The sequence below is a fragment of the Oryx dammah genome, unplaced genomic scaffold, assembly GCF_014754425.2.
Source record: "Oryx dammah isolate SB20612 unplaced genomic scaffold, SCBI_Odam_1.1 HiC_scaffold_17, whole genome shotgun sequence".
NCBI classification, from domain to species: domain Eukaryota; kingdom Metazoa; phylum Chordata; class Mammalia; order Artiodactyla; family Bovidae; genus Oryx; species Oryx dammah.
The window spans coordinates 16785370-16857458 of record NW_024070201.1 but is presented as its reverse complement, the minus strand read 5'-3'; the positions used below and the strand labels follow the sequence as shown (position 1 = coordinate 16857458).

At 40.5% G+C, this 72089-nt stretch overlaps 1 protein-coding gene across 1 annotated transcript; it reads right to left on the bottom strand.

Moving 5' to 3' along the window:
• Positions 1 to 29318: 29318 nt before the first annotated feature.
• On the bottom strand, positions 29319 to 66884 carry RAB39A (RAB39A, member RAS oncogene family). Its single transcript, XM_040257926.1, has 2 exons — positions 66588 to 66884; positions 29319 to 34510 (listed from the first exon to the last, which is right to left on the bottom strand). The coding sequence occupies exons 1-2, from the start codon at positions 66812 to 66814 to the stop codon at positions 34084 to 34086; spliced, it is 654 nt and encodes a 217-aa protein (XP_040113860.1). The 5' UTR covers positions 66815 to 66884; the 3' UTR covers positions 29319 to 34083.
• Between the last annotated feature and the right edge of the window lie 5205 nt (positions 66885 to 72089).

Sequence of the window (72089 nt, the reverse complement as noted above, 5' to 3'; positions counted from 1 at the left end):
GATTCCAGTTTGTGATTCATCCAGCCTGGCATATCACATGATGTACTCTGCATATAACTTAAATAAGCAGGGTGACAATATACACCCTTGTTGTACTCCTTTCCCAAGTTGGAACCAGTCTGTTGTTCCATGTCCGGTTCTGACTGTTGCTTCTTGACCTGCATACAGATTTCTCAGGAGGCAGGTTAGGTGGTCTGGTATTCCCATCTCTTTAAGAATTTTCCACAGTTTATTGTTATCCACACAGTCAAAGGCTTTGGTGTAATCAATAAAGCAGAAGTAGACGTTTTTCTGGAATTCTCTTGCTTTTTCTATGACCCAACAGATGTTGGCAATTTGATCTCTCTCTGATTCCTCTGCCTTTTCTAAATCCAGCTTGAACATCTCAGTTCAGGAAGTGCTCAGTTCAGGTACTGTTGAAGCCTGGCTTGGAGAATTTTGAGCATTACTTTACTAGCGTGTGAGATGAGTGCAATTGTGTGGTAGTTTGAACATTCTTTGGCTTTGCCTTTCTTTGCGGTTGGAGTGAAAACTTACCTTTTCCAGTCCAGTGGCCACTGCTGAGTTTTCCAAATTTGCTGGAAAATAACCTAGAGTGTTTACTAAAAAGGCAGACCTCCAGGCTTCATCCTGTGAAGATTCTGATTTCATAGGCCAGGAATTAGCCCCCAAATCTCCCTAGTCCAAGTATCCCAGGTGATTTTTATATATACTAATGACGAACATATGCTTAAGAACATGTGCTTTAGAACCCAACAGGTCTGACCATATATGAGCTGTGAGAGACTTTGGGGGCATTACTAACCTTGATGAGTCTTAGTTTCCTTATCTGTAAAATTAGGATAGAAATAGTAGCATCTGTGTCATAGTTATTGCAGAGATCAAATATGATAATATGTGTAAAGTATAATGTATTACATTGCACGTGTAAGCACTCAATAAATGTAATAAGACCTAATACATGTATAATGCTTACTATATGTCAGACACTGCTCTGCGCACTTTGCATAGATGAATACCATAGAACAGCCAAGGAATTCCCTGAAGAACAAATTTTAATGACTAGTTTGAGGCTAGTTTTCTCAAAGCAACTGGTGAATAGTCACCTATTCTTTCAAGGTGCTTCATTAACAATTGCTAACTAATGCCTAAAGCTTATGCCTCAATTATATTCATACTTAAATAATTAAATTATCTGGGATTTATCACTTTCAGCAACATTGGACACAGAGATCGTCACGATGACGGAAGTAAGTCAGACAGAGAAGGAGATATATCCTATGACATCCTTTATATGTGGAATCTAAAAAGAAATGATACAAATGAACTTGTTTACAAAACAGAAACAGACTCACAGACTTAGAACAAAATTATGGTCGCCAGGGGTGGGATAGGGTGGAGAATGAGGGGAAGGGATATTTAGGGAATCTGGGATGGAAAACATATATACACTGCTATATTTAAAAACTAACAAGGACCTACTGTATAGCTCAGGGAATTCTGTTCAATGTTATGTGGCAGCCTGGATGGGAGAGAAGTTTAGGGGAGAATGGATACATACATGTGTACGATTGAGTCCCTTTGCTGTCCACCTGAAACTATTGCAACATTATTAATTGGCTATACTCTAACATAAAATAAAAAGTTTAAAAAATAACATGGGGTTTATAATAGTCTGTTTATGTAACTGAAAATTCACTGAATGTTGAAAAATAGCAAAAGCATACAAAGGTTAAAAATATTGTTTAAAAAATACTGTAAGTCTTCACAGTTATCAATTCTTGAAAAACCAGCAGTCAGATATATGATTTCTAGAATAAACAGATATTTTAACCAACTTGTTCTGTTGACTAACTTGTTTCCTATGAACTTGCTTGGGGTCACATTCAGTTCAGTTCAGTTCAGTTCAGTCACTCAGTCATGTCTGACTCTTTGTGACCCCATGGACTGCAGGCCGCCAGGCCTCCCTGTCCATCATCAACACCCAGAGTTTACTCAAACTCATGTCCATCAAGTCAGTGATGCCATCCAAACTTCTTATCGTCTGTTGTCCCCTTCTCTTCCCACCTTCAATCTTTCCACCTTCAATCTTTCCCAGCATCAGGGTCTTTTCAAATGAGTTGGTTCTTCACAACAGGTGGCCAAAGTATTGGAGTTTCAGCTTCAACATCAGTCCTTCCAATGAATAATCAGTACTGATTTTCTTTAGGATTGACTGGTTGGATCTCCTTGCAGTCCAAGGGACTCTCAAGAGTCTTCTCCAACACCACACTTCAAAAGCATCAGTTCTTCAGCTCTCAGCTTTCTTTATAGTCCAAATCTCACATCCATACATGACTACTGGAAAAAGCATAGCTTTGACTAGATGGACCTTTGTCGGCAAAGTAATGTCTCTGCTTTTTAATATGTTGTCTAGGTTGGTCATAACTTTTCTTCGAAGGAGCAAGTGTCTTTTAATTTCATGGTTTCAGTCACTATCTGCAGTGATTTTGGAACCCCCCCAAAATAAAGTCTGTCATTGTTTCCATTGCTTCCCCATCTATTTGCCATGAAGTGGTGGGACCAGATGCCATGATCTTAGTTTTCTGAATGTTGAGTTTTAAGCCAACTTTTTCACTCTCCTCTTTCTCTTTCATCCAGAGGCTCTTTAGTTCTTTGCTTTCCATCATAAGGTTGGTGTTATCTACATGTCTAAGGTTATTGATATTTCCCCTGGCAATCTTGATTCCAGCTTGTGCTTCATCTAGCCTGGCATTTCGCATGAACCACCATATCAGCTGGTTTTGTTGATTGACAGAACTGGGACTAGATCCAAGGCTTCAGATTTGTGATTTAATGTTTTTCTTGTCTGAGGATGATTTCAGTAAAGAACAAAACAGACAAATACTCAAGGCATGTTTTGCTTGTCCTGTGAGGCTGAACTTTCACTCCTGGACCTGATTCTTAGCTCCTCTGCAGTTGCTTCACAGAAGGCTCGAACTCTAGTTCCTCTTTGCCCTCTGTCCACAGCAGTGAGTCTCCCCTGCCCTACTCTAATAATGTACCCTAACTCTCTTCACATAAGAGAGGAGGGGCTAATGCAGAGATGGCTGCAAGGTTTTGAACTGTTTTGCTGGACCTGTTTTCTTATCCTCTGGACCTCTTTATTCCAGTGCACAAGTCAAGCTTATCCATTCTCTTATCCTCCCAACAAGTAGATGCACCAGTAACTGCAAATTCTTCTCCATGAAAAGAGAAGATAAGTCAGAGATTTTAACTCTGGAATCCTTAAACTTGCCTAACCTTGCCTGCTGGAGGCCTCCAGAAACCACTGTTGGGCTTGTGGCAGCTGTGATGAAAGAGTTCCAAATAGCATCTCCTGGTGCTCCAGTGGTTAAGACTTTATGCTTTCAATACAGGGGTCATGTATTCCAACCCTGGGTGGGGAACTAAGATCCCACATGCCATGTGGTGTGGCACAAACAAACAAGCCTAAAACAAACAGCATCTCACTATCTCTCCACTAGTGGTGTGTCAGTTAGCTACAGTGGCAGGAGCTGCCATAAGAGGTCACGTTAACTTTTCATCTTAAGGGATTTGTAAAAGACTCTGGAAGAAACACTCACTGGCATCCTAGCACTTCTCATACTTGTTTCATTAGACAGTTATCATTACACAGTTATTCACTTAACCAATACCAGGAAAAAACTTTATGTTGTCTAATCACATGCTAGGTAGAACAAAAATTAGCAGATGGTGGCCAATTATAACACTTTATTAATGGTATCACTTGGAGACTTAATCTAATCTGAATTTTATTTTTTTAAGTTTTATTTTTAAAATGCCTTTGGCTATGCCATGTGGCATGCAGAATTCTAGTTCCCTGACCAGGGATTGAGCCTGTAACCCCTACACAGGAGTCTCAACTACTGGACTGCCAGGGAAGTCCCAGAATTTTATTTTTTAATTATATAATACTTTTAATTCAAGCAACCATCTTTTAAAATCCTTATTTTTAAATTCTCAGTTTAGACAATTTATAAGATAAGAATGGACTATGAAAGTAATATTTTAGTAATCAAAATTAGAAAGTCACCTTCTACATGAAACTCAAATTTTTAGTTGAATTATATATGAATTGTCAGAGTATTTTTGCTGTGCCAAAGCAACCTAGTAATTACAGTATAATAGATGGGTCCTGCTGTATTTTTTGTTAGTAACTTATTTCTTATAAAACTAAAATATTCTCAGGCATCACAAGTCTAAGCAATGGGAGCACATCAATATTAATACCTAAAAATTTTGCCATTTCTTCCACTGGCCTTCACTTCTTCCCCCTCAGTTTTGTTTGTTTATTTTGTTTTGGTTCAAAATGTTCGGAATCAATTCTGCTTGTGTTCTTCAGGTCCATTCAGGTCCATCATTTAGCTGACTACTTACAATGTATTGGTGATTTCAGAGAATATATGTACTTAGAAATGCTAATTAGGAGCCAACTGAGAACAAATATAAGGGGACAAACAGATCTTGAAATATTTAAATCATGGTGGTAAAGCTATACTGGAAAATGAGTCTTGAAAGGAAGCTAAGTACTATTTTATTTTTCTCTCTCTTCTCTCTGAATAGAACTTGCCCACTTAGTTGTAGGTGGGGCAGTTAGAGAACTCCAGACCTCCCTTAACTCGTGCAACTTAGAAGCGATGATGGCGTGGAATACATAAGAATCAGCTTGTATTAGCAGGGACGTCCTGTTACATCTATCTTTTATGTGATTTTCCACAAGTTAATTTCTATATTCAATAAAATTATAATACATAATTTTTATAGAAATTTGACAAGCCACTTAAAATGTGTTTGCGAGATAAAAATGTGAAAGAACAACAAAAAATAATTCTAAAAAGCAAAAGAGGACTTGTCCAACTATATATCATATGATGTGTTATTTTTTCAATACTGGTTTTTCTTTTTTAAAAAAGCTTTTTATTAAAGAAAATTTCAGGACACGCCCCCCCCCCCCCCCCCCCGTTTTGGCCCAGTGACGACTAAGACTCGATGGGCCCAATGGGGGGTGGGCAGATTCAACCCTTGGTGAGGTAATTAGATCCCACATGCTGCAACTGTTTGCATGCTGCAACTAAAAGGTCCTGCCTGCTGCAACTAAAGATTTTGTATGCTGCAATGAAGACAGATGATTCTGTGTGCCACAACTAAGACCTGGCGCAGCCAAATAAATAAAAAGAAAATATCATAAGATTAGGAGAAAGCACAATGAAACTCCGTGTGCATACTTTATTAGATTCCTATTGCTGTTGTAACAAATTACCATGAATTTAGTGGCTTATAGTGGCTTAAAACAATACAAATTTATTTTCTTACAGTTCTGGAGGTCAGAAGTCTAAAATCCAGGTGTTAGAAAGGCTGAGTTTCTTCTAAAGTTTTCAAGAAAGAAACAGTTCCTTATATTACTGAACACAAGTTTGTGTGCCTGACACACAGTGAGACCAGCCAAAATGTCAGAGATTGGAGCAGAGAAAGGTTCATTGCTAGGCCAAGCAAGGAGAACAGTTTGTTCATGCTCAAAAGCCCCGAACTCCCTGATGATTTTCAGGGGAAGAGTTTTTATAGGCAAAATGTAGAGTGAAGGCTTCAGAGTGTGTGACTTTCTTCTGATTGGTTGGTGGTGAGCAGTGCCCCAGGAATGTTTTGCTCAGTCTGAAGTTGCCATCTTCCACCTGGATGGGGGCCTTAGTTCCTGCAAAAGAACTCAAAGACATTGTTACGTATACAGTATTACTTGAGGAGGAACCGAGACCTTTCCCCAAAGTTGCACTATTGTTTCTTTTTTATAAATGTCTTTTATTATTTCTTTTGTAATTTAACAGATTTTATTATTATTATTTTTTGTATTTTGGCAACTATTATTTATTTATTTAATTTTTATTTTTACTCTGTTTTACTTTACAATACTGTATTGGTTTTACCATACATTGACATGAATCCGCCATGGGTGTACATGAGTTCCCAATCCTGAACCTCTCTCCCACCTCCCACCCCATATCATCTCTCTGGATCATCCCCGTGCACCAGCCCCAAGCATCCTGTATCCTGTATCGAACATAGACTGGCGATTTGTTAAAAAATATTTATTTAGCTGTGTTGAGGTTTAGTTGCAGCTTATGGGACCTTTCATTGCAGCGTTGGGCTTCTCTAGTTGTGGTGTGCAGGCTTGGTTGCCCTGTAGCATGCAGGATCTTAGTTCCCCACCCAGGGACTGAACCTGTATCCCCTGCAATGGAAGGTGGATTCCTAACCACTAGACCACCCACCACTATTGTTTTTTGACCACTCTTCCCTTGTTTCTGCATTCCCTCCCTTCCCTGATTAGCAACCGTTTGACTCTATCCTTTGGAACTCTGAGAAGGTCAAGGAAGCTGAATGAAGCCTATTTCTTACAACAAGAAATGGGGGATGCAGAAAGGATTCATACCAGGGAGGTCCTACTATTTGTACCATAGGGTCTTACTCAGCTTCTCTTGGCTTTTCCTTCTTCTAGGGGCTGTTCACCTTCCCTGGCTGGTGGCTCTGCTCCATCTTCCAAGCCAGCAACATGGCATCTTCTCCCTTTGTCTCTCCTCCTTCTGCTTCCATGACCCCATGCTCTTCTTTTTGTTTTGACCTTGACCCTCTTGCTTTCCTCTTATGACTCTTGTGATTATAATGGGGCCTTACATGGATAGTGCAGGATACTCTTTCCTTCTCAAGATCTTTAATCCTTGGCCTGAAAAATTCTGCTTGCCAAGTAAGATAGTATATTCACAGGTTCTGGAGAATGAAAACGTGCGCTTCAGATTGGGACTTGAACCTGGCCAAAATTGTGATTGGGACCTGAAGCCACAGTCTTGATTAGAATCACTCACCTAGTGTCTGGACTTACTGAGGTTCAGGTTCTTTGTGTCTCAGTACAGAAGGAATTCAGCAAGAGGCAAAGTGATAGGCAAGAATTAGATTTCTTAATATAGGACACATGTGAGAGATGGGTTTCCCCAGTGGTTCGGATGGTAAATAATCTGCCTGCAATGCAGGAGACCCAGGTTTGATCCCTTGGTCAGGAAGATCCCAATGGAGAAGGAACTGGCTACCCACTCCAGTATCTTACCTGGAGAATTCTGTGGATAGAGGAGCCTGGCAGGCTGCAGTCCATCAGGTCGCAAAGAGTTGGACACGACTGAGAGATGAACACATTTGTGAGAGATGCAAGCTAACAGGTGAAGGGGCTCAGCCCTGAGGATTAAGTGGGCTACAATTTTATAATCAAAGGAAAGAGAGGAAGGGGGAAAAGACCACCTTCTTTGGGTAGATGTCAGGCTTATATCACTAGCTCCTCCTTTGTGTCGGGCAGGAAATTGTCTAACCCTATGAGGTCAAACTAGGATGATCATAGTGCTTATAGTAGAAATATCAGTAACCTAAGATATGCAGATGACAACACCCTTATGGCAGAAAGTGAAGAGAAACTAAAAAGCCTCTTGATGAAAGTAAAAGAGGAGAGTGAAAAAGTTGGCTTAAAGCTCAACATTCTCAAAACGAAGATCATGGCATCTGGTCCCATCACTTCATGGGAAATAGATGGGGCAACAGTGGAAACAGTGTCAGACTTTATTTTTGGGGGCTCCAAAATCACTGCAGATGGTGACCGCAGCCATGAAATTAAAAGATGCTTACTCCTTGGAAGAAAAGTTATGACCAACCTAGATAGCATATTCAAAAGCAGGGACATTACTTTGCCGACTAAGGTTGTCTAGTCAAGGCTATGGTTTTTCCTGTGGTTATGTATGGATGTGAGAGTTGGACTGTGAAGAAGGTTGAGCGCCAAAGAATTGATGCTTTTGAACTGTGGTGATGGAGAAGACTCTTGAGAGTCCCTTGGACTGCAAAGAGATCCAACCAGTCCGTTCTGAAGGAGATCAGCCCTGGGATTTCTTTGGAAGGAATGATGCTAAAGCTGAAACTCCAGTACTTTGGCCACCTCATGTGAAGAGTTGACTCATTGGAAAAGACCCTGATGCTGGGAGGGATTGGGGGCAGGAGGAGAAGGGGACGACAGAGGATGAGATGGCTAGATGGCAACACTGACTCGATGAACGTGAGTCTGAGTGAATTCTAGGAGTTGGTGATGGACAGGGAGGTCTGGCGTGCTACAATTCATGAGGTCACAAAGAGTTGGACACGACTGAGCGACTGAACTGAACTGAACTGAACTATAGTAGAAGGGTGGTAACATTTTTCTTTCACCTAATGACCTGGGGCATATATTGTGCTTTTATTTATGGTTTTATAGTTAAGCAAGCCTGCTTTGTCCCACAATGTTTGGATAGCTTTCTTGAGCAATCATAACTTACAGTGGGCTTCCAAAGTTTCTTAGGTTTCCCTCTCTATCCACAGTTTCCTACGGGGACTTCTACAGTTACCTGTATCCCTATCTTATTCTATCCCTATCATTTCCCCACTCCCTGCCTGCCAGGTGTTTTTCCCCCTTTATGCTTAAAGGGGAAAATGGGGTGATGACCATTCATTAACTACTTTCTGCTGAGACTGGATGTTGGCCTGACTAGGAAAGCAGAAAAACACCTGGCTAACTGTTCCTTCTCTTGGGAGGGCCATAGGTGGCACTAGTGGTAAAAAACCTGCCTGCCAATGCAGGAGACATTAAAGACACAGGTCCAGTCCGTGGGTTAGGAAGATTCCTTGGAGGAGGGCATGGCAACCCACTCCAGTATTTTTGCCTGGAGAATCCCATGGACAAAGGAGCCTGGTGGGCTATAGTCTGTAAGGTTGCAAAGAGTCAGATATGACTGAGGCAACTTAGACACTCGCAAGGCAATGTTGCTCAGTTCAGGTCAGTTCAGTTCAGTCGCTCAGTCGTGTCCGAATTTTGAGACACCATGAATCGCAGCACGCCAGGCCTCCCGGTCCATCACCAACTCCCAGAGTTCACTCAGACTCACGTCCATCGAGTCCGTGATGCCATCCAGCCATCTCATCCTCTGTTGCCCCCTTCCCCTCCTGCCCCCAATCCCTCCCAGCATCAGAGTCTTTTCCAATGAGTCAACTCTTCGCATGAGGTGGCCAAAGTACTGGAGTTTCAGCTTTAGCATCATTCCTTCCAAAGAAATCCCAGGGCTGATTTCCTTCAGAATGGACTGGTTGGATCTCCTTGCAGTCCAAGAGACTCTCAAGAGTCTTCTCCAACACCACAGTTCAAAAGCATCAATTCTTCGGCGCTCAGCCTTCTTCGCAGTCCAACTCTCACATCCATACATGACTACTGGAAAAACCATAGCCTTGACTAGACGGACATTTGTTGGCAAAGTAATGTCCCTGCTTTTGTATATGCTATCTAGGTTGGTCATAATTTTTCTTCCATGGAGTAAGCGTCTTTTAATTTCATGGCTGCAGTCACCATCTGCAGTGATTTTGGAGCCCCCAAAAATAAAGTCTGACACTGTTTCTACTGTTTCCCCATCTATTTCCCATGAAGTGATGGGACCGGATGCCATGATCTTCATTTTCTGAATGTTGAGCTTTAAGGTAACTTTTTCACTCTCCTCTTTCACTTTCATCAAGAGGCTTTTGAGTTTCTCTTCACTTTCTGCCATAAGGGTGGTGTCATCTGCATATCTGAGGTTATTGATATTTCTCCCAGCAATCTTCATTTCAGCTTGTGTTTCTTCCAGTCCAGTATTTCTCGTGATGTACTCTGCATCGAAGTTAAATAAGCAGGGTGACCATATACAGCCTTGACATACTCCTTTTCCTATTTGGAACCAGTCTGTTGTTCCATGTCCAGTTCTAACTGTTGCTTCCTGACCTGCATACAGGTTTCTCAAGAGGCAGGTCAGGTGGTCTGGTATTCCTATCTCTTTCAGAATTTTCCACAGTGTATTGTGACCCACACAGTCAAAGGCTTTGGCATAGTCAATAAGGCAGAAGTAGATGTTTTTCTGGAACTCTCTTGCTTTTTCCATGATCCAGCGGATGTTGGCGATTTGATCTCTAGTTCCTCTGCCTTTTCTAAAACCAGCTTGAACATCAGGAAGTTCATGGTTCACGTATTGCTGAAGCCTGGCTTGGAGAATTTTGAGCATTACTTTACTAGCATGTGAGATGAATGCAATTGTGCGGTAGTTTGAGCATTCTTTGGCATTGCCTTTCTTTGGAATTGGAATGAAAACTGACCTTTTCCAGTCCTGTGGCCACTGCTGAGTTTTCCAAATTTGCTGGCATATTGAGTGTAGCACTTTCACAGCATCATCTTTCAGGATTTGAAACAGCTCAACTGGAATTCCATCACCTCCACTAGTTTTATTCGTAGTGATGTTTTCTAAGGCCCACTTGACTTCACATTCCAGGATGTCTGGCTCTAGATGAGTGATCACATCATTGTGATTATCTGGGTCGTGAAGATCTTTTTTGTACAGTTCTTCTGTGTATTTTTGCCGCCTCTTCTTAATATCTTCTGCTTCTGTTAGGTCCAGACCATTTCTGTCCTTTATCGAGCCCATCTGTGCATGAAATGTTCCCTTGGTATCTCCAATTTTCTTGAAGAGATCTCTAGTCTGTCCCATTCTGTTCTTTTCCTCAATTTCTTTGCATTAATCGCTGAAGAAGGCTTTCTTATCTCTTCTTGGTATTCTTTGGAATTCTGCATTCACATGCTTATATCTTTCCTTTTCTCCTTTGCTTTTTGCTTCTCTTCTTTTCACAGCTCTTTGTAAGGCCTCCCCAGGCAGCCATTTTGCTTTTTTGCATTTCTTTTCCATGGGGATGGTCTTGATCCCTGTCTCCTCTACAATGTCACGAACCTCATTCCATAGTTCATCAGGCACTCTATCTATCAGATCTAGGCCCTTAAATCTATTTCTCACTTCCACTGTATAATCATAAGGGATTTGATTTAGGTCATACCTGAACGGTCTAGCGGTTTTCCCTACTTTCTTCAATTTAAGTCTGAATTTAGCAATAACGAGTTCATGATCTGAGCCACAGTCAGCTCCTGGTCTTGTTTTTGTTGACTGTATAGAGCTTCTCCATCTTTGGCTGCAAAGAATATAATCAATCTGATTTCGGTGTTGACCATCTGGTGATGTCCATGTGTAGAGTCTTCTCTTGTGTTGTTGGAAGAGAGTGTTTGCTAAGAGTAGTGCATTTTCTTGGCAAAACTCTATTAGTCTTTGCCCTGCTTCATTCCGCATTCCAAGGCCAAATTTGCCTGTTATTCCAGGTGTTTCTTGACTTCCTACTTTTGCATTCCAGTCGCCTATAATGAAAAGGACACCTTTTTAAGGTGTTAGTTCTAAAAGATCTTGTAGGTCTTCATAGAACTGTTCCAACCTCAGCTTTTTCACCATTACTGGTTGGGGCATAGACTTGGGTTACCGTGATATTGAATGGTTTGCCTTGGAGATGAACAGAGATCATTCTGTCATTTTTGAGATTGCATCCAAGTACTGCATTTCAGACTCTTTTGTTGACCATGATGGCTACTCCATTTCTTCTGAGGGATTCCTGCCCACAGTAGTAGATATAATGGTCATCTGAGTTAAATTCACCCATTCCAGTCCATTTTAGTTCTCTGATTCCTAGAATGTCAACATTCACCCTTGCCATCTCTTGTTTGACCACTTCCAATTTGCCTTGATTCATGGACCTGACATTCCAGGTTCCTATGCAATATTTCTCTTCACAGCATTGGACCTTGCTTATATCCAGTCACATCCACAGCTGGGTATTGTTTTTGCTTTGGCTCCATCCCTTCATTCTTTCTGGAGTTATTTCTCCACTGATCTCCAGTAGCATATTGGGCACCTACTGACCTGGGGAGTTCCTCTTTCAGTATCCTATCATTTTGCCTTTTCATCCTGTTCATGGGGTTCTCAAGGCAAGAATACTGAAGTGGTTTGCCATTCCCTTCTCCAGTGGACCACATTCTGTCAGACCTCTCCACCATGACCCGCCCATTTTGGGTTGCCCCGTGGGCATGGGTTAGTTTCATTGAATTAGACAAGGCTGTGATCCTAGTGTGATTAGATTGACTAGTTTTCTGTGAGTATGGTTTCAGTGTGTCTGCCCTCTGATGCCCTCTTGCAACACCTACCGTCTTACTTGGGTTTCTCTTACCTTGGGCGTGGGGTATCTCTTCACGGCTGCTCCAGCAAAGCGCAGGCGCTGCTCCTTACCTTGGATGAGTGGTACCTCCTCACCGCCGCCCTTCCTGACCTTCAATGTGGGATCGCTCCTCTAGGCCCTCCTGCGCCTGCCCAGCCACTGTTCTTTGGACATGGGGTTGCTCCTCCTGGCTGCCGCCCCTGGCCTCGGGCGCCACCCCTGGCCTCCGACGCTGGGTAGCTCCTCTTGGCTGTTCCTGTGCCATCGCAGCCTGGCACCGTAGGCCAATGCCCCTGACCTCGGACGTGGGGTACCTCCTCTCGGCCGCGCTTAGTGCCCCAGCCACAGCCGTCTGCGCTTACAGCCATCATAGAGGTTAAATAGTGTAAAATAAGTCTATGAAAAACACGGGTCAAGAGAAATACAATAATGAGCATCGAAAGAGTCATTAAGAGAGATTGTAATCATGATTTGGGGACTCAAACCATTTTCCCAAAATAGTTCCTAAATTTGGGAGTAGGTCATTTAGGGCCTCTATCTGTGCATGTGACTCAGTTATTGAGATACATTAGCAGATTTGTCTGGAATAAATCATCCTGGTGGAAGCCACAGCAAGATATTTCTGCCATATATTCACTGGGTGGCACTAGGAGCTATCCAGTATATTCCTGGTCTCCTTGCTTATTGATTGTATTCCTAACCAATGTCTCTAAGGATCCTAATGTGGTGACAAGAGACCCTAGATAACCATTCCATGTCTCTAGTCCTATTTGCCCAAAGCACTCAAGAATGGTTTCTCTGTTCCAACATAAGGGAGCTCTGCTACTTGATCGACCATATCCTGGAGTGAACCAAATGAATCCATCCCAAACTTGAATCAAATTGTATTCCCACAATTTTGTGTTTTTATCCTTGACCATGGAATATGCTATCTGATGGGTTTGGGTGACCATTTTATTATGGGAGAATTTCAAAGAATGCCCATGATTTTGTACAACAGAGGATATATGCCAATTTAGGGGGGTCCTGCATAGTAATGGACCTCTCCTTCAAAGTCATGCTTGCATTTCTCTCTTCTATGATTAAATCTCTTAATCCCAGCCAATCAGCCCCCTGGAATGGGGAAATCCACCATGGCAATTCAGAGGCACTGGAGAGGGGAAGTTGACCACATAGCCAACAACTGGAATTATTAGTAAAATTCACATAAGCTTTAGCCAAAGTCAGGAAAACATTAGAACTTGCCTTGGCCCTTGCCAAAGGAACACTGTATAAACAACCGTGCAGCATAGTATAGCTTTTGATATAGAAATTCTTGCTGAACACTTATCTGTTTTGAAGGCAGTAATGTGGTCTCTTCTGGTTCTCTTCCAGCAATTGTAATAAATCAGTATATCCAGGTAAGTGAAGGGATTACAGACCAAGGAGCAGGAGAATCTTTCGCATCCATATTGGTATTCCAGAAGTAATCTGCATATCTTATCTAAGGCTGTCTTTGAACAAGAATTTAAAATCTTAGACAGGTTTACAAGAGTAAGAGGGTTCATTTCAAAAGAGTTATATGGTTTAACCCTTGAGATGTGGATTCAAGTGGGATGCCCCTCTATTTTCATTGTCGTGGGAGTTGATAATATCACTTTGTAAGAACCCTTCCTTCTTGGTTCTAACTGATCATCTAGTGACCCCCTCTTTCCAGCTTTTGATTAAAACCCAATCTCCAGGGTTCTTGCTAACAGTATTTTGTTGAGTTGCTTTACCCATAACCTATGAGTCAGTTGTACTTGTCCTAGGTTTGCAGCATAATCTCTAATAACAGCTATTTCTTTATCTAATAAAAAGTCATTCATTAAGAAGGGTTTCCGATACATTAATTCATAGGGACTGAGTCTTAGCTTTTGTTTGCGGGCATGCCCTTATTCTCATTAGGGCAGTTGGTAGTATTTGGACCCAGTTTTCCTGAGTCTCTTGGCACACTATGACTATAGTTAGTTAAGTCACTCAGTCGTATCTGACTCTTTGTGACCCCGTGGACTGTAGCCCACCAGGCTCCTCCGTCCATGGGATTCTCCAGGCAAGAATACTGCAGTGGGTTGCCATTTCCTTCTCCAGGGGATCTTCCTTACCCAGGGATCAAACCGAGGTCTCCTGCATTGCAGGCAGACGCTTTAACCTCTGAGCCACCAGGGAAGCCCCTACTATAGTTTGCTTCAAAGTATCATTCATTTTTTCCACTTTCCCTGAGGACTGGGGTCTCCATGCTGCATGAAGGGAATAGTTTATGCCCAAGGTTTTAGCTACTTGAAGGGCAATTTTAGCGGTAAAGCCTGGTCCATTATCACTTTGTATAGATTGAGATATTCTGAAATGTGGGATTATCTCCTTAATCAAGTTCTTTGTTACCTCTTCTGTCCCTGTGGGGAAAGCCTCTACCCATCCAGTGCATGTGTCTACCATTACAAATAAATATTTGTATCCTCTGGACTTGGGCATCTGTATAAAATAAATTTGCCAATTCTCCCCTGGGTAGCTTCCCTGGCATTGAACAGGTTTAATCAATAGAGGTAGTGGTGCTGTTTTAGGATTATTTTGTAAACATGTGTCCCATGATTTGGTAAACTGGGCCACCACCATTTTTATTCCTTTACCCACGAACAAACTTTGCAGTAAATTCCAAAGAGCTTTGCATTCATAGTGGATGGTTCCATGTAAAGCCTTGGATGGTTTCCATTGCTGAGCTTGTGGAATCATAATTTTTTCATTTAACATATAACATCCCCTTTGATGTATTAACCCTCTGTTTTTAGCCCAATCCTCTTTTTCCTTGGTATAGCAAGGTTGTGTCATTTCCTCTATCAAGCCTGGGATTTTAAAACTGCCTCTATTCTATCTGCTGGCATGCGAGCTGCTTTCTTTGCTTCTTGGTCAACTTGGGGATTTCCCTTTTCAATTTCAGACCCAGAATCTGAGCCTGATGTCCCCTATAGTGAAAAAAGTGAAAGTGAAAGCTGCTCAGTTGTGTCTGACTCTTTGTGACTCCATGGACTAGTCCATGGAATTCTCTAGGCGAGATACTGGAATGGGTAGACTTTCCCTTCTCCAGGGGATCTTCCCAACCCAGGGATCGAACCCAGGTCTCCCACACTGCAGGTGGATTCTTTACCAGCTGAACCATACATGGAACTACAGCTATTTCTTGAGGATCTTGTCCTACCCCAACAATTCAAGAATCTCTCTGCCATGTTTAATAGGGGAATTTTTTGAGCTCAGCATGCTTCTTTCTTTCCAGGTGGTGGCATGAGCATGGAGGATCAAGAAAGCATACTGAGAATCAGTATAAATTATGGCCCATTTTCCTTTTGCTAGTTTAAGTGCCCTGGTCAATGCTATAAGCGCAGCCCTTTGAGCTGAAGTCCCACTGGTAAAGGTCCTGAGTTGATGGTATCATAAGCACTTATTGTTGCATATCCTGCCTTTCTTTTCTTTTCTTTTTTTTCTGCTTTCTTTTTCCTTCTATGAAACTATTTCCATCTGTATTCCATTCAACATCAGGGTTTCCAAGGGGAATCTCCTTTGAGTCAGGTCTACTAGAATATACTTGTTCGATAGCCTGTATACAATCACAAAGCAAAACTTCCTCTTCCAGATCTCCTCATACATGCAAATTGGGCAGAAAAGTTGCAGGGTTTAAGGCTTGATATACATTCAAATCTACTTCTGGGTATCTAGAAGAAGGGCCTGATACTTAATGATGAATCCTCTGGTTATCCAATGGTTTCCCTTTGCTTGTAAAACAGAAACCACCTGATGGGGTGTGAGCACTGTCATCCTTTGGCCCAGCTTCAGCTTAGCAGTCTCTAATAACTAATAAGGTAGTTGCTGCCACTGCTCATAGGCAAGGTGGCCATCTTGTTGTTGTATGGTCCAGGCTCTTAGATAGATATGCAACAGGCTGATATGTGGGTCCTAAATGCTGAGTTAACACACCAAGGGCCATATCCCCTCCTTCAGTTACAAAGAGAAAATACGTTTTTTTTTTTTTTTTTTCTAAATTAGACAATCCCAGAGCAGAGGGATCTAATAATTTTCATTTTAGAGTTTGGAAGACCTGTTCTATATCTCCCCAGTTTAGTGGTCATATAGTTTAGGAGCTCATATAATGGTTTGGCAGCTAGTCCATAACCAGCAATCCAAATCCAGCAATATCCAGTTACCCCTCAAAAAGGTCCTAAGCAGTTTTACAGTTTCTGGAGACCTTAATCTCTGAATTAACACCATCCTATCAGCAGATATAGACCTCTTCCCTGGGGTAAGCATGCATTCCAGATAATGAACCCTGTGTTTAGAAATTTGCATCTTAGACACTCCATAACCCTTTTTTCCATAAATGAGTTAGAATCTTAACAGTGTTCTCATCTAATGCCTTCTTTGAAAAATTTGCTATTAAAATATCATCTACAGAACATTTATAAATGGTGAGTGAATCTTATTAAAAATAGTTTACAATAAAGGTATGCATTCTTTATAGTAAAGGATTACTATAGTACATCTTATTTATTTTAGCAAATCAGTTTATTTTCTGTATTTAATTATAAAATGTTAACTTAGTTTTTGAAGTTTATTTGCAAATATACTTTTTCCATTTGGCTTATGGTTTGTTGCCTACTTAGCTGAATATATAATGTCAGCTTATCCTAAGGCTGTCCTTAATTTACTTAAGAATTCATTGTAAGTAATGTGCTCACAGTGTACATGAATTCATATTTTGGAGGTGCTTGATATATATACAAAGAAAAATTAGGAATTACTTTGTTATAGAATGCATCTAGAGGTATTTTCCCTAGAAGCCTTAATTGTGTTTATTAAAAAAAAAATACTGTAATGTTAGACTTGTGTTCATGGAAGTAGTTAAGGTACAACATTATTATAGTTTCAAAGTTGTACATGATAAGCCATATTTTGTTTTTACTCTGTGTTTTTACTGAATGATCTATTCCCCATCCCAAGGAAAGCATGAAAAAAAAATTAGGTTAACTGTAGCATAGGGCATCACAGTCTATATTTCATCTATTTTATTTTATTGAATACTGTCTGGATCTTTGGTTATCCTGTTTGAAGACAAAGAACAAATAAAACATAGTCAGCAAAAAAAAAAAAAAAGATCATTTACATATTGCAGAATAACACCATCTGTTAATTTTAATTCTCTCAGGTCTTGTCCCAAGGCATTCCCCAAAATATGTGGGCTATCTTATTCCTAAATCCTTGGGGGAGTCAAGTCCAAGGATATTGCAAAGTTTCTTTTTATCTGGGTCTGCCCATTGCAGGGCAAAAAGAAACTAAGATTCTCTGGCTAATGGAATGCAGAAATATCCTTTAAGTCTAGTGCAGTAAAGCAGTTGGTTTCTCCTGGGATCTAAGTCAGGACAGTATAAGGACTAGGTACACCAGGATAGAGGGGTTCCACTGCTTCATTAACAACCTTAGATCTTGTACAAATAGACATTCCTCAGTAGGTCTAAGAATGGGTAATATCAATGTATTGGGGTTTCCCAGGTGGCCCATAGGTAAAGAATCTGCCTGCCAATGCAGGAGATGAAAGAAATGTGGGTTTGATCCCTGGGTCAGGAAGATCCTCTGGAGAAGCAAATGGCAACCCATTCCATAAGTATTCTTGCCTGGAAAATTCCATGGATAGAGGAGCCTGGTATGTTACAGTCCACGGGTATAGTCCACTCAGACATGATCGAGTGACTAAGTGCATACACACACACAAAATATCAATGGTGACTGACAGAGTGCCAATAAAACATGCTAAACCAGTAAACCATTCCAGGGTCTACTAAGGCTTCTATCTCAGCTTCAGATTCAATCTATTCCTTTCTTCTTTCTGTTAGAATGATTTGGTGATGAGGGTTGTTCCTTTGCTCCTTGAGAAACAGAATGGCCCCTAGCTTAGTTAATAAATCTTTTCCCATTAAAGAGATGGGACAATTAGGCACCAAACATAAAGGAATGTAAAAACAGCTAACCATTGATGTTATACAAAAGGGGCTCCAGGAAAGTGTGCCCTTGTCTCTTGCCTGACAACCCCATTAACTATTCCTTATGAGTGCTAAAGTTTCCAATCCTTTGGGCTAAGGCTGAGAAGGTCGCACCAGGGTCTATGAGAAGTTCTATTAAGTGGCCTGCCACATTGATGACCACCTGAGGCTTGACATTAGTTATGTAGATGGTATCTTTAGATAGAGCCACTCTCAACCATAGGCCCTGATTGCAAAACCATCAATGGCTGAGGGGTCCCTGTCACTCTGGCATCTGGGGCTTTCTCTTGCCAATGCCCTGGCTGTTTGCAAAGGGTGCATCAATCACAATCCTCCCTCCAGTGCCACTCTGTCCACACAGAGTACACTGGCCTTATATAGGTACCCATGGGCCTTGTGGTCTGCCAGGGCCAGACTGGCCTGGAAAAGTTAGCCTCCCAGTTGGTGGTCTCTGAGCAGACAAAGCTATTGCAATCATTTGGGCCTTTTGCATATTTCTTTGGGTGCATTAGACCTTTTCGGCCATACCCCTATTATTGAAAACCGAGTAAGCCCATTGGAGCAAATTGTTCATTGGAATCTGAGGACCAGCGGTTGCTTTCTGAATTTTGCATGTGATGTCTGGGATAGACTGGGATATGAAATGTATAGCCAAAATAGCCTGTCCCTTGAGGGAGGAGGGATCCAGGTTTATATACTTCTTAAAAGCTTCTACTAGTCTCATTTGGAAGACGGCAGGATTTTCATCCTGTCCCTGTTGCACCACTTCCACCTTTTCATCATTAACAGGTTTTACTCTAAGTGTCTTCATGTTCTCTATTAAACAGATAATCATGGTCCCGTCTATCTCTGTCAATAGAATTCACCTGGTAATTCCACTGGGGATCTGCCTCAGGGACAGCATCATTTCTCACTGGATACACTGCATAGTTTTATTGAGCTTGAGCTGCCAGTTTGTCTGCATGGGATCTGGCTGCTAGGATTGCTGCTGCTGCTGCTGCATTGCTTCAGTCGTGTCCGACTCTGTGCGACCCCATAGGCGGCAGTCCACCAGGCTCCCCCGTCCCTGGGATTCTCCAGGCAAGAACACTGGAATGGGTTGTCATTTCCTTCTCCAATGCATGAAAGTGAAAAGTGAAAGTGACGTTGCTCAGTTTTGTCTGACTCTTAGTGACCCCATGGACTGCAGCCCACCAGGCTCCTCCATCCACGGGATTTTCCAGGCAAGAGTACTGGAGTGGGGTGCCATTGCCTTCTCTGGCTGCTGGTATTATGTGATGCTTTTCCTCAGGGGTGCAGCAGTGGGATAGTAAGATCTGTAAATCCTCCAAGGTGAGATCAAAAGATCTCACTAGTCAGGTAAACCCCTTGTAAGAGGTTCAGGATCCTCAGAAAAACTTCCCAACCTGTCCTCTGCCATACTTAGAACATGCATTGAGAAAGGTACAGGGATTCTTGCTGTTCCTTGATTTTCATCAGGAACTTGTCTCAGAGGCGAAAGGGTAGGGGCAGTCAGTTGGTAACTTACACTGCTGCAAGTGCTAGCTGGGCTAAGGATGGGCCCATTGGGAAACTCAGGGTAAAAAGAAGAGGATCCCGAATATGGGGAAATATCTTTTCACTCCTAGCTGTGTCTTCCCCTGGGGCAACAGCCCTGGCTGGAGGTGGCGCTCCCACCTGAGGTGTGGCCCTTGTTGGAGCTAGAGCTGCTTCTGGTATAGCGGCTACCATCTGGTGATTTCGGAGTAGCTCTAGCTGGAGGAGCAGCTCCTCCTTGTGGAGGGTTTGATTATCTGATGGCCCTGTGGTGTAGATCAGTTAAAATGTCTTCTATGTCCTTACTAGAATTACCCCCCAAGATACATGTGCCTTAAATTCCTTTTCAGTCTCAATGTTTAAATACAAGGCCATGAAAATTTGAATACTCAGAAGCTCATTTCATTTAAATTTCCTTCTATAATATAAAAGAAAGTGTTAGTTGCTTAGTCGTGTCTGACTCTTTGCAACCCCATGGACTGTGGCCTGTCCATGGGATTCTCCAGGCAAGAATACTGGAGTGGGTTGCCATTTCCTTTTCCAGGGAGTCTTCCTGACCCAGGGGATCTTCCTGACCCAGGGGTTGAATCCAGGTCTCCTGCATTGCAAGCAGATTCTTTGCTGTCTGAGCCATCACTGCAATACAGTGTCATAACTCAGGGACCTATTTAGTGGCCACTTTTCTTGGCTTCGTAACTCATATTGTGGCCAAACCTGATTACATAACCTCATGGACTGTAGCCTGCCAGGCTCCTCTGTCTATGGAATTCTCCAGGCAAGAATAGTGGAGTGGGTAGCTAGTCCCTACTCCAGGGGATCATCCTGACCGAGGGATCAAACCTGGGTCTCTTGCATTGCAGGCAGATTCTTTACCATCTGAGCCACCAGGGAAGCCTACATAATCTTATACGTTTCTTTCTCTTTTTTTCTTTTTAATTTCTGTTGTCTGAACTTCTCCCCATCTGGAGGATATGGCCCAGAAGGGTATTGGTTGGGGCTGATGCAGCCTGACTCACTTCAGACCCAAACCTGAGATGATGTTATCCAAAATTCCACTCTTAAGTCAAAATCCACACAATTTGGTCAAGATTTGTACTTTTGATTTTAGATTTATCCCTTCCAATGTAGTCTCCCATCCAGGTGTTAGTGCCCAAAGAGTTGTCACAAAGAAACAGCACAGCCCCAGCTGCCATCTTGGACTGCAAAACCACTTAGTTGTGGTGCTGGAACAGCCATTCTACAGGAAGAACTCCAGTCTGAAGAGCAGGGTGTGAGGCCTCTGCACGTGGCCCTCTGTGAGCACATGAAACCCAACTAAGCACAAAGGGGGGGGGAAAAGGCTTCTGGTTCAAGATGTCAGAGTAGAAGGATGTGAGCTCATCTGCTCCTGTGAGAGCTCCAAAATCACAACTAGGTGTTGAACAACCATCAGTAGGAGGACACTGGAACCCACCAAAAAACACAGCCCATGTACAAAGACAAAGAACAAGCCAAGAAAGGTGGTAAGAGGGACACAATCACAATAAAAACAAATCCCATACCTGCCAGGTGGGTGACCCACAAACTGGAAAACAATAATACCAAAGAAGTTCTCCCACTGTTGTGAAGATTCTGAACCCCACATCAGGCTTCCAGCCTGGGGTTCTGACAACAGGGCTGGGAATCCCCAGGGAATCTGACCTTGAAGGCCAGAGGGATTTGATTATAGAACTTCCGCAGGACTGGGGGAAACAGAGACTCCAGTCTTGGAGGGCACAAACAAAACCTTGCATGCACCAGGACTCAGGGGAAAGGAGAAGTGACCCCACAGGAGACTGAACTAAAACTACCTGCAAGTGTTGGAGGGTCTTCTATGGAGGACTGGGTCTGCAGGGGCTCACCGCAGGGGTGGAAGCACTGGCAGCGGCAGTCTGGGAAGGTCCCCTTTGGCGTAAACCCTCTTGGAGGTTGACATTAATCCAACCATGGAACCATCAGCAGATAATTGGATTAAAACTTTACTGAGCAAGGCCCTGCCCATCAGAGCAAGATCCTGTTTTTCCTACTACCAGTCCCTCCCATCAGGAAGCTTACACAAGCCTCTTAGCCTCCTCCATCAGAGGGCAGACAGAAGAAGCAAGAAGAACCACAGTCCCATAGTGACTAAAACAAAAACCACATTACAGAGAGTTAATCAGCATGAAAAAAGAGGAAGCTATGTCCCAGATGAAGGGACAAGATAAAACCCCAGAAAAACAACTAAATGAAGTAGAGCTAGGCCACATTCCAGAAAAAAATTCAGAATGATAGTGAAGATGATTCAGGATCTTGGAAGAAGAATGGAGACAAAGAGAAGATCCAAGAAATGTTTACCAAAGAACTAGAAGAACTAAAGAACAATCAAACAGAGATGAATAATACACTGCTGCTGCTGCTGCCAAGTCACGTCAGTCGTGTCTGACTCTGTGTGACCCCATAGACGGCAGCCCACCAGGCTCCCTCGTCCCCGGGATTCTCCAGGAATAATACATTAGAAGGAATCAATAGCAGGCAGAAGAATGAATAAATGACCTGGAGGACAAAAATGGTGGAAATCACTGCTGCAGAACAGAATATAGAAAAAAGGATGAAAAGAAATGAAGACAGCTGAATTTGATAATCAGTCTGTCTCTGGCCAATCATCCTGACTCAGTGTCCTACCTGCTGGTACACACATCTCTCAGCCAAGATGAATTCCAGCGAGTAGGATTCTGGAAGTTTGGTAGGACATATTGACTGAAGACTCCTCTCTCCTTTGGATCCTTCCCAAAATCTTCTGGTTGGTGGTAGCTTGTTAGTTCCTCTTCCTTACCAGGACCTCCTATTAGAAGATAACTCATGCAGGTGGTTACTATGATGCCTGGCCAGGGTAGGTGGTTTCAGTCAGTGGTTCTACTAACAATACCATTATCACACCTAAAACTCAACATAATGTATTAATATCACTGTTTCACATTCACCTTTCTTTGATTGTCACAAAATGCTTCTTTAGTTAAAACAGGCTCACATGATCAATATAACACATATGATCGATATATCCCTTAAATCTCTTTTAACTTACAAGTTTTTCTGGTGGACATTGAGATATCCCATCCTGATCCCCTCTTGTGAAGGACTTATTGCACCAGCTCTGCTATCCAACATTCCAGCAGACTACATTCAGCTGTTAGTTCCCTCCGGAACTGCCTCAGATGCAGAACCACCTCACCCAAAGCCATACCCAAGGCCACACCTCCTCTGGAAGGCCCATTTCTGGCAACTTTTCAACAAAAAGGAATAAATGCCTCAACATCTCAGCTTAACTCACAGTCAGCTTCCTTCCTGTCTCACAGACAGCTTCATAGTCATACATCCTGTGATAGTTGCTACCAGGAGGTTTTCAATAGAAGAGCAACTAAAATGAGGTTTTGAAATGGAACCACTTCTTACTAGTATGATAAGTACACCATCAAAGGTTAAAACTTTCCCCAGTGATGAATACATACCAGAACAGAACAGCTGGTGTGATATATAAGGCACTTACTTGAGTAATAATGTGCTAATGTATGGGTAATTATAGTTATGTATAAGGACAGTGGTATTGGGTGGCTATCATTTAGCACAAAAGTATGAAAATGCAAAGCTGAGAGCATTAATTGCCAATTGGAAAGTAAGTCTGAAATCTAGAAGGTTCTCTGATACCTTTACAAAGAGGCTTTTATCTCTTACAGTTGGAGGATAGAGAAAGCCAAGACTTTAATCATTAAGGTAAATGGGCTTCAAGAGAGTTAAACTCCCTGTAAGCCAGGTCTTTTATGCCAAGGTCAGGCCCTGAATGAGAAAGAAAGGACACATGGAGTGAAGTCATCTAGTTTGATGACTTAAAACATCTTGAATTACCAGATTTCCCCGAACCTTCTGAGGCTAAGTCCACACATCCCTATTAAGAACTCACACATCTCCCTTGGCTTGTTGATGATATCGATTTTATTTTTTTTTCTCATAAGGCAACATGTGCCTCCCTTCTTAGCCTTAACTAGGGTTAAGTCACAATATAACCTAGTCAAGAATGTGCTGAGTCTGACAATGGAAAAAAGAGACTATATTCCAAAAGGAACTGCAGGACATCCAGGATGTGCTGTTAGGGTCTCAGGGATTAGACATACTATCAGTGTCTAAAGGTGCTTGATCAGCAAGCCAATATATAAGGTTGGATAAGGAAATTTTACTGATTTGGGAACACTGTCACAGATATTGCATTTAATACTCTGGCAAAGGCCTCAGGAGGTGGTGCCAACTTTCTCCAAGGATGCCTTCTAGAAAAATAGAAAAAGTAACATCCAACCCATGCCATGACTGATGGTAGAGAAAGGGATAAAAGTCTCAGAAAAAAGAGCATGCTGAAGTGGATATACTTTGTAAAGGGGAAAATTCTCCAGATGAATGTCCTGGTAAGAAGGGCACCTGTCACTAAGTTCAGTTTTAGCTCTTCTCTGCAGGCTAGGGCTTATGGTAGGGAATGTCCTGGTAAGAAGGGAACCTGTCACTAAGTTCAGTTTTAGCTCTTCTCTGCAGGCTAGGGCTTATGGTAGGGAGGTCATTACCAAACTAGGGTTCCCAACAGGAATAGGGATGAGAGTATACCACTGTCCCCCTTTGCCTGAAAAAGCAATGAAGCTATTCTTTTCTACTTCACCCAAAACTCTGTCTGTCCCTGAGATTCGATTTGGCACCAATTCACAGAGGCAGTTTTCCACATCACACTCTGCAGCATCTCAGCAAATGTACATAGTAATGGCTTCTCCTTCCCGTCCTCCTCAAAACATACGTTATTTGTTTGGGTGACTATGACCTGGGGTAAAGGGAATACTTATATATTTCAAGACCATTGGCCATGGGGGACATAACATAGCAGGCCTGACTACTGTGTTTTGAAAGATCTGCTTACAAAGTTGGCCTTTGTTGGCATCTGAAAACTTGGATTTCAGGAAGGTTCTCATTATCCCCAGAACTGATAGGAGCGGCTTATGCCAAAACTGTTCAAATGAGTGGTTTATGCTGAATATGTGCCAGGTAGAGGCTGCTGATGTGATCAGCCCCAATAAAAACTCTGGGAACTGAGTCTCAATGAGCTCCCATCATGGGCAACATTTCCTAAGTGTTGTCACAAGTTTTTGCTGGGGGGATTAAGCACATCCTATGTGATTTCACCTGGAAAAGACCCTTGGAGTCTCGTGACTGTTTTTCCCCAGGCTTTGTTCCATGCACCTTTTTCCCGCTTTATATCCTTTGCTGTAATAAATCACAGCCATTAGTAGATTATCTGCTGAGTTCTTTGAATCTTTCTGTGAATTACTGAAACTGGGTGTGGTCTTGGAGGTCCCCTTTGACAGCGACTGATCACTCATTGAAGGATAATCACATTGGACCTTTACAGTCATGAAAGGTATGGAGATTTGTCCACATCAGAATAGGTACATATTGAGTATGGTTTTACCTTACTGTCTGCAATGCTTTTGGCTTCATGGCCATACTTGAACTCAAAAGATTCCCTTATAGCTTTGGGTCTGATCAAAGAACTAACTTCACAGCAAAGGAAGTACAGCACTGGGTTCATGCTTATGGAATTATTTGGTCTTCCTGAACACCTCATTACCCAGAAGTAGTTGGCCTACCTGAAAGGTAAAATGGCTTGCTGAAGACTCAGTTACAGAGTCATACAGGAGATAAAATCTAAGGATGAGGTTCAATATTAAAGAATGAAGTATACGCTTTGAATCAGTTCAGTTCAGTTCAGTTGCTCAGTTGTGTCTGACTCTTTGTGACCCCATGGACTACAGCACACTGAATCAGAGACAATTATATGCTATAGTTTCCCTATATCTGGAATACATGGGTCTGGGAATCACAAAATAGAAGCATAAGTGACTCCTTTCATTATACATTGAGTTTTTCTATCAATTTAACTCACAGATTTTAAAATATTTTACTACACTATTATTCTTCCCTGGTGGCTCAGAGATTAAAGCGTCTGCCTCCAATGCGGGAGACCTGGGTTCAATCCCTGGGTCGGGAAGATCCCCTGGAGAAGGAAATGGTAACCCACTCCAGTATTCTTGCCTGGAGAATCCCACGGACGGAGAAACCTGGTAGGCTACAGTCCATGGGGTCGCAAAGAGTCGGATACTACTGATTGACTTCACTTACTCACTTACACTATTATTCATTGTGACACTCATATTGTCCTAGTTTTAGCCTCTTCAGATTTGCTTCCAAGTCTCTTTGCTATGTCCACAGTATTCTTTGATAGCTTTTTTACTTTCTGATGTGACAAATACCCAGGGTCATTTTGTTCATTTCCCACTCCAGACCAAGAATCAGGCATGTCATAAAAGAGCCCTGGCTCTTTTCAGTGCAAAATAGTACTTAGACACCAGATTCTGGATGTTGGTGGATGTGAGAAGGACTGAGAGCAACCGATTTAGTCATTGTGACACCTATATTGTAAAAATTCAGTAAATGAAAATGTGGTAAGCTCAACAATAGAACAATCATCAATGAAACTGAAGTCTGGAAACAACTTTTGTATAGACAACAACTTTTGTATAGACAACAACTTTTGTATAGACAGTGCTAAAATATAGAAATGTAAATCTATGTGATAAGGATGGCAATTCAAATGTTTGGACAAAGGAAGGAATGACATTGGAACAATGGATTATTTAGACTAAATATTCAGAAATAAATTCCTATGTCATACCATCATGTATAGGTTAAGTTCTGATATGTAAAAGAATAAACATCAAAAGCAAAATGTAGGAGAGTATTTTATAACTTGGGGTCAGGGAAGGAATTCCTACCCAAGACAGAAATTCTAGAAAACACAAAAGAAAACAAAAATTTTACAACGAAAGATACCACGCTGCTGCTAAGTCGCATCAGTCGTGTCTGACTCTGTGTGACCCCACAGACAGCAGCCCACCAGGCTCCCCCGTCCCTGGGATTCTCCAGGCAAGAACACTGGAGTGGGTTGCCATTTCCTTCTCCAATGCATGAAAGTGAAGGCGCTCGGTCGTGTCTGACTCTTAGTGACCCCATGGACTGCAGTCTACCAGGTTCCTCTGTCCATGGGATTTTCCAGGCAAGAGTACTGGAGTGGGTTGCCATTTCCTTCTCCAAAGATACTATAAGCAAGTAGTAACTGGTTGGAAAAAAGTAACTTCAACATACAAAACAAGGGACTTCCCTGGTGGTTCAGGATAAGGGTCTGTGCTCCCAATGCAGGGGGTTCGGGTTCCATCCCTGGTTGGGGAACTAAGATTCCACATACTGTAGGTAAGCCCATGCCCTGCAACTAGAGAAGTCCATGTGCCACAATGAAGACCCAGAGCAGCCAAAATCAATTAAAAACAAATAATTTCTATTTTTTCTAATTTTCTATAATTTCTTTTCTAAAGGAAGCTTTACTTAAAAAACAGTAAGAAAAATTCTAATAATTCAATTGAAAAAGAATATCAGTAGGCAATTCACCAAAGAAAAAATCAATGATCATTAAATTTATGAAGGCTGCTCAGCCTCAGGACAGAAAAATGCAAATTAAAATGAGAAAAAAATTTTTCCAGTATTTAGTATTAATAAAGATGTGAGGGGAACAAATTTTTTTGGCTGTGTTATGCAGCTTGTACCATGTAGCTTAGTTCCCCAACCAGGGACTGAACCCAGGCCCTTGCAGCAGAAGTGCTGAGTCCTAACCGCTGGACTTCCAGGGAATTACCAACAGATGTTTTATTTTCTATCATTGACTTCTTTTTAAATGAAATTTGGCAACAGCTACTGAAAAATGTGCAATGCCCTTTAACCGAGCAAGGACACTTTTAGGAATCTATCATATAAACTACCCACACATTTGCAACAAAATATGTTCACTGATATGTTCATTGTAACATTATTTATAGTAGAAAAATTGGAAGTAATATAAATTTCTATTAAAAGTAGATATGATAATTCCCTTTATATTGTGGTACTCTATGAAGCTGTCAAAGAGAAAAATCAATGTATGTCAACAGAAAAAGATTTCCAAGATCCTTATTAGTGTAAAAAGCAAGTAACAGAATAATGTAAGTGAATTTCATTTATGTAGTCCCTCCTCCACTGTATATGTGTAAGTCTGTCTGACTGTTTGCGACCCCACGGCCTGCCAGGCTCCTCTGTCCATGGAATTCTTCAGGAAGGAATACTGGAGTGGGTTGCCATTTCCTTCTCCAGGGCATCTTCCTGATCCAGGGATCAAACCCAGGTTTCCTACATTGCAGGCGGATTCTTTACAGTCTGAGTCATCAGGGAAGCCCAAAATGATGGTACTACCTTAGAAACATTATGCTCATTGAAAGAAGTCAGTCATCAAAGACCACATATTATACTATTCCATTTATACGAAATGTGCAATATAGGCAAATATAGGGACACAAAGTAGATTAGTGTTTGTTCACGACTCTGGTAGTGTGGGGTGGGGAGGGTATTGGGAGTGACAGCTAGAGAGTACGGAATTTCCTTTTTCAGGTGACACAAATGTTCTGAAACTGATTGCGGGGATGACTGCACAACTTTGAGTGTACTAGAAACCATTTAACTGTACATCTTAAGTGGGTTTTGTATGTAAACTATGTCAATAAAGCTGTTACCAAAATATCTTTTAAAAAACAATGCTGATAACCATTTTATATATAACTAAGAAGTCCAATCCTCTGACCTACAGTTCTTAGCACAGAGTGCATGTGCACTGTTCCTGGTGATGACTTCCCAGAACTGCTTTAGAGACATGATGGCCTATGACCATTCAAGCACCTGTCCATCCGGTCAGATGCTGGGATCGCCAACAATCCTTGTGAAAGCGTTCTTCCCTGACTCCAAGAATCAGACCAGTAAGATAGCCATTATTAACAATTAGTTCCTGGCACATCACAGGGATTAAAACTGGCTTCATGGCAAGTTTGTAGTTAAAAGAATTATCCTAAAAATAAAATAAAAATTATAGGTGACATTTATCAAGTGCTTACTATGTACCAATCATTGTTGTAAATATTTTACATGTAAAACTGTTTATGTATGCTGAAGTTACGAAAACTTTGTGTGGTTTAACAGCTCAATTCAAAATCTAATAAGTTCCTACTATGTGAGAGGCTGAAGCATGACAGAGATGAACCAACTACAAAAAAGTCACAAATTCTGAAATAGCTGTTAAAGCGAGGTGGATGATCATGTTCCCTTTTCTGCAATTCTGAAATCCCCCAAAACTCTGAAAATCATAAATTCTTTTGATAACCCATTTGGCAACAAAAATTTGACCTGATCTGGTTAAACTTGTCTTTTTAGTGTGAATATTCATACATTTTGCTGCATATATATTAATACTTGATTATACTGTTCTATCCCACACTCCACCAAGGTATTATGTAATATATTAGAGATTTCAGATCTCAGATTCTTATTTATACTTCACTTGTGAATAAATACACACATGTATTTAGTAGTTGCTTCTGCTTTAAAAGCACCGCTAAAGATGGCGCACTAAAAATAGATAATGTAACAGTCATGTGACAATGAGTTCTCATTCTCATTCTTTTTATTCATTATTTAAAATCAAATAACATACTTCAAAAACTTTATGCCATATCTTTCTTCCACTGGCTGTCATTCTGAAAAAAATTGCAAGAGAAATTGTAGCAAAACATGTTTGTTCTTCCATGGAATATATAAACTAAAACTAAGTATACAGATCCCACATTAAATAGGATTAACTCAGCATAATAATCATCAATTAATAGTCACTGAATGTCACATAGATAATGTTTTAGGCACTATTAAAAAAATGATGAAAAATTTACCCAGAGACATACCAACAAGGAACACCAGTTTTTTAATATCTTTAAATTTTTTCTTTTATATTTATTCTATATCATAATGATGTGAATTAGATTGTATAGTAATTGATTAGATTGTCATAGCTCATCACTCATGTGTTATTAAGATTTTGGAAATACCAAGTCATGTAGCAGTTCATTCAGTTTTAGGAGAACAGTTTGTTAGTTATTTTAAGGTCAGTTGCTCAGGAAAGTTTAGTGAGAAAACTGGAATTTAGAAAGATTCTGAAGCAGAGATGGTTGTTTATCAGCTGTAGAACATCCAAAAGTAGGTTCTGATTGGGAATGCATTCTACTATTTTAAAATATTAAGAATCTAACTTTAAAGCCTTAATAGTCTTTATTTTTTCTTAATGATTTCCTTTGCATTTCCAACTGAATCTCTTCGGGCAGTTATTGGGGAACAAATGAGTTAGCTTATCAAACAGGTCTTTAGTCTTTTGAATGCTTCTATGTCATAACTAAGGAAATAAGAGTGCACTCTTTTAAGTTGTAGAAGAAACACTATTCAGTCCACCTAAGAAAGAATTGGAAATTTTTATTTGAGCCGAATTTGGGAAATAAAACCTGGGAAGTATATCTCAGAAAGCTCTGAGAACTATTCTACTTGTTATAAGTCAAGGCACAGTTTATATAGTTTTTTGAGACAGAAGGCTGTATATCAAATGACATATTATTAGTGACAGTTTACATAATCCAGGTCTAAGTGTCATCATGGTAGGTTATGTGATCCTTTACAAGGCCAAGAAAGAATGTTATCTTTTAAGGAGCTGTCTTTTTGATGCTAGGCCAATGGTGCTTTTAATGATTGAGCAGGTATTCCTGCTGATGAAAGAGATTTGGTTAATGCACAGTGGGGGAGAGGAGGCCAAAGGGCAGAGAAGAATTCTTTTGTTTAGATTTTTCTTATCTTGCCTTATCTGTGAATTTTATTTCACGAAGTCAAAGGAAACTGTGTTCTTCTTTTTATAATTTCATTTACGTATTTATTTTTGGCTTTGCTAGGTCTTCATTACCATGCATGAAGCCTTCTCTAGTTGCAGTGAGCAGGGGCTACTCTCTAGCTGTTGTGTGCGGGCTTCTCATTTTGGTGGCTCTCTTGTGGAGCACAGGCTCTGGAACTCAAGGGCTTCAGAAGTTGAGGAGCTTGCGCTCAGTAATTGCAGCTCACAGGTTCTAGAGCGTGGGTTCAGTAGCTGTGGCACATGGGCTTAGTTGCCCTGCGGCATATGGGATCTTCCTGGATCAGGGATGGAATCAGTGTCCCCTGCAGCGCAAGTCAGACTGTTAACCCAACTAGACCACCAAGGAAGCCTGAAGCTTTGTTCTTAATTTAACCAATGGCAATATAAAATCTGACAAAAGCAGCACTAAGATGATTTTATCAATCCACAGATTCAGTTTTTTCATGATGTGAAGTTGGATAAAAAGACTGTCAAAGTTATCTTAACAATAATAGAAATGACTGCTTTGGTTGCTACCAAATCAAACCAACTAACCAACCAACCAAACCAAAACTGCTTTGAAGCTTTGAGAAACCTAGAGTAAACTCCCAAGTTTCCAGGCTCAAAAACTCTTGTTTGCTACTACCGTGTATATAAAGGCCACATTTACATACTCCATACTCCAATTACATAATCATTTTGGCTTAAGCTGACCATTTAATGAAACATATCACTACATGCCCTGAAAGTGTTAATAATACTCCAGATGAGCAATTTCTGTCAGGGACAAATTTGTTATATGATTGGATAGTTTTTTTATTTCTTTTTAATCACATTTAAAATATTTAATAATTAGCTAATTATTAAATTAGCTACATTGTTCATTTTAAAGATTTTAATTTAAGTAAGGTTTAAATTAAATATTAAATTATATAATTCTAATGTAAAATCGAGTATTTTTGATTTATAAGAACCTTAGTCAAAATATTTTGCCTGGAGCTAATATCTTTACTAATGACATGTAAGAAAATAGGTCAGTTACTTATATGTATAGGGAGATAGGCAGATAAATAGATAAAGATATCTGGCTAAGGTTATAAAGATATTTGGCAATCTGGTATAAGAACTCAAAAATTTCAGCTCCTCTATAATATAATGATTTAGCCCAATTTTAGACTTTGTAGATTCAGTTAGATGACATTTCCCCTTTTATTCAACACACACACACACCCCCCCTGACACAGCATGATTACAGAAAGAATATCAACCAAGATATAAGAATTACACTTTGATGCTTGCTTCTGCTTATGTATGATTCTGCTAAGTATCAGCTTTATGGGGCCCTGCATTCCCATTTGTTTCTTTTGATTTCTTAATTTGATTCTAAATCTTGGAACACATCATACACTTTGACCAAACATGAGTGCTGTACCAATATTAGTATTACAAAGGGTATCCACTGAAAGTTAAATCACATTTTATATTTTAGCTGTTTAACTTTACAAGTAGCCACAAATAACTGTACTTTACTGTTAAGTATTCACTATGTATGTGAGTTTAGGCTACTTTGAACTGATGAAAATTATAAGATTTTAAATTATAACAATAAAACTAGACTACTTCACTTTTGGGGTGATAGTATTGTCTTATCTGCCCAGTTATAGTTTGAACTTACTCAAGTAAAATTAATCCAAGGATACCAAGAAAACATTTACAATATATTCAAAAAATTAGAGCAATGGTATAATTCAATACTTGACTAGTCTAAAAAAAAAAAAAACAAAAAAACTTACATTAATCTAAGGTACTAGTATTTAAAAATTCAAAGAGGCACAAAAACCACATTCAAACATGACTTTTGATTGAATTAAGTCTCGTGGGATTTTCTTGCCTAACATTTCCACTTTAGAGGAGCGGAGTTTCAGGGTAACAGTCTACAGAAATATATCAAGCCAAGAACTGTGCCAGGTCCATGAAAGCATACACCTTCTTTGCTCCTTCTGTGTGGGAGGGAAGGAAGATAACATGGGAAAAATTCTCATCCATTGTAAATACAAGAGTATGCCCATCAGCAGTTGATATTGATCTCACATTTGTATAATTCTTTCTCCACTCACAAAACTTTTCTACATGATTCACTGGATTCCCAAAATAATTCCATGAAATACAATTAATGAGGTCATTAGCCTTGTTTTACAGATGAGAAAACTAACAGAAGTTAAGTTACTTACTCATGTATGAATGCTGGAAAGCAAAGGCAAGCTTAGAACCAGGTTTTCTGATTTCTCATTAAATATTCTTTCTACTATACAAATTTGGTTTTCAAACAAATGAAGCAACCACAGTTAAACAGTAAAGACCTTATGATTCCAAAAAGCAGTTCCTTTGTGATCAAGAATGGTTTACAGAACAGAATAGAAATGTATATTATAAAATATTTGACATTGTCATAAAAACGTCCCTTCCAGGAGGGGGATTTAATTAACAAGTTAAAAATTAGGAAGCTCAAACATTATCTTATAGCCTTAACTCATTATTTTATTTTTACTTTTACTGATGATGAATGTTATTTCAAACATCTAGTCAATTTTTCTTGCCCCTACACTTTCCTTGTATTGAAAATGGGGAAATTTGGAAATTCACTTGAACATAAAAAGCAATTATTAAAAATATTCTACACTTACCTATATTGATAATTTTGACAATAGCTCAAGGTAGACTGGATTTACTTTCTTTGAAAATGTCAGCAGTATATAAATTCATTTTTTTATCTTATTAAGGACAGTATACTATAAAAACAAAACATTTGCTGATAGTGATCCTTCATTTTGATTTTTACAAATATTTATAATAAAATATTTTGCTGATATCCTTAGATGTCTCTATAAAACATAAAATTTTCAGGAGCAATAAATGAGAGAACAAAAATTAATATAAAACTTATCTTTTCATGTTCAAGCAAAATTAAGGGAGAATATTTCAGAGAATGGTTACAAACCTGCCACCTTAAGCAAGAAATTGTTATTTTAGGCCTAGTTAATAACTCTGAGATTGTTTACTTTGTAAATGAACAGTGCACTTTTAAATCCACTTTACTATTTAATATTAATTAATGCTAGAGAATGTAATTCCTGATAAAATCTTTTCAATAGATTATATGTGTGCATAAAACATCCATTTCAAACTATCAAGAAACACGAGTAATACTGAGATATTTGGATATTATGGTCAGTTATATGCTAACAAAATGAGAATGAAGGCAATTACGTAGATACTCCAGTTTCCAGAAAATGTTGTCTGCTTTGCTTGATAATTTAGCAAAATACCAATCTGGTAGTTTAACAAGTTAGCATATTGCTCTGAATTAAATACCTTACAAAACAGCATTAGCATGGGTTTATAACTTTTTTAAATGCTTTCATCATATCATTCTGTTGTTAATGTTGGTATTTATCCTGAAATGACACCCAATCTGTTCTCAATTCTTTGGCATGTTTGAAGTCAGCAGAAGCACTCTTTCCTGGGCTTTACTGCTTCCTCAGAAGAATGCACAGTATTTGGAACGAAACCACTTTTAACCCCTTCCCAGCCATCCTGAATACAAATCTCTCCCCTTTTAATAAGTTCATATATGTCTCTAGTCAAGATAGTGAAGGATTCCTCAACATTCGTGGCATCTTTTGCTGACGTTTCTATATACTTCATACCACAGTCTGCTGACAGTTTTTCAGCTTCTTCCCTTGTAACTTGACGTTTTGAAGCTAAATCACATTTATGTCCCACTAGCAGAAATACAATCTGAAATGGCTGTACGTGCATTTTTGCTTCTTCCAGCCAATCTTTCACATGTTCAAAAGATCGTCGGTTAGTAATGTCAAATACTAAAAATCCACCAACCGAGTTGCGGTAATAAGATCGAGTTATTGATCTGAAAAATAAATAGAAAAAAAGGTTGTAAAAGGACAACTTGTTCTATTTCAAACAATGTAGCACCATAACAAAATCTGAAGATACTTTAAATGTGATTTAACTAGAGTTTATAAATCAAATATGCAGTGTCTCAAGTGAACAAAAAATTCTATGAAACTAATATGCAAGCCAGTTTCATCCACTGACAATATTAAAGCAGATATTTTTAGGTAGACAAATAAGCCACTTATATGTCATCTCACACTCAGGATTACTTATTTTTAAATACCTGATAGGATAATTATCACATTACCATGATTAAAAGTATGTATACAGAAAGTTTTGGTTCAGGGCAGAAGTTGCAATGATCTTAAGAATCTTTTCCTATCATTTAGGTCAACAAGCTACTCCTTATATCAGTCAAGGAAGAAGAAACAAGGGCAAACTCGTCACGTCAGTTAGAGGTTTAGTCCTGGGTTAGCCATACCTGTTCAAGAAGCAGGAAATTGTTCAGACACGGGATATGAATCTGAGATGTATGTACTAATGATTGTTGGCCTCTATGGATCTAGTCTCTGCTCTCCCGGCCTCAGAAAGCCAACCTTTACAGAAGCTTTCTCAAACCCCTTTGCCCTCTGGGCTGCAGTGGGGTTCAGCTAGCAGGACGGGGGTCTGCTGGAGACTGGAGGAAAGGGAGGACAGGGTGTTTACCCCTCCCTTTGTCTCTGTCGGGATTCCCTGGTGGCTCAGAGGTTAAAGCATCTGCCTGTAATGCAGGAGTCCTGGGTTCGATCCCTGTGTCGGGAAGACCCCCTGGAAAAGAAAATGGCAACCCACTCCAGGATTCTTGCCTGGAGAATCCCATGGATGCAGGAGCCTGGTGGGCTACAGTCCACGGGGTTGCAAAGAGTCGGACACGACTGAGCGACTTCACTTTCACTTTGTCTCTGCCAGGCTGTGATTTGGTAGTGGTTGTTTTCTTCTGCTTCTGGTTGAGGTTGCTGTTGGGTAGTCCCTCTCCCATGGCTCTGCCTCTCAGCAGGTTCTGGCAGTCTCATTCCCTTTCCCTGCCCCTCTGGGTAGGTCATTATAGCTTCCCACTGAATGCTTCACCATTCTTTGTTGGTGCCCTTGACTTGGCCCACATTTCTGGAAATAGTCATCTTCATTAAACTCTTTGCAGTTAACCTTTCAAGTGTGCCATTTGTTTCCTGACTAAATCAAGAGGCAAGATGGCAAGGCCATACATTTTATATTTTTTGCCTTTGTGTATGTTGTTTTCTCTACCTAGAATGTCTTTTACACTTTTCTTTGCCTAGCAAACTCCCATTTATTCTTTAGAGAGTCAGTTAAAAAATCCTATCATATAAAAAGCCTTCCTTGTCACTGTCTTCTCCTCCTCTACCTCTCTTAGGTATTTCTCTAATAACTCCATCGGACCTTTGGCAAACTGCCATTATTTATCAATTTTCATAATGTATTGATTGGATTTGTTGCTATGTCTTCTACTTAATGAAGACATAGCAACAAATGTGTTTTCTTGAGGGCTAAACATATTCCATCTATATATCTAATTGCCTGACAAGTGAAGATATACTTTAATATTTGTTATATTAGATTAATTAATCTTATTGGAGAAGGAACGTGATAAATGTTGTACGAGCCAGAGATCACTAAGTGTCTCAGCTTCCAAGTTGTCAGTGATTTTTTTTTTTTTTTTTTCTGGTCAAGCCACGTGGCTTGCAGAATCTTAGTTCCCTCGTGGTGGTGGTGATTTAGTCAGTAAGTTGTATCTGACTCTGCAACCCCATGGACTGTGGCCGGGCCAGGCTCCTCTGTCCATGGGATTTCCCAGGCAAGAACACTGGAGTGGGTTGCCATTTCCTTCTCCAGGGGATCTTCCCAATCCAGGGACTGAGCCTGCATCTCCTGCTTGGCAGGTAGATTCTTTACCATTGAGCCACCTGGAAAGTCCTTAGTTCCCTGACCAGGGATCAAACCTGGGACTCCTGTAGTGGAAGCATGGAGTCCTAAGCACTGCACTGTTAGGGAATTACCCAAGTTGTCAGTGATCTTAAGCATTTAGATCATCCTTAAGCAAGTGTTCCCGTTACTTGCCTGAGGCACCAAAGATATCTGTGAAGGGTCAGTAACTTTACATACCTTCTTTATCCTCATTGCTGAAATCACAGCTCAGTTCAGAGTCTGGATACCACAAGTACAATTTGTTGCAGAAAGATTACCTCCCCTCTGCATATCTCCTGCCTGCCCTTCTCCTTGGAATTCCTAATAGAGAGGCTCTTAAGTGACTGCTTAAAAAAACCTCTTCCAAGGACTACCGTACCATACATACAGTTGGAGACAGTAAGAAAAAACTCCCCCTATCATTGTGTGAGTGCTAAGTTGCTTCAGTCATGTTCAACTCTTTGTAACCCTATGGACTGCAGTCCACCTGGCTGCTCTGTTCATTGGATTCTCCAGGCAAGAATACTGGGGTAGGTTGCCATACCCTTCTCCAGGGAATCTTTCAGACTCAAGGACGAAACTGCAACTTCTGCATTTGTAGGTGAGCTCTTTACCACTAGTACAACCTGGAAAGCACACTCCTATTACCACTGGCAGGCTATAAATAATGCAGTTCATTTAAGTTGTTGCTGTTCTTTTTTAATTTTGAGGGATAACGAATTTGTTATTGTTTTGCTGCTCATCTATACACACTGGAATTTAGGCAGATGTGCAGGGCTCCCCAGGTGGCGCTAGTGGTAAAGAACCCACCTGCCAATGCAGGATACCTAAGAGACAGGGGTTTGATCTCTGGGTCTGGAAGATCTCCTGGAGGATGGAATTGCTATCTACTCCAGTATTCTTGCCTGGAGAATCCCACGGACAGTGGAGCCTGGCAGGTCAAGGTCCATAGGGTCGCAAAGAGTCGAACACAACTGAAGTGACTTAGCACGTAGTATCTTAAGGGAAACCTAAATAAGGCTGATATTAGACTGACAGCTTTCACTTACTCAGAACCAAGTCTGTATTACTCCCCCTTCGCCATTAATTTACGACCAGTATAATTTAAAACAATACGCCTTTTGAAAACAATTTTATTTATTTTTATTGTTTACTTTTGACTCTGCTGGGTTTTTGTTCCTGCATGTGGCTTTCTCTAGTTGCAGCAAGTTGGGACTGGAGCAGTGCATGGGCTCCTCGTTGTGGTTCTTTATCTTGTTGCTGAGCATGGACTCTAGGGTACATGGGCTTCAGTAGTTGAGGCATGTGAGTTCCAAAGCTGCAGCTCTTGAGCTCCAGAGCACAGGCTCAACAGTTGTGGCACGTAGGCTTAGTTGCTTTACAGCACGTGGGATCTTCCTGGGTCAGGGATCGAACCTATGTCTCTTCAGTGAGCAGGTGGATTCTTTGAGCCACCAGGGAAGCCCAAACCAGCCTGCTTTTGTGGTTAAAAACTCAACACTGTTTAGGATTGGAGGACACATGTGCACCCGTGGCTGACTCATGTCGATGTATGGCAAAAACCACCACAATATTGTAAAGTAATTAGCCTCCAATTAAAACAAATTAATTAATGAAAAAAACTCAACACTGAAATGCTTGTCTATTAGGCAGAGGCATGTCTTACACTGTAGGAAATGCTATATATTCCAGCACTCTGTATTTAATTTTGAAAACATATTTGGAATACTGGCTGGCAAATCATTCCATAGAATAAAATAATAGCAAAATATATGTAACATATTCTATAAAACAGCCCTTATTAATAATTAGTTGAAATAAAAGGCCTCAATAGGACATCTGCCTTTTTCAATATAATAACTTGATCTCCAGTTTGTATCTGGATATTAGATTTAGAATTCTGATATAGTTAGGCTTCAAATTCAGAATTAGTTGTCCTAAGAAGTAGGGTTTTCCCTAAAATAATTGGGTATCCCTGCTGTCAATTATTTAGGGGAAGAGACAAGCCTCAAGATTGAAAAATAGAACTTGAGAACCAGGTCTTACAGAGATGATGAGGGTGCATCTATCTTTCTCTGGAAGTTCCTCTCTTGGGTTGAGACACCTAGGTCTTTAGAATGTCTTAAAGGTGTTTTAAGGAGGCAAGGAATAAACCCTAAAAGAACTAGGTAGATAGGTCTTCCTGTAAAGAATCCAAGAGTTGTAAGGAATGAAGAGTAACAATTTTTTTCAAGCAACATCTTTTGCATGTTATTTTATATCCATTTCCTTCTGGGCTTTGAAAGTCTCATTGAATGAATAAATGATTTAAAGAAAGCCTGGGGAAGGTTTCACTGGACAATTACAGGCACGACATTTTAGAATACAGACATGCCCTCTTTGTCAAGAGCTATTATGCTTTTGAGAAATAGTTCTTGGCTTAAAACCTGGCTTTGATAGAGATTAACAAACAACAGGTGTCTGTGCAATCCGAGTGCTCATCAAGAGCTAGGTGTTCTGATTCATAGGCAGGAACTATGTCATCAAACAGAAGTCATATATACAGGCAGGAATAGAGGTGGAACCTGAGGGGACCTGGAGCAACACGGCTCACACATCCAGCATGTCTACTTCTGCAACACCCTCTCAACCTATGGGCTTATGTGGATTTCCCCTAAAATCAGAGGAAAAAAAATTCAAGTCTGCCTTACAGATGGCTCTAAATAATATGTTTGCATCAGTCAATTCCACTCAATACTGGAAAGGAGAAATCCTTCCATTTCTTCCAAAGGAGAAATCCTCCATAAAGAGGAACTTTTACCAGAGGAAGAGATGGAGAGGTGTATGTTAAGGACCTACATCAATTCATGAGCAGAGGCTAAGGGTTAGGTATGTTGGAAAAAACAAAATCAGAAGATTCATAATATTTGGGATGTGTTGATGGGTTCTGAGTTGCAAATACTGTATCCAATGTGAATATTTACCAAAAGCCTCCTCTGGGAAGGAGTTCTTAATAATCGGCTAAACAAAATGTCCTGTCCTACACTCATCAGTCAGTATTTTTATCCGATTTTGGACTCAAAGTGATCGTGGTAGCAGGCTGACTGGGCTCAACACAGACTTTCTCGTATCTCAACTTTAATAGCTTAATACTCAATTTTCTAGCAGTTAATGGTATCTTGAATATGGTACCTTACCTGGGAAAACCATCAAAAAGGGGACACTGATATGTTCTCACTGTAAAAGACATTTAATGTGGACTCAAGCCATGCTAGCACCACCATCCATGAACTTATGGAATGCCTTATACAAAGTCATGATATCTCACACTTTGCTACAGACCAAAAGGTTTCAGTTAACAGAGGAAGAAATGATTCCATAAGATTCGATGATCTTATGTCACTATCGCCTAGAGGCATACACCTATAAAACTGTGGAATGGGTTATTAAGATCCAATTATGTTAACAGATACACACACACATATATAATAGATAAACAAAAAGTTAATCTATTTGTTTAGATAAACTTCCCTGGTGGCACAGTGGATAAGAATCTGCCTGCTATGCAGGGGACATGGGTTCAATCCCTGGTCCAGGAAAATTCCACATGCCGAGGAGCAACCAAGCCCATGTGCCACAACTACTGAGCCCACGTGCTACAACCACTGAAGCCCATGTACCTAGAGCCTGTGCTGAGCAACAAGAGACGCCACGGCAACGAGGAGCCTATGCCGCTGCAACAAAGGGTAGCCTCTGCTTGCCACGACTAGAGAAAGCCTGGGCAAAGCAACAAAGGCTTGACACAGCCAAAAGTAAACAAAATATTCAATATGCATTACAATAATCTAAGTGGAAAAGAATCTGAAAAAGAACACACACAAAACCCCCACCCCAACCCCCTCCGACACACACACATAAAAAAATTGAATCAACTTGCTGTACACCTGAAACTAACACTGTAAATCAACTTTAATTTAAAAAAAAGATTCAGTTACGCTCATGCCCAGGAGTAGACATCCTGTAAAATTTTAGCATGATCCTTCAGGATGTATATGTTCTAAGCTAGTGAGGAATACAGTAGGGTAGTGATTTTTCCCCCATTAAAAGATGCTGTGGTCTGGGAAACAAAGGGTAAAAGTGGGGTGACAGTACCTTTTACAATTACACTTAATGAGGCACTAACATTTTTTGTTGCTTCTAATCTCTGTGACTCTGAACTCTGCTGATATAAAGGTTTTAGCATCCAAGGGAGAAACGCTTTCACTAGAGAATCTCGTGACACTTCTATTGAATTTGTAGCTGAGACTGCCAACTGTCCATTCAGGGTTTCTTATGGCAATGGGTGAAAAGGCAAAAAAAGGGGCAACAGTATCATGGGGACCACACTGGCCTCTTATGGTTCTCGCCCTGGGATCTTTGGGTTCATTCCAAGCCTGGTCCCCAGCTATCCTGTCAAGGCTCTGTGACTCAGACATGCTTCCAGTAGCTTTTGTTTTTTATTAAAGTCCTCAAATTGATTTGCTGCTGGCAACCAAAGATCTGATTGATAGATGCTACAGATATTTTGTAGGAAAGAATGATGCAAAACAAAGTTACAAACATAAACTTTCAACATAGCTTTATGAAGCCAAAATTCATTCATTAAAAAAAAACTGTGGTAAAAAACACATGAGATTTACTCTCTTAACAACTTTAAAGTAAACAGTATTGTTAACTCTAAGCACAATGTTGTACAACAGATTCTCTAGAACTTTTTCATCTTGCATGACTGATACTTCCATTCTCATTGAATAGCAATTTCTTATTTCCTACTCTCTCCCCCATGCCCAGCCCTAACAACCACCATTCTGCTTTCTGCATTTGTGAGCCTGACTTCTGCAAATACCTCATATAAGTGGAATCATGCAGTATTTGTCCCTCTGTGACTGGCTTATTTTGCTGCAGGAAAATGGGGAGCAAGAGGACAGTCATGTCCCAGGTCTCAGGTGAGTCCCTGAGACAGGTCACCAAGTAAGTGTCCTTGGCAGGGAAGAATTCAAGAGTAAGCCATAGTAAAGTGAAAACAAGTTTTTCTGGGAGATACACACTACAGAGATGAAGTGTAGGCCATCTAAAAAGTCAAGAGGCCCTGTATAAATGGGGTGGTTAGTTTTATGGGCTGGGTAATTACATATGCTAACAAGTAGGAGGATTATTCCAATTCTTTCAGGGAAGGGACAAGGATTTCCAGGAGCTGGACCACTGCCCACTTTTTGGTCTTTTATGGTCAGTTTGGGAATTTTCATGGCACCTGTGGGTATGTCATTTAGCATGCTGCTGCTGCTGCTGCTGCTAAGTCGTTTCAGTAGTGTCCGACTCTGTGCGACCCCAGAGATGGCAGCCCACCAGGCTCCACCGTCCCTGGGATTCTCCAGGCAAGAACACTGGAGTGGGTTGCCATTTCCTTCTCCAATGCATGAAAGTGAAAAGTGAAAGTGAAGTCACTCAGTTGTGTCCGACCCTCAAAGACCCCATGGCCTGCAGCCTACCAGGCTCCTCCATCTGTGGGATTTTCCAGGCGAGTAGGGTGCCATCACCTTCTCTGATTTAGCATGCTATTATATAACAATGAGCATATAATGAGGCTTAAAGTCAACTGGAAGTCAAATCTTTTGCAATCTTGGGCCTAGCTGGTTCTAACCAGTTTATGTCATCTTCTCAATGACTATGTCATTCTTTTAAAGATTGTGATCTGCCTACTTCTCTCCTGTCTCAGTTTCACATATTAATACACAATGCTCCCAAGATTCATCCTTATTGTAGCATATGACAGGGTTTCTTTTTCTTTTTTATGGCTGAATGATTTTCAATTGTATGTATATACCACATTTTCTTTATCCATTCATCTCAAAATTTATTCCTACATGTATATTTACTTTAGAATAGAAAAGGAAAAAGGTTGTCTTGTTTATGTAAACATTTTAAACTGTTTAATCATTCTCTCTAATTTCTTTTCCTGAAATATATACAGACAAATTAAATTGAGAGCACTGGAGTTTGCTTACATTTATAGAGTTACTTAATATATGGGCAATGCAACCAAGTGTGAATGAGATCTTATATTTTATTATTATGAACTTTATAGGATGTGCACTAGCCTCTTACAAAAGCAACAAATCACAGAACACTTGCTGACTTTACTTGGGTAAAATGAGCCAGTTGTTCCATTCTGGAAAGGCCCTTCCTGTGGCTTTGCCAACTGCCAAACAGGCATTTAGAAGATGGAAGTACTTTGATGTCAAAAGGATGTTGGCAGCAAGCAGCCTACAAATGCAATAGCTTTGGGAGTGCCTTTTTTCACCATGACATTACATTCCTATTGCCCTTCTGGGAATAGTCATTGTGTTGATGCTTTATTTACCTGCTTCACTTGCCTTGTAATCCAGGCCCTTAGGACTGCTTTCAAGAGACCAAAACACATCTCCTCCTCTCCTCTTATTATTACTGACTTCTCTTGCCTCCTGAAATGTGTTAAGTTGCTTCAGTAGTGTCTAACTCTTTGCAACCCCATGGACTGTAGCCCGCCAGGCTCCTCTGTCCATGGAATTCTCCAGGCAAGAATACTGGAGTGGGTTGCCGTTCCCTTCTCCATGGGATCTTCCTGACCTAGGGATTGAACCAGGGTCTCCTGCATTAAAGGGAGATTCTTTACCGTCTGAGTTACCAGGGATGACTTCTGAAACTTGGGGCTTATAACTTAGATATCTTTCTTCATACATATAAATATTAAAATTCTCTTTCTTTGTATAATTCCAAGGTCTTTTCATCAAAAATCAAATTTGTGGTTGGAGGCTATATGTAATATTGACAATACCCAATGGCTACATCCTCTCTTTGAATATGGGAATTAATTCCCCTGTGACCATCTTTTTTTTTTTTTTTTTCCCTTTTACCACAGATCATCATTTTATGATAGTGAGGTTTTCTTATCACCCTCCCCCCCCAGAATGCTCAGTTCACCTTGTATCCTCTATTTTCCTCTGTAGTAATTAACCCATTCTAATGTGTATATAATTTTTCCAACTTATTTGGTTATAGCCTGTCTCCCCTCATTAGCAAATAAGCTGCACAAGAGCAAAGATTTTTTTCATTTTTTGGTGCATTGTATCCTAGTGTCTAAAACAAAAATGGGCATGTGTGAGGCCTATTGTGAGTTGAAAATAAATAAACAACTGAATTAGTAAGTTCAGACTCTGTAAGGCTATCCCCAGGCAGCATGCAAATAATAAGCAAATGGGAGACTAACAGAGGCAAATATAAAAGAGCTTATCTCCTTTTGATATTTATAGTGGGGATTCCTGAAATAGGCCAAATAACAAAGAGGAGAAGAGGGCTGAATAGCAGCACACACTATAAACATATAGGTTAAATCATTCACCTTTTCTAAAGAACTACTGTATTTAAACTGGTAGTACTTCAAATTGTCCTCTGTAATGGATTCTAGGTGGTAGACATGTCATGTGAAAATCCAAATAATTTATTTAGAAATTAATGAGAAATGTTCCAGCTTCACCATGTGTCTGTAAGATAATAATGAAAGATGCTTATTTTCCATTTGGTGCGGTACCAGAAGGTGTACAAAAGACTAGCACTTATTCTGACACTTTCTGGCATCCTTTTGCAGAACAAAAATGAGATGATGACAGCGTCTCATGATATTTGAACTTCCGTGTAACATAATGCATTATGTGATTTAATGTAAGTAAAGAACATTTTCTCTTGGGTTATAATCCTCCTACCATTTTGTGACTTCTGTTTCCATAGGACTCTCTCAATATGGCTTCATTTCATGTGGCTTTGTATATCTCTCCACATTTTATAATTTATGTTGGTGTTTATCCTTTTCTCATTTCATTCTATATCTGAAATTATGCAGCTTTTATTTTCAAGAAATTAGAATAGGTTGTTCTTTTCTATTCTTTTTCTAAATTCATGTTTTCATCAAAGTTAACTGCATACGTATAGAACATCCTTATTTTTCCCATTCCCCAAACCTGCCAATACTGTATCATTATATCATAATTGTAGAAAGATCATTTCTTGGCATTTGGTTATTCTGACCATGTAAACTTTTCAATGCTGAGCCCAGAAACAAACTATGATTTCTTTTCCTTAGAGTCAATAATTACCTTGGATATTAATCAAGATAGACCAGACTATGCTACAGTAAGAAATAACCCACCTCTTGATAGGAAGAAGATTAAAAAAAAAATCTAGGCTGTATTTTAAAACTATTACATGTGAATTCTGCTCAAATTTATTGGCCACAAATAGTCATATGATTCTAAGTGCAAGAGGGAAAGGAAATATATTCCTCCCATGTGTCCAGAGGAAAAGAAGCATCAGATAATGAGTGAGCCCTCTCTACTACATTTTTTCCTCTTCTTCTTTTTTTTTTTGCTAAAATTTCCATGCAGGCCTCAATAATCCAACCCCAAACTCTGCCAGTTGCCATCTTTTAGAAAGTTCATTCCTGTTAGCTTATCTGTCAATTTCACCTTCTTGAGGATTCTCTCCTACAATCTTCTGCCCTGCTTCAATCAATCTGGCCTGGTTGTCCTTGGTATCTGGGGCAGAGAAAGCATCCTGATCTCCCTTCTCCATTTTCTAGGGCATTTCCTTTGCTTTTCTTTAGAAATAAATCTCCTGTGCCTCGTAGCCCATGTCTTCATTCATAGTTCATTCTTTTACATGCAAGTGTGTGCTTGTCTGTGTTTATATACATAGAGAGAGAGAGAGCACATCTTCAAGTACCTTCCTAAAAAAGATGCATGAGGGAGACTGGTTTAAGATGGAGGAGTAGAAGGATGGGTGCTCAAGTCCTCCTGTGAGTGCACCAAAATTGCAACTAGCTGTTGACCAACCATCAACAGGAAGATGCTGGAACCCACCAAAAAAAGATACCCCATAACCAAAGACAAAGAAGAAGCCACAACAAGAACCCACAAATTAGAGAAGAGTATTACCAAAGAAGTTCTGCCACTGTTGTGAAGGTTCTGAGCCCTATGTCAGGCTTCCCAGCCTGGGTATCCAGCAAAGGGACTAAAGTCTCCAGTGAAGCTGATTTTGAAGGCCAGCAGGATTTGATTACAGGACTCCCACAGGACCAGGGCAAACAGAGACTCCACTCTAGGAGGGCGCACACACATAAATCTTGTGTGCCCCAGGACCCAGGGGAAAGGAGCAGTGACCCCACAGGAGACTGAACCACATAGACTTGTTAGTGTTTGAGGGTCTCCTGCAAAGTTGTGGATCAGCAGTGGCTCGCTGCAGGGAGGGGCACTGGCAGCAGTAGTCCTAGGAGGTGCCCCTTGGTGTGAGCCCTCTTGGAGCCTGCCATTAGTCCTACCATGGCAGCTTCTCAGGCGGCTCTACTGGTAAAGAGCCTGCCTGCCAATGAGAGAGACAGAAGAGATGTGGGTTTGATCCCTGGGTTGGGAAGATCACCTGGAGGAGGATATGGCAACCTGCTCCAGTTTTCTTTCCTGGAGAATCCCATGGACAGAGGAGCCTGGTGGGCTACAGTCCATGGGGTTGCAAAGAGTAGGACATAAGTGAAGTGACTTAGCATGAAGCATGCATGCAGGGCTTTTAGACTCCAGGGCTGGGTAACCTCAGGCCGAACTAATAAGGAGGGAGTGCAGCCCCACCCATCAGCAGATAATTGGATTAAGAGCACAGCCTTGTCCACTACAGCAAGACCCAGTTTTTCCCACAATCAGTACCTCCCATCAGGAAGCTTGCACAAGCCTTAGCCTCATCCACCAGAGGGCAGACAGAAGAAGCAAGAAGAACCATGGTCCCATAATGGTTAGAACAAAAACCTCATTACAGAAAGTTAATCAGGATGAAAAAGCAGACAGTTATGTCCCACATGAAGGAACAAAACCCCCCAAAAAACAACTAAATGAAATGGAGATAAGCATTCTTCCAGAAAAAGAATTCAGAATAATGATAGTGAAGATGATCCATGATCTCAGGAAAAGAATGCAAAGGATGCAAGAAATGTTTGCCAAAAACCCAGAAGAACTATCAAGAACAAACAGAGATGCATAATACTAGAAGGAATCAATAGCACAATAACTGAGGCAGAGGAACAGATAAGTGACCTGGAAGACAAAATGAAGAAATCACAGCCACAAAACAGAATATTACAAAATAAACAACAAAAAAAAAGAGATGAAGACAGCATAAGAGACCTCTGAGACAACATTAAATGCACCAACATTCATATTTATAGGGGTCCCAGAAGGAGAAGAGAGAGAGAGAGAAAGGACCTGAGAAAATATTTGATGAGATAATCAGCTGAAAACTCCCCAGCATGGGAAAAGAAATAGTCAGCCAAGACCAGGAAATGCAGAGAGTACCAGTAAAGATAGACCCAAGAAGGAACATGCTGAGACACATAGTGATCAAACTGATAAAAATTAAAGACAAAGATAAACTATTAAAAGAAATAAGAGAAAAATGACAAATAACATATAAGCCAACTCCCATAACTTTCAGCTGAATTTTCAATAGAAACTCTCTAAGCTGGAAAGGAATAGGATGATATATTAACAGTGATAAAAGAGAAGAACCTACAATCAAGAATACACTACCCAGCAAGACTCACCTTCAGATTTGATGGAGAAGTTAAAAGCTTTCCAGACAAGCAAAAGTTAAGAGAATTCAGCACCACCAAACCAGCTTTACAATAAATGCTAAAGGCACTTTTCCAGGCAGGAAACACAAGAGAAGGAAAAGAAAAAATAAACTCCAAACAATTAAGAAAAGGATAATAGGATCATATATATCAATAATTACCTTAAATGTATAATCACGATGGTGTGATCACTCACCTAGAGCCAGACATCCTGGAATGTGAAGTCAAGTGGGCCTTAGAAAGCATCACTATGAACAAAGCTGGTGGAGGGGATGGAATTCCAATTGAGCTATTTCAAATCCTGAAAGATGATGCTGTGAAAGTGCTGCACTCAATATGCCAGAAAATTTGGAAAACTCAGCAGTGGCCACAGGACTGGAAAAGGTCAGTTTTCATTCCAATTCAAAAGAAAGGCAATGCCAAAGAATGCTCAAACTACTGCACAGTTGCACTCATCTCACATGCTAGTAAAGTAATGCTCAAAATTCTCCAAGCCAGGCTTCAGCAATACGTGAACTGTGAACTTCCAAATATTCAAGCTGGTTTTTAGAAAGGCAGAGGAAACAGAGATCAAATTGCCAACATCCACTGGATCATGAAGAAAGCAAGAGAGTTCCAGAAAAACATCTATTTCTGCTTTATTGAATATGCCAAAGCCTTTGACTGTGTGGATCACAATTAACTGTGGAAAATTCTGAAAGTGATGGGAATACCAGACCACCTGACCTGCCTCTTGAGAAACCTGTATGCAGGTCAGGAAGCAACAGCTAGAATTGGACATGGAACAACAGACTGGTTCCAAATAGGAAAAGGAGTATGTCAAGGCTGTATATTGTCACCCTGCTTATTTAACTTATATGCAGAGTACATCATGAGAAACGCTGGGCTGGAAGAAGCACAAGCTGGAATCAAGATTGCTGGGAGAAATATCAATAACCTCAGATATCCCACCCTTATGGCAGAAAGTGAAGAGGAACTAAAAAGCCTCTGATGAAAGTGAAAGAGAGTGAAAAAGTTGGCTTAAAGCTCAGCATTCAGAAAACTAAGATCATGACATCTGGTCCCATCACTTCATGGGAAATAGATGGGGAAATAGTGGAAACAGTGTCAGACTTTATTTTTGGGGCCTCCAAAATCACTGCAGAAGTGACTGCAGCCATGAAATTAAAATATGCTTACTCCTTGGAAGGAAAGCTAGATAGCATATTCAAAAGCAGAGACATTACTTTGCCAACAAAGGTCCGTCTAGTCAAGGCTATGGTTTTTCCAGTGGTCATGTATGGATGTGAGAGTTGGACTGTGAAGAAAGCTGAGCGCCAAAGAATTGATGCTTTTGAACTGTGGTGCTGGAGAAGAATCTTGAGAGTCCCTTGGACTGCAATGAGATCTAACCAGTCCATTCTAAAGGAGATCAGCCCTGGGTGTTCTTTGGAAGGAATGATGCTAAGGCTGAAACTCCAATACTTTGGCCAACTCATGCGAGGAGTTGACTCATTGGAAAAGACTCTGATGCTGGGAAGGATTGGGGGCAGGAGGAGAAGAGGATGACCGAGGATGAGATGGCTGGATGGCATCACCAACTTCATGGTCATGAGTTTGGGTGGACTCTGGGAGTTGGTGATGGATAGGGAGGCCTGGCATGCTGTAATTCATGGGGTCTCAAAGAGTCAGACACAACTGAGTGACTGAATTGAACTGAACTTAACTGAACCTTAAATTTAAATGGATTAAATGCACCAGCCAAAAGACATAGACTGGCTGAGTGGATACAAAACAAGACCCTATATATGCTGTCTACAAGATACCCACCTCAGACCTAGGGTCATTTACAGACTGAAAGTAAAGGGATGGGAGAAAGTATTTCATGCAAATGGAAATCAAAAGAAAGCTAGAATAGCAATACTCATATCAGACAAAATAGACGTTAAAACAAAGACTGTTATAAGAAAAATGAAGGACACTACATAATGATCAAGGAATCAATCCAAGAAGATATAACCATTATAAATATATATGCACCCAACACAAGAGCACTTCAATATGTAAGGCAAATACTAACAACCATAAAGGGAGAAATCAACAGTAATACAATAATTGTGGACCACCTTCATCAATGGACACATCATCCAGATAGAAAATTAATAGGGAAACACAGGCCTTACATGGCACTTTACACCTGATGAACTTAATTGGTATTTACAGAGCATTCCATCCAAAAATAGCAGGCTACACATTTTTCTCAAGTGCACAAGAAAGGTTCTCCAGGATTCACCACATGCTGGGCCACAAGGTAAGCCTTGGGTAGTTTAAGAAAACTGAAATCATATCAGGCATCTTTTCTGATCACAATGCTATGAAATTAGAAATAGAAGGACTGATGCTAAAGCTACAATACTTTAGTCACCTATAACCAAAGAATCCCACTCCTGGGCATATGTCTGGAGAAAACATGGTCCAAAAGGATACATGCACCCCATTGATCACTGCAGCATTGTTTACAATAGCCAAAACATGGGAGCAACCTAAATGCCCAACAACAGAGGAATAGATAAAGATTTGGTACATATAAAAAAAGGAATACTACTCAGCCATTAGAAAGAATTAAATAATGCTATTTGCAGCAACATGTATGGACCTAGAGATTGTCATACTGAGTGAAGTAAGTCAGACAGAGAAGGAGAAATATCATATGACATTCTTTAATGTAGAATCTAAAAAGAAATAACACAAATGAACTTACAAAATGCAAACAGACTCACAGACTTAGAGAATGAACTATCATTGCCAGGGGAAAGGATGAGAGGAAGGGATAGTTAGGGAGTTTGGGATGGACATGTGCACACACTATATTTAAAATGGATTACCAACAGGGACATAGTGTACAGTACAGGGAACTCTGCTCAGTGTTATGTGGTAGCCTGGAAGGGAGAGGAGTTTCAGGGAGAATGGATACATGTATATGTATGGCTGAGTCACTTTCCTGTTTACCTGAATCACAACATTGTTAATTGGCTATACCCTAAAACAAAATAAAAAACTTAAAATAAAAAAAAAGATACATGAGGAAAAAAAGATGCATGAGGTAGTATTTTGAAGATTTGCATGTTTTTATTGTTTTCACAGTTGAATGGTCAGACAGAATTCTTTCAGAATTTTGAAGTCTTTCCATTGCCTTCAAGGTTCAATTGTTGTTTACAGGAAATGTGACGTCAATCTGATTCCTGATCTTTTTTATGTGACCTATTACCTATTATCCATATCCCTTCCCTGCCCTACTCCAGAAGTTTGTAGGAACTTTTCTGTGGCCTAGTGTTTAGAATTTCATGACAATGTTCCTTAGAATGTGTCTACTTTCACCTATTGTGCTGGACTCATCTAATCTGAAAACTCAGGTCCCTACATCTTGGAAATATTTTAAAAATTGCTTCACTGATCATTTCTTTCCAGTTTTTTTCTGTTCCATTTTTCTGGAATGCCTGTTGCGTTTTTATTGATCCTATTGGAGCAGTCCTCAAAGGGGGGGAAAATATATATATATATATTCTTTTTCCTATTTTCTAAGTCTTTTTCCTTTTGTCCTATTTTTTGAGAGACTTCCCCAATCTTACATTGAGTGTTTTATTTTTTTCTATTGTGTTTCCAAAAGCTCCTTTTTTCTCAGAATATTCTTTTGAAAAAACAGTATCTATTCTTCTTTTATGATTTCAATATTTTCCTATTTTCCCTCTGAGAAAATTAAAGACAGGGTTTTGGGGGGGCAGAAGGGTTGTACTTCTGAAACATTCCTTTCTCCCTTATCAAATTTGTTTTTCTGGTTGCTTTTGGCTTCTGTTTATTTCAGTTTCTAGATTTCATATTTTGGATTTCCTAATATTTCTTGTAATCTTTCATTGAGACTAAAAGCCTAACTCCTAAGATGATCAGGATGGATCATTTAGTTGAGGAACTGCTAAGGCTGGTATCTTAAGTCTTTCTTCTTGGCCTGGTCAAATTCTTCTGAAATGATTTCACCAATGTTCTGTTTGAAGGGTGAAGGTCTGATTGTCAGCATTCTGGAAGCTAAGACAGGGAAGGAGGCCAGTCTTAACATGCAACATGTACACATTCACTTAAAGTCCTTACTTTTAATAAGGGATCTCAACCTCAATGATGCCTGATCATTTCAGTAAGAGATTCTATGTTTAACTTTTTCAAAGAATAAATTTCTAGTTTTTTGCCAATATGCGGGAAAAGGAAGTCAACTGTTGCATGGAATGGTGGTGGGGATGTGAGGACCCAATCTTTCTTAAACAGATTGACAATCAATGATCCCTATTCAGAAGTATCCCTAATTCAGAAGTATCTGGTATCACCATTTCCTGGGTCTTTAGAGGACTCAATGATATATACTGGTTTGGTTTTTCGCTTTTCCCACCCCTTGGCTTAGAAGCTAATTTTCTTTAAATTGCTAATTCATGTATCATTCCTCCATCTGCTTTCTTGCTTCAATTTTTTTTTTTTTTTTGCTGTTGTCTTGTTACCTATTCTTGCTAGAATCTATGGTTAAAAACCAAAACTGTCACTTTAGTGAGGTTTCAGAAAAAAAGCTAAAAAAGGCATAATTACTCAATCTGCTGTCATTACTGGAAGCCACTTCTTCCAGTTTATTGTTATTGCTTCCTATTGTTATTTCTCTTACTACTGACATACCCTTCATGTCCCAGCAGCAAGGACTACATTCTTTCAGATACGTCCTCTGAAACAAGCCCTCACCCTACACACAGAAGACAATTTCTCCCTTTGTTCCGCTACCAGAACTTATTTTAGTACTTAGCAGCCTTTATTCCAATTATTTATTATCTTTCTTTGCTATGAGTCTGTGAGAAAGATCTCTAATTGTCCTCCAGGGTCTGTTCTCCCCGTCTTCTTTTAGTAACAGAACTCCATGAGTATTTGCTTGCACACAGCAACTCATATAGAAACTATATTTCCCCAGTTTTCTTACAGTTAGTTTTGGCATATCACTAAATTTGGATTAATGGAACATGATAAATTACATGTGCAGTCTGAGGTTCATCTGCTGAAAGAAGGCATTTGCCCTGGGCTGCTTCTTTTTCCTTCTTGCTTGTTAGGAATGGCAATGACTGGAAAACTCTGGAAACTGATGCTGAGGAAGAGTCACCTAGATAGTCCAGAACTGCTCATGCTGGACCATTAACACAGGGGAGAGAGAAACAAAATTCTGTATCATTTAAGGTACCATATTTGGCCAGTTTCTGGATTGCAATATAGTTTGTACTCTATCCAGGATAGAGACAACATGGACCTTGAACGTGAGACTACATCTTATTTATTTCTACATCTATTTTTGTATAGTGCCTTGTATCTAGTTAATATAAATAAATGCATAGATTTCCACAGGTAGATCATCATCCTGATGGATTTCAGTTTCTCTCAAAAAAAATAGAAAGCTAGTTCATAGTACTTTTGAGATTTTAGGACACCATAGCCAGTATTTGCTTGTAGCTTTGCTTAATACCCAGTATCTTTCCTTGTTTATCAAGGCAAAAAACTTCATATATATTCTTCTGTTGCAGTGGGTTGGGTTCATTCCTGTTTCTAAGTGTGGCAGTGCAGACACTGAGCACAGCATGCAGGGGAGAGTTGATTGCCATTGCAGCCACAAGTGTTTGCTATCAGTTATCAGTACCACTTCTATTGTGTAAAGCTATTTCTCCTTTTGTTTCTGAATATAGCAGAAAAATAATGGTTTGAGCAGACACAGTAATTAACTTGGATCTGTAGAGATGGGAGTGGGGTGGGGTTGTACACAAACAAAATATTTTTCAGGGGAGAAACTACATGGAGCTGAGGTGAACGTCACTCACTCATGACCGACTCTTGGTGACCCATGGCCAAACAGTCCGTGGAATTCTCCAGGCCAGAATACTGGAGTGGGTAGCCTTTCCCTGCTCCAGGGGATATTCTCAACCCAGGGATCGAACCAGGGTCTCCTGCGTTGCAGGCGAATTCTTTACCAGCTAGCTACCCGGGAAGCCGAAAAGTGAAAGTGAAAGTCGCTCAGCCGTGTCTGACTGTTTGCCACCCCATGGACTATACAGTCCATGGAATTTTCTTGGATTTTATTTTCAATTCAACTCTCACTAATTTACCTTGCCTCCAATACATCTCTCCTATACAATTAGTTATACCTTCTCTTCCACTTCTAATTCTCTTTTCAGAGTCTATCCTCCAGTCCTATCAAATATGTCTTAAATTTCATCTCATATTTGCTTCATTAACTTTTTATTTCCTACTCCTCAAACCTTTCTGTAGCCCTCAAAACAAGTGAAGGAACCTTTTAATTTTGAAACAGAGACCTGACGAAGTCATCTAGAAGCATTAAAGAATTCGCCTGTCAGTGCAAGAGACATGGAATCAATCCCTGACCCAGGAAGATCCCACATGCCGTGGAACAACTAAGCCTGTGTGCCACAACTACTGAGCCTGTGCTCCAGAGCTTGGGAGCCACAACTGCTGAGCCCAGGTGCCTCAGCTACTAAAGTCTGCACACCCGAGACTCTGTGCTCTGCAACAAGAGCACTGCTCACTGCAATTAGAGAAAAACCTGTGCAGCAACAAAGACCTAGCACAGTCAAAACTAAAATAATAGATAATTTTTAAAAAGAGACAGAGAATCAAATGAGAGAAGAAACCATGAGAGGTTCTCAAATATATTCTAAAATTTAAGGAATTGCCTATACTTTTTCTTTGAAGTATTCTAATCTCTCTATTAATTCCCAAAATCAGTTCAGTTCAGTCGATCAGTCATGTCTGACTCTTTACGACCCCATGGACTGCAGCATGTTAGGCCTCCCTGCCTATCACCAACTTCCTGGAGCTTACTCAAACTCATGTCCATCACGTCAGTGACGCCATCCAACCATCTCATCCTCTGTTGTTCCCTTCTCCTCCCACCTTCAATCTTTCTCAGCATCACAGTCTTTTCCAACGAGTCAGTTCTTCCCGTCAGGTGGCCAAAGTATTGGAGTTTCAGCTTCAGCATCAGTCCTTCCAATGAACAACCAGGACTGATCTCCTTTAGGATGGACTGGTTGGATCTCCTGGCAGTCCAAGGGACTCTCAAGAGTCTTCTCCAACACCACAGTTCAAAAGCATCAATTCTTCGGCGCTCAGCTTTCTTTATGGTACAACTCTCATATCCATACATGACCAGTGGAAAAACCATAGCCTTCACTAGATGGACCTTTGTTGGCAAAGTAATGTCTCTGCTTTTGAATATGCTATCTAGGTTGGCCATAGTTTTTCTTCCAAGGAGCAAAAGTCTTTTAATTTCATGGCTGTAACCACCATCTGCAGTGATTTTGGAGCCTAAGAAAATAAAGTCTGACACTGTTTCCATTTTCCCCCCATCTATTTGCCATGAAATGACGGGACCAGATGCCATGATCTTTGTTTTCTGAATGTTGAGCTTTAAGCCAACCTTTTCACTCTCCTCTTTCACTTTCATCAAGAGGCTTTTTAGTTCCTCTTCACTTTCTGCCGTAAGGGTAGTATCATCTGCATATCTGAGGTCATTGATATTTCTCCCAGCAATCTTGATTCCAGCTTGTGCTTAATCTAGCCAGGCATTTCACATGATGTACTCTGCATATGTTAAATAAGCAGGCTGACAATATACAGCCTTGACGTACTCCTTTCCCTATTTAGAACCAGTCTGTTGTTCCATGTCCAGTTCTAACTGTTGCTTCCTGATCTGCATACAGATTTCTCAGGACACAGGTCAGGTGGTCTGGTATTCCCATCTCTTTCAGAATTTTCCACAGTTTGTTGTGATCCATAAAGTCAAAGGCTTTGGTGTAGTCAATAAAGCAAAAGTAGATGTTTTTCTGGAACTCTCTTGCTTTTTCAATGATCCAGGGGATGTTGGCAATTTGATCTCTGGTTCCTCTGCCTTTTCTAAATCTAGCTTGAACATCTGGAAGTTCACGGTTCACATACTGTTGAAACCTGGCTTGGAGAATTTTGAGCATTACTTTGCTAGTGTGTGAAATGAGGGCACTTGTATGATAGTTTGAACATTCTTTGGCATTGCCTTTCTTTGGGATTGGAATGAAAACTGACCTCTTTCAGTCCTGTGGCCACTGCTGAGTTTTCCAGATTTGCTGGCATATTGAGTGCAGCACTTTCATAGCATCATCTTAGAATTTGAAATAGCTTAGCTGGAATTCCATCCCCTCCACTAGCTTTGTTCATAGTGATGCTTCCTAAGTAAGGCTCATTTGACTTCGCATTCCAGGATGTCTGGCTCTACGTGAGTGATCACATCATCCTGGTTATCTGGGTCATGAAGATCTTTTTTGTATAGTTCTTCTGTGTATTCTTGCCACCTCTTCTTAATATCTTCTGCTTCTGTTAGGTCCATATCATTTCTATCCTTTATTGTACTCATCTTTGCATGAAATGTTCCTTTGTTGTCTCTGATTTTCTTGAAGAGACCGCTAGTCTTTCCGATTCTATGTAATGGGACTCTGGGTTGGGAAACACCATGTATGTCTTGGGTGTTTACAAAGTATATTAGAATATTAGTATTATATTAAAGCTCTGAAAAATCTTGCACAATCCCAGCATTTCTAACTGTATTTGATCAATGAAACTTTTACTCAAATTATACTTATTACTTTGAAAAATGATACTTGGAAGAAAAATGATATGCAATGCCTAGGATTTGAGAACCTATACTCTTTTTTTTAATGTCTTCTGTTATAGCCAAGAAATTCATAATATCTATTAACTCCCATTTGCAGTATTCGCTCTTGATCTCTCCTCAGAGAAGAGGGTTCAGTTCGGGCCACACACTATTCTTTTGTATTTCTGAGGCAGGAATCTGTTATTAAGGTTGTCCTTTAGCCTTATCTGTTTCAAGCCATATCACACTATGTCCTACAAAACAGAAATACATTTGGAAAGGCTGAAGAATCAGATGAAAAACCACTTTTGATACAGGAAGATAATTTAGACAGAGATTCTGACCAATTACACAAAAAGGAGGGGAAGAAACAGGCATATGCATGCATGCTAAATAGCTTCAATTGTGTCCAACTCTTTGTGACCCTAGACAATGTAGCCTGCCAGACTCCTCTGTCCATGGAAATATCTCCAGGTAAGAACTGGAGTGGGTAGCCATTCCCTTCTCTAGGGAATTTTCCCAACCCAAATATTGAACCTGGGTCTATCCTGCAGGCAGATTCTTTATGGTCTGAGCGACAACAGAAGGATAATATTTTGCCAAGAAAAGTCACTGATAACTTTTGGGGCCTGGCTTGCTAAAGACCTTTCTCAGGTGACTCTACTGCAGTGAAGTGGAAATAAACCTAAGAGAGAAGTCTCTGTTACCTTACCAATTCTTTTGGCATTGTGACATTTTTGATGGTTTTTTTATATCCTAGATATCAGTATGAGTGGATGCTCTTAAAAGACTTACTACCAGTAAAAAAATAATTTTATTTAGCATGTTACTCCTCAATTAAAAATGAATCATTACCATAGGAAGGAAATAGAAAAAACAAAATTCAGCACATTTTAAGAATGTTTTAAAGAACACTAAGATTTTAAGCCAAAATAAAATAATATGCCACCAAGCCATCGACAGTCACTCAGTCATGCTTATATACAGAACTGCTGTTGCTGCTGCTGCTGCTAAGTCGCTTCAGTCATGTCTGACTCTGTGCGACCCCATAAACAGCAGCCCACCAGGCTCCTCTGTCCCTGGGATTCTCCAAGCAAGAATACTGGAGTGGGTTGCCATTTCCTTCTCCGACACATGCATGCACGGTAAGTTTCGTCAGTTGTGTCCAACTCTGATATACAGAATTACTATCGCTATTTTGAAACTCTTCCACAGCTTAAACTAAAAATATACTTTTAACTTTGAAGTGTACTGGACCTCTGTTTCACATTTTTCTGGAAATCCTATAGCTCAGAATAGCTCATTACATGAAGTGATTCCTTTCAGAAAACAATGGGTTTTTAATGATATTTGTTTCATAATAAGTGAGGTAGACTGTGTTGGGTAATAATTTTTAAATGAACTCTGAATTACATATTGTCAGAATTGAGTAAAAGTTACTGACATTTGGAGGCAGAGTTATTAGTATCATAAAGTATAGGCTTTGTAGAATTTCACTTTAGAAAGAATGAAAATATTTTATTGAAGTAAAATCTGATGTTCTCTTGTGTGTGTGTTTGAGTGGTTCACCTTTCTTTTCCACTACTTCACAGAACAGACTGGAAGAATGCAGATTTCTTCTAACTCAGTTAGGATAAGAATAACTTGCTCTTTAAAACATCAAAATAAATAATTTCAGATCATTCCAAGAAGTTGCTCTTTAAAGTTTAAGTAAAATGGCTATGGAGGCTAAGTTGTTAAGAAATCTTTATATGCTATCAAAACTGACCAACAATAGGTCGAAATTTATTCTCTCTCTTTCTCTGAGACTAAGCAAAGCACTTTTCTTCATGGGAAAACTTTACTGAGTGATCCATATACCGACAACATTACTAATTTTTTTTCTAGCCGTTTCCTTGAAAGCTAAATGTGGGGCCAGCGTGTCAGAATAGGTGGTCATTGACACAGCATGATGAGAGGAAACTCCAACACCCTTCAGCCACAGATTCACAACTCCACCAACAGGGAAACATTACCTCAAGATGACACAAGGTGGTCATTCTCTTTTAGAACAGAAATACCCCTAGAAGAACCCTTATTCTTTTAATATTTTTGTATCTCTTAATTTTCCAACTACTTCTCTCTGAAGCTAGGATGGAGAAGTAAGGAATGGCTTTTCAACTGAGATGTGAGGGAAAATAGAAGAGTTGGTCAAGATCTTACTATTCAAAAACAGTAGGAAAGAAAAAGTAGGCAAGCACCAAACGCCCCAAGAATGCATTCTACTTTGCAATTTTGCCTACTGCTTGCCTAGGGTCTTCAAACACTGAAGCACAATATTTAATCTACTTTATTTACAATATTTAGTTACTAAAGAGGATGTATAATTACCTTCATATACCAATATGTCATTGAGGTTATGGCTACATAGGAGAAATCAATTGATTCACTGAAGAAAAAGGAAATTAAGAAGACTAATCACAGGTTTTTGAAATTAATGGCTAGCTTCTTTTTTTTAATGGCTAGCTTCTTAACTGTGCTGAGTATGCCATCACTCAAAATGGTCTGAATGTTCTGAATGGACAGTGAAAATAAATTTCAGCATATAAAAATACACTTGGCTACAAGGGTCATCTTTCCACATTCTGCTATACTTGTTAGAAATGATGCTGGCTTCTTTTTACATATCATTTTACTCTGAAACATGAGAAAGTATACGTTTTGGGGTGACTGCTCACTTTTTTCTTCTGTGAATTTCTCTTTCCCAAAAAGTAGACTCCTACAGATTCATTTGCTTTGTATGACTCATAAAACATATCTCAATATTTGTATAATTCCTTTGTATTTTATGTGGATATTATCTTAATAACCCAACCCTAGGGGAGCTGACTCACTGGCCAATCAAAAATCAATGATATTTTTTCTTTTAAGAATTTGAATAAGAGGCTGTGTCAGGGACTGACACAGTTGGGAGCTAACAGCACTGGATAATGGAAATAGACTAGAGAGAAAATCCACAAACACATGTTGTTAGAACACCTGTATGTTCACTGAGATTTTGCTTCTCATGAAATCGGTATCATTTATAATTTATCCTTTATATATAATCTAATATGGCTTTATTTCTGTTACTTACAACACAAATAATCTTAATCAAAACACTGTATTATCTGATCACTCAATACAAATATAGCCCAGCTTTCTAGCGTTTCTAACAACTTGGAACTACAGCAAACTGCAATGATTATAGCACTTAACTGCAAGCAATCTTTGTTCTGTTACCTATGTAATTATGAGCCCACCAATCAACTATCAGAAAATCTCTATTGACAATCATGAACCACAGTAAGGAGGGTGGAGATCAAATAAAGTTTCCTTAAAAAACAAAAAAGACTTCCAGGGTGGTGCAGTGGTAAAGAATCTGCTTGCCAATGCAGGGGACATGGGTTTGATCCCTGGTCCGGGAAGATTCCACATGTTGCAGAGCAACTAAGCCATGCCACCACAACTACTGAGTCCATGCACCCTAGAGCCTGCACACCCTATAGCCTGCATGTAGCAACTTCTGGCCTGGAGTGGTACAACTACTGAAGCCCACGCGCCTAGAGCCTATGCTCCTGCTGACAAGAGAAGCCACCACAATGAGAAGCACGTCCGCTGCAAGGAAGAGTAGCCCCCACTTGCTGCAATGAGAGAAAGCCTGCACAAAGCAGTGAAGACCCAGTGCAGCCAAAACTAAATAATTAATTAAAAACAAAAAAAAAGCCCATTTAGCTTAGAAATCTTAAATGATCTCTTAAGGAAAAATAGAAAATGTTCATGATGCTTACTTTTAAAATTATGAACAGAAAACAAACCACTTTAAAATATTTACTTCATATGAATGTTTTGAAGTGAGAAAGGAGAAAACAGAGACATAAGGGAGGCAGAGGGATAAATAAGGAGAAATAAGCTAAAAAGAAATGAGATCAAAAAAGACACATTAAAATGAAAGAAGAGAAGGTGGGAAGAAACTACGAGTAGAAACTGACAGATATAGAAGGTAAAGGAAAATTAAAAAATAAGGAGTTTAAGGAAGGGCAAGACACATAAAGAAGAGAAAGATACACAGTAGAAGAGGAGCTAGAGGAAAAGGTTAACTAATTAATATCTGCAGGTTTTCCATTGTTCCAAACTTCAAAAGTTTACTTGGTTCTGCTCAAAGAATGTGACTAAAGCAACTCATCAAAGGAGTTTCCCCCAAATTATACTAGTTAGAACACTACCAATCATAGACTTTCATATTTTAAGAATAGCCCTTCAAATAAATGGTGAAAATGCTAGTTTAATCAAAGGTAGATAGGTTTCTTTAGTCAAGACTTCTTGGCGTCTTTGATATGAATTTTGTAAGAGAGAAATGGAAGACAAGGATTTTCAAATTTATTTGATTAGAGAACCCATCCTTTAAAAAGAATCACATGGTCTGAGTGTTCTGCAGAACACACTTCGAGAAGCACTGCACTCAGTTCAGTTCAGTTCAGTCACGTTTTACAACCTCTGGCTGTAATTGTAATACCCCAAAGGCCAGACAACATGAAATAAAAGGCCAAATCTGGCTTGAAGCTTCAGATTTTCTATCCCCACAGCTAATGTTGCTATAACTCATTTTATCTTCAGATTGCCTTAAATGCTTTTCATGAGAAAAATTCAAAATTTATGTTCTTACATTTGGTGCTCTCTATATGTCTAGTCATATTTATACTTATTTATCCCTATTAATACTGTTAAACAATATTTTTGTTTCCTTTCCTGCTAAACTTCTTCCACTATGATGATTAAAAAATAGAAGTGGTGATGTTAGTTTCACCCAGTGCCTGCAATGCTGAATCCATCTTCCCCTTTCTGTGAGCACTGGGGAAGTGCTGCATAAGTGTGGTAGCCCTGTGGAAGTGTGGCCTTATGACCTCTTTCTCCTCAATGAATTGAGAGCTGAAGTAATCTGCACCACACTGGCCTCACCTGCTTAAAGGAAACATTCCTTGATGTAGATCCTTTCTTTCCCCTCTCCCTGAACAGGCACAAAGTGTGCCTACAACCCAGCTTTGTCCACAGAGATGATGATAATGTTCTAGGGATGGTAGGAAAGTAAGAGAGAAGGCATCTGAATGATGGTCCTGAATGATGGACCACTTACCTTGAGACTGTTAAACAAGAGAGAAATGAACTATCGTTAAATAAGGCACTGATGGGGAAACAGTGGAAACAGTGTCAGACTTTATTTTTCTGGGCTCCCAAATCACTGCAGATGGTGACTGCAGCCATGAAACTAAAAGATGCTTACTCCTTGGAAGAAAAGTTATGAGTAACCTAGATAGCATATTCAAAAGCAGAGACATTACTTTGCCAACAAAGGTCCATCTAGTCAAGGCTATGGGTTTTCCAATGGTCATGTATGGGTGTGAGACTTGGACTGTGAAGAAAGCCGAACACCAAAGAATTGATGCTTTTGAACTGTGGTGTTGGAGAAGACTCCTGAGAGTCCCTTGGACTGCAAGGAGATCCAACCAGTTCATTCTAAAGGAGATCAGCCCTGGGTGTTCTTTGGAAGGAATGATGCTAAAGCTGAAACTCTGATACTTTGGCCACCTCATGCGAGGAGTTGACTCATTGGAAAAGACTCCGATGCTGGGAAGGATTGGGGGCAGGAGGAAAAGGGGACGACAGAGGATGAGATGGCTGGATGGCATCACTGACTCGATGGACGTGAGTTTGAGTGAACTCTGGTAGATGGTGATGGACAGGAAGGCCTGGCGTGCTGCAATTCATGGGGTTGCAAAGAGTCGGACACGACTGAGCAACTGAACTGAACTGAATATAGTAATTTAACATTTATTCTGATTAAAATACAGTGTTAATAACAAAAACTTTAACAACTGAGTATTATGCTACAATTTAAAGATGCTCACATATTCATCATTTTTCTAAACTTTCTTCACTTTGATTTTGTTCTCTTTTATTTTTTGTGACTAGTTACTGGCTACAAGCATATTAATATATGCTCTAAACTTTAAAAACTAAGGCTTTATCAATTATTACTTTAATAAATTGGGGTTAAAAAATGACCTAAAGTGAAAGTGAAAGTTGCTCAGTCCTGTTCTGACTCTTTGCAATCCCATGGACTGAAATTCTCCAGGCCAGAATACTGGAGTAGGTAGCCTTTCCCTTCTCCAGGGGATCTTCCCAACCAAGGGATCGAACTCAGGTCTTCCACATTGCGGGCAGATTCTTTACCAGCTGAACCACGGGGGAAGCCCGCCTCTGCCCCATCCCCCCCAACATGAAAAAGATAACTTAAAGCTATTTATATCATAATCGTCAGCTCACTATTTTGTTGTCCTCTAACACATTTGTTTATGCTTTTAAGCTATCTTCTGAACTGTCTAAAACCAATTTGTTTTTGTTTATATCTGATCACCAATTAACCTCCAAATAGAATGTAAATGGAATGTTTCCCACAAATTCTTGATTACAGTTAAACAGTATGATTACAACTAATGACAGGAGTATACATTCATGAACTAAATAGTACCTTTCTATGAAACAAATGCACTTACTCAAAATAAGTATCTGTATTTTCTTAGAGGAAGGTACAGAATGATTTAACAATAACTTTAATGCAATTTTATGGAGAAATTGTTCTGCTAAATGAGGGAAAAGCAAGTATTTGGAGGCAGCTACTGATATATATGTGAATTTAGGAATACATCTTTGGTAAAGAGCCAAACAAAATATAGTATGACTCACTGTCAGTAAATGTTCCCTAAATGTCCTTGCATTATTATGAGTGTTACTGTCTGATTTAAATGTGTGTGTGTGCTCAGTCATGTCCGACTCCTTGTGACCCCATGGACTATAGCCCAATAGCCTCCCGTGTCCATGGAATTTTCCAGGCAAGAATACTGGAGTGAGTTGCCATTTCTTACTCTAGGGGAATCTTCTCTACCCAGGGATCGAAACCTTGTCTCCTGAATTGGCAGGTGGATTCTTTACCACTGGGCTACCTGGGAAGCCAGTTTAAATAGTATATATAAAATAAATGTACATTTTTCTTAAGGCAATAAAAAACAATGATGTATTTAGCAGAAAATATCTTTAAAATCTAACAATTTAACCATCCCTTACAATAAGTTTAAGAGCTGCTTTTATGGATTAAAGACCTAAATGGAAGACCAGAAACTATAAAACTCTTAGAGGAAAACAAGGGCAGAACACTCTCTGATGTAAATCACAACAAGATCCTCTATGATCCACCTCCCAGAGTAACAACAGAAATAAAAACAAAAATAAACAAATGGGACCCAGTTAAACTTAAAAGCTTTTGTACAATGAAGGAAACTATAAGCAAGGTGAAAATAGAAGAAAATAGCAGCAAACAAAACAACTGACAAAGAATTAATCTCCAAAATATACAAGCAGCTCACAAAGCTCAATACCAGAAAAATGACCCAATCAAAAAGTGGGCCAAGGAACTAAATAGACATTTCTCCAAAGAAGACATACAGATGGCTAATAAAAACATGATAAGATGCTCAACATCACTCATTATTAGAAAAATGCAAATCAAAACCACAATGAGGTATCATCTCACACAGGTCAGAATGGCCACCATCAAAAAGTCTACAAACAATAAATGCTGGAGAGGGTATGGAGAAAAGGCAACCCTCTTACACTGTTGGTGGGAATGCAAACTGGTACAGCTACTATGGAGAACAGTGTAGAGATTCCTTAAATAACTGGGAATAGAACTGCCATGCTGCTGCTGCTGCTAAGTTGCTTCAGTCGTGTCCGACTCTGTGCAACCCCATAGACGGCAGCCCACCAGGCTCCCCCGTCCCTGGGATTCTCCAGGCAAGAACACTGGAGTGGGTTGCCATTTCCTTCTCCAATGCATGAAAGTGAAAAGTGAAAGTGAAGTCACTCAGTCGTGTCCAACTCTTCGTGACCCCATTGACTGCAGCCCACCAGTCTCCTCTGTCCATGGGATTTTCCAGGCAAGAATACTGGAGTGGGCTGCCATTGCCTTCTCCAAGAACTGCCACAGGACTCAGCAATCCCACTGCTGGGCATACACACTGAGGAAACCAGAATTGAAAGAGACACGTGTACCCCAATGTTCATCGCAGCACTCTTTACAATAAATAAGACATGGAAGCAACGTAGATGTCCATCAGCAAATGAATGGATAAAGAAGTTATGGTACATATACACAATAGAATATTGCTCAGCTATAAAAAAAGAACACATTTGAGTTAGTTCTAATGAGGTGGATGAAACTGGAGCCTATTATACAGAGTGAAGTAAGTCGGAAAGAGAAACACCAACACAGTATATTAACGTATATATATATGGTATTTAGATGGTAATGATAATCCTATGTGGAAGGCAGCAAAAGAGACACAGATGTAAAGAACAGACTTTTGCACTATGTGGAAGGAGGTGAGGGTGGGATGATTTGAGAGAATAGCACTGAAACATGTATGTATATTACCATATATGAAATAGATGACCAGTGCAAGTCCGATGCATGAAGCAGGGCACTCAAAGCCAATGCTCTGGGACAACTCATAGGGATGGGGTGGGGAGGGAGGTGGGAGGAAGGTTCAGGATTGGGGGACACATGTGCACCCATGGCTGATTCATGTCAATGTATGGCAAAAACTGCCACAGTATTCTAAAGTAATTAGCCTCCAATTAAAATAAAATAAATTAGGGGCGTCCCTTGTAGCTCAGTTGGTAAAGAATCTGCCTGCAGTGCAGGAGACCCGGGTTTGATCCCTGGGTTGGGAAGATCCCCTGGATAAGGAAATGGCAACCCACTCCAGTATCCTTGCCTGGAAAATCTCATGGACAGAGGGGCCTGGAGGGCTGCAGTTCATGCGGTCGCAAAGAATCGGGCACGACTGAGCGACGAACACAACAACACAAAATAAATAAATAAAATTTTTTTAAAAGTTACTTTTAAGGAAAGTGTTTTAGACTCAAGAAGATTTTACTACCTATACTTCTTAATTATCAGTAGTTGTTAGAAGTTTAAAGTATAAAGTTATGGTATAGAAGTTAAGGTATAAAGAACATGTTTTTACTATATTCACTTTAGTGGCTCAGAGGGTAAGGAGTCTGCCTGCAATGTGGGAGACCTGGGTTCGATCCCTGGGTCAGGAAGATCCCCTGGAGAAGGAAATGGCAACCCACTCCAGTATTCTTGCCTGGAAAATCCCATGGATGGAGGAGCCTGGCGGGCTACAGTCCATGGGGTCACTAAGAGTCGGACATGACTGAGCAACTTCACTTCACTTTAGAGGGTAGAGCAAGAGCTATAGTAAATGCTTTTTACTGACCATGAAATATCCTAACATTCATCTCTGACTGAGATCACAAGTGAATGAATTTGCTGTCAACCTTACAATGGTAAAACTGTAATGAATCTTAGAGATCATAATGACTCCATTTTACAGATGAGGAATTAGAGTTTGAAAAATTATTTTAAAGGAGGCTTTTTCTCTTTTTCTCAGCGAAGTAGGCTGATCTCACTCAGAATGGGTGTTGGATGGGGTGAGGGGGAGCCATATTTGGGAAGTATGGTTAAGAAGTACCCATTCCAAAAGCAGAAGACTACCAAATGTTTGCTTTAATGAGTTCCATTTGATAATAGAACCTTAAAAGAGTCCCAAACACTACAGTATATCAGATCCCTTACCCTCCTCTAAAAAAAAAGTTCTTGAATCCTAAAAATTTTAAATGTGCCTCATATCTGATTCCCTCTTAAATATCTAGGAAATGCATACAATTTACATTTAGTTTTTATTTGGCAGTCACTTTTGTGAAATCCTTCAGGGTTTCAATGAGCATGTAGAATGAGACTATTTATTTGTATTTCTCCTCCATGTAGAAAAGTATTTTCTGATCTATTATCACCCTGGAACGTTAAGTACCTACTAAGAATAAAATAAAGGAAAAGTTCCTAACAAATCTCAGTATGTACATCTCTCTTTTCTCCATCAAAGCACCAGTGATGGCAAACTTCTAAAGACAACTCAATCCTTAAAAAACAATAACAATGAAACAAACAAAAACTCCTCAGTTGTGTCTGTGTCCTTGGTTGCTGTGCAAGACACACTCTCACGGGTCCTGGCCCTGTATTTCTGATGACCACATTCGGTGCTGTGAGATGTTCAGACCATTACCGCATTCATCTCCGTCTGCACGGTGCCCAATGAGCTCATGCTGTAATCTGGGCTGGAGCACTGCTTGCTGTGAAGCTAAACGGATCAATCACGAATCTGGGAATCCTTCTATGCAGTTCTCCGGGGCCGCATAGATGGGAAGCTGCTCGGTCAGAGGAGAAAAAGCGGAGCTTGGAGAAGGGTGGCCAGGTCAGGGCGTGCGCAGCGAGGGACGCTGAGTTTGGGGAGAAGGCAGCAGGAGAGCCGAAGAGTTGGGGATTAAAATGCCAGCAGGGCCAGAGCGTTGGGTAAGAGGGGCTGGTGAGGGTGACCTGGGTTCAGGCGGGAAAGGAAAAATGGAAAGGGGGCGCAGGAAATAGGAGCCAAAGAAAGAAGTGAGAAATTGCGGAGGAGGAAGTCGTCCCTGGAAGAGGAGGGGCAAAGGGGAAGCGAGAATGGAGTGTTTGCACTTTCGAGAGGGAAGGGCCAGAGCTGCTCCCGACTCGGGCCGGTGCGGCCAACGTTTAGGGAGGGGGCCCCAGGCGGACGGAGGGGGCGGCGCGGTCCCTGGGGAGGGTCCCAGCGCCCGGGGTCCTACCTGAACCGCTCCTGTCCCGCCGTGTCCCAGAGCTGCAGCTTTATCCTCTTGCCGGGCTCGATCTCCAGCAGGCGGGAGAAGAAGTCCACGCCGACGGTGGGGTCGCAGGCTGGGGAGCGCAGACCAGGAAAGCGGCCCTGAGTGAAGCGGTGCAGGAGGCACGACTTTCCCACGGTGGAGTCCCCGATGACGATGAGGCGGAACTGGTAGATCCAGATGGTCTCCATCGCTCACGTGCCCAGCGGACTCTAAGGCCGCCCCACCCTCCTACCCGCCGCCGGGCAAATAAAGCGGCGGGAACTGTCCGTTCAGCACCTCCCCAGCGCCCGCCAGCCGGCTTCCAGCATATTCCTGCGGCTGCGGCCGCCACCAGGTCCCCGCCCTCTCTGGAGGGAGAGGCGGGGCCCGGTCGGGGAAGGGGCGTGGCTTCAGGCCAGGGGGCGGGGCAGGGCCGTGAGGAGGAAGCGGCGGGGCGGGCGGGGGCGGGGGGCGCGGAATAGTCTAGCTGCTTGAGAACTCCCGCCCCCGACCTCTGTAAATCAGTTTTCCCCAAAGCTCACTGGGCGCTTTGGGTGTGGTGAAAGGACGTGACAGCAGCAATGACCAATGAAAATGAAAAAAGGTCTCAACTCTGGGAGGGTCAGCCAATGAAAAGTGAAAATCATTTTCTTTTACAGGCGTCAGGGCGGGCTCGTCAGATTCCGGCTCTGAATTTTGAAAATGTGGTTTCCACTTTCATCGGGTTTGACCAGCTCTGTGACCACTGTTGCTGAACCAGATATCTTTTCGCGGCTTTCTGCTCTCCATCCTTGTTGACTGCCACCTCCCAGGTGTTCTAAGGTGAAGGAGTTGAGAGCAAAGTTGAAATAAATTTGCAGAGCAAGTTCTGGATGCTTCAAGCAAGGACTTTGGCCATTGCTCATGCCACCACCGTCTCTTACTGCTTTCATTACTACGGAAGAATGAGAAAAACGCCAATCGCCTCCATCGTCTCTAGGGCCCTTTAGTTTGGGGAAGGAGAGAAGGAAAGAAAATGAAATGGTGAGATGTTCATAAAAGCTCCTATTCTCAGTCTCTGTTCTACATTGTCGGAAAAAATCCCATAGTGGTCTCTACTTAGCTTGTTTCTGGTCAGGAATCTAAGTAAACAAAGCACACCTGAATTCTGGCGAGATTCTCATGCCTTTCTTCAAACTGGTTAATAATGAATTCAAGGTTTATCTTTTAAAAGTTAAGCAGTTTTAAAGTGAATTTTTGTTAAAATAAAATTTTAACAATTCAACTTTTTTCTTGTCCACATCCAAACTTATACTTTCGTTATTCAGCTTTACTTACTTTCTTATTTAGGAGGAATAAGTTTTGTTTTCAAGGATATGTTTAATCCTCTTTTTAAAACTTTTGTTTTGAAAGTAGTCTTTATTTCATGCCCTTTATCCCTCAAATCTCCCCCTTTCCAATTGTTTGTACTTCCAAAGTGAAGTCGCTTAGTCGTGCCTCACTCTTTGGGACCCCATGGACAGTAACCTGCACCCAGCTCCTCTGTCCATGGGATTTTCAAGGCAAGAGGACTGGAATGGGTTGCCATTTCCTTCTCCAGGGAATCTTCCCAACCCAGGAATCGAACCCTGGTCTCTCACATTGTAGACAGACGCTTTACCATCTGAGCAATCACAATCCTGAAACCAAGCAAAATATCTTTCTATTGTGTCTTTTCTTTAGAGTTTTGCTTTGTCCATTTTTCTCCTTTTCAAACGTTAAAAAAAGAACTATCTATTCCCATTTCTCAGCCACCAGTTAGTCTCCAGTCCTCTCCATGACCAATATGTACCTGACCATTGCTTTTGATAAGGTTGCCAAGGACTCTCCAACTACGAAATCCTCCTCACCCTGAAATGGAGCAGGACTCTGTGGTCCTTGTACCTGCCCCATCAAGTCCTCTGCCTGCCTGTTGTCTGTGGAAAACTTTAGCCAAGGAATACGTTTAATCAGAGAAGTGAGAAATGCTGAAACAAAGGTAAACAAAGGAAACTAAATAATAATAATGTAGTCATTAAGCATAGTCAAGGACTTTTAGCTCTTTCTCAAGGGCTATAGATAATATTATGAGCCATATCCTGTGAGCTGTCTTATAGATACTTCTCCAGGTGGAGAAGTTAGCTACATGATGACCACTGTACCCAGGACATGACCTGCCACAATTCCAAGAACTGGCCGCAAAGAAATGGGAACAAATGAACCTGGAACTAAAGATTAACTGTATCTAAAACAACCAAGATGATGCTAGTCAGACCACTGATGACCGATTTGAAGATAACTGTTAGAGATGACTGTGCTGTTTCTGCCTTAGACACTTATCTCTCTATAAAAGCTCTCACCCACTACTTGTCGGGAGTGGGGAGGATAGTCAACCTTTGGACAGATGTGTCCGCCACCCTCCACCAGTCCAGCTGCCAGCGTCTGAAATAAAGCAAACTTTCCTTTCCACCAAGCTGGCCTATTTCTTGGCTTTTGAGCATTGAGCAGCCAGACCGGATGCCTCCCCACCCCACCACACCCTTTTGGTAACAACCCCATCGTTTGTTTTTAGTTATTCTTGTCCCCTCTGTAGTTTTTGTTGATTAAACTCTTTGGCTGAAAGCTAATTGGCTGACTCAACTCTTAAAACCATAGTCTTCTTTCTTCTAGTCTTTCTCCAGTTAGGGATGGCCAAATGACAGAGGTGTAATCAATGAGACATAAAGCTTTTGTTTCCCTGATAACAAAACCCTTACTGGCCATCACTTTGTTGCCTTTCTTTTTCCTTCCTACCTGGAAGATGTAACAACCATGTGTGACCATAGAGGTGAAGGCTAGATGCTTCAGATGGTGGTAGGAGAGAGAGGAACAACCTGAGACCCTGATGGGCTTGTTGATCTGTGGTACCAGTTCTGGACATCTTCTTGTTTGAGATAAATTAATCAGTACCTGTTTAAGCCAGTGGTGATTGAATTTTCTATAAAAGTGAAAGTGAAGTCACTCAGTCGAGTCCGACTCTTTGCGACCCCGTGGACTGCAGCCTACCACGCTCCTCCATCCATAGGATTCTCCAGGCAAGAATACTGGAGTGGGTTGCCATTTCCTTCTCCAGGGGATCTTCCCAACCCAGGGATTGAACCCAGGTTTCCCGCATTGGAGGCAGACGCTTTAACCTCTGAGCCACCAGGGAAAGCCATAAGTATAGCCTAGATACTTTTATTTATTGGTTTCTACAGAAGCATTCTCTCTTAGTTTCTTGTTCCTTTGATCCATATCTTACATATTAAAGTTCATAAGAGGTCTGTCTTTCCTTTACCCTTTTCCCCTGTTTTTCTACACTTTAGGCTGTTACTCAAGACTTAATCTAATCTAGTGACTTCAGTTACTCCCTTACCAAAATCATATGTCCTCCCCCAACCCTTGCTCTGTATTCAGATTCATATTTCAAACTACCTCTCCTCTAAGAAGTTATATAGACATTTCACAGTTGACTCTGTGTTGGTTAGGATTCTTAGAAAAAAGTTTTAGTTCAGTTCAGTCGCTCAGTCGTGTCCGACTCTTTGCGACCCCATGAATTGCAGCACGCCAGGCCTCCCTGTCCATCACCAACTCCCGGGGTTCACTCAGACTCACGTCCATCGAGTCGGTGATGCCATCCAGCCATCTCATCTTGGGTCGTCCCCTTCTCCTCCTGCCCCCAATCCCTCCCAGCATCAGAGTCTTTTCCAATGAGTCAACTCTTCTCATGAGGTGGCCAAAGTACTGGAGTTTCAGCTTGAGCATCATTCCTTCCAAAGAAATGGTTGATCTCCTTCAGAATGGACTGGTTGGATCTCCTTGCAGTCCAAGGGACTCTCAAGATTCTTCTCCATCACCACAGTTCAAAAGCATCAATTCTTCAGTGCTCAGCCTTCTTCACAGTCCAACTCTCACATCCATACATGACCACTGGAAAAATCATAGCCTTGACTAGACTGACCTTAGTTGGCAAAGTAATGTCTCTGCTTTTGCATATGCTATCTAGGTTGGTCATAACTTTTCTTCCAAGGAGTAAGCATCTTTTAATTTCATGGCAGCAGTCATCATATGCAGTGATTTTGGAACCACCCCCCCCAAAATAAAGTCTGACACTGTTTCCACTGTTTCCCCATCTATTTCCCATGAAGTGATGGGACCAGATGCCATGATCTTCGTTTTCTGAATGTTGAGCTTTAAGCCAACTTTTTCACTCTCCTCTTTCACTTTCATCAAGAGGCTTTTTAGCTCCTCTTCAGTTTCTGCCATAAGGGTGGTGTCATCTGCATATCTGAGGTTATTGATATTTCTCCCGGCAATCTTGATTCCAGCTTGTGCTTCTTCCAGCCCAGCATTTCTCATGATGTACTCTGCATCGAAGTTAAATAAGCAGGGTGACAATATACAGCCTTGACATACTCCTTTTCCTATTTGGAACCAGTCTGTTGTTCCACGTCCAGTTCTAACTGCTGCTTCCTGACCTCAAGAGGCAGGTCAGGTGGTCTGGTATTCCCATCTCTCTCAGAATTTTCCACAGTTTATTGTGATCCACAAAGTCAAAGGCTTTGGCATAGTCAGTAAAGCAGAAATAGATGTTTTTCTGGAACTCTCTTGCTTTTTCCATGATCCAGTGGATGTTGGCAATTTGATCTCTGGTTCCTCTGCCTTTTCTAAAACTAGCTTGAACATCTGGAAGTTCATGGTTCACATATTGTTGAAGCCTGGCTTGGAGAATTTCTAGCATTACTTTACTAGTGTGTAAGATAAGTGCAATTGTGTGGTAGTTTGAGCATTCTTTGGCATTGCCTTTCTTTGGGATTGGAATGAAAACTGACCTATTCCAGTCCTGTGGCCACTGCTGAGTTTTCCAAATTTGCTGGCATACTGAGTGTAGCACTTTCACAGCATCATCTTTCAGGATTGGAAATAGCTCAGCTGGAATTCCATCCCCTCCACTAGCTTTGTTCATAGTGATGCTTTCTAAGGCCCACTTGACTTCACATTCCAGGATGTCTGGCTCTAGATGAGTGATCACACCATCGTGATTATCTGGGTCGTGAAGATCTTTTTTGTACAGTTCTTCTGTGTATTCTTGCCGCCTCTTCTTAATATCTTCTGCTTCTGTTAGGTCCATACCATTTCTGTCCTTTATCGAGCCCATCTTTGCATGAAATGTTCCCTTGGTATCTCTAATTTTCTTGAAGACATCTCTAGTCTTTCCCATTCTGTTCTTTTCCTCGATTTCTTTGCACTGATTGCTGAAGAAGGCTTTCTTATCTCTTCTTGCTATTCTTTGGAACTCTGCATTCAGATGCTTATATCTTTCCTTTTTTCCTTGGCTTTTTGCTTCTCTTCTTTTCACAGCTATTTGTAAGGCCTCCCCAGACAGCCATTTTGCTTTTTTGCATTTCTTTTCCATGGGGATGGTCTTGATCCCTGTCTCCTATACAATGTCACGAACCTCATTCCATA

Coding starts and splice junctions, on each gene's coding strand:
- RAB39A (XM_040257926.1), bottom strand. CDS start 66,814: ATGGAGACCATCTGGATCTACCAGTTCCGCCTCATCGTCATCGGGGAC. Junction 34,511..66,587: donor GCGGGACAGGAGCGGTTCAG/GTAGGACCCCGG, acceptor TTTATTTTTCAG/ATCAATAACTCGATCTTATT.